Source organism: Leopardus geoffroyi, chromosome A2 (genome assembly GCF_018350155.1).
Source record: "Leopardus geoffroyi isolate Oge1 chromosome A2, O.geoffroyi_Oge1_pat1.0, whole genome shotgun sequence".
Lineage (NCBI taxonomy): Eukaryota > Metazoa > Chordata > Mammalia > Carnivora > Felidae > Leopardus > Leopardus geoffroyi.
The window spans coordinates 152,128,608-152,200,696 of NC_059331.1; positions in this window are offsets into that span (position 1 = coordinate 152,128,608).

Consider the following 72,089-nt stretch of genomic DNA (forward strand, 5'->3'; position numbering starts at 1 on the left):
TTAAAAATAAAACCACGGATCGTCTACCTGGATTAGTCTGACGCTACTGGTCATAATTAGCACATGGTTTGATATGTGCAGTTTTAGTTTAGACATTAATTATCGCTTGTGACATCTCTTGGGTGTTAGACGGTTTGATTTGTCCACTTGAAGTAGTATCTTCTGAATAGCTATCTTGTGCCCCAAATAAATCTCATTCTCTGAGCCTTTGATCTGAAAACCTTTTTTTTTTTTTTTTTAGTGTATTAGTATGGTTTTTTCTTCCTTTGCTTCTTCATTTTGCTTTCTCTTTCTTGATTCTCTTTATTTCATTTTGCTGGGGTAGTATTTTTAGGTTAAAGATGGAGGTCAACCAGATTGAACCAAAAATGAACTTAAAACGAGCTCTTTGACAGGCAAAAAAGACCATTTTTATACAGTCAGATACTTTAAGAATTTTCTGGTAGTTTCTAGAAAGAATAGAGGGAATGTAAACACCTCAGTTTTGCAGGCATCCCTTGCCTAATCATGTGCTTAGAAAGGGCGAGGTACACCCTTGGCCTTGCTCTGCACCCCTAGGGATGAATGATAGGGAGTCACCAGTAATTTGATTGACACATGAGTCTGGCTTACCCATGCTCTAAGACTGTCACTCAGCTAGTGAGAGCCCTGGCTGACCTCTCAGCAGCTACCTGTCAGGGCCACTCTCTTTTTCTCTTCTTGCCAAAACAATCAATTTCATGTAATTTTTTGAAATTATTTTATTGGATAAATTTGACATGTAACACTGTGTAAATTTAAGCTATACATGTTACTCTGAATATCTATTGTAATAATGGTTTCTGTTGTAACAATATATATCACATCGCTTACTTGTTCTGCAATATTATTGTCTATGTTCAGTTAACTGTACAATAAATATCTATGGCTATCTTAGTACTTGTTACAAGTTTACTCTTAAACACTGTCAGTCTTCCCCTCCCAGCCCCTATCCCCTGATAACCACTGTTTTACTCTGTTCTGTTTGTTCACATGCTTGGTTATTTTAGATTCCACATCTAAGTGATATCATACAGTACTTGTCTTTCTCTGGTGTTCAAGGTCCATCCGTGTTGTCGCACATGGCAGGAGATCCTCCCTTCTCGTAGCTGGATAGTATTTCATTGTGTGTACGTGCCATATCATTTTAATCCATTCATTTGTTGGCTGTTTCCATATCGTGGCTATGGTGACTAGTGCTGTGATAAACATCTGAGTTGTTTCCGTATCTTGGCTGTTGTGCATAGTGCTGTGATAAACCTGGGGGTGCGTATCTTGCAGAACTCCTGTTTTCATTTCTTTTGGGTATATTCCCAAAGTGGAGTTGCTGGATCATGCAGTAGGTCTATTTTTAATTTTTGGAGGAACCTCCATATTGTTTTCCATAGTGGTTGGACTAATTTACATTCCCACCAACCGTGTGTAAGTGTTCCCTATTCACCACATCCTTCCCAATGCCTGTTGTCTCTTTTCTCGATAATGGCCATTCTGACAAGTGTGAGGTGGTCTTTCATTGTGGTTGTGATTTACTTTTCCCTGATGATGCGTGATGTTGAACACCTTCTCCCGTGCCTGTTGGCCATCTGGATGTCCTCTTTGATAAAAGAGTTAGTTCTTCTGCCCATTTTCTAATCAGATTTTTTTTGTTATTATTTGTGTTCGTTCTTTATATATTTTTGATATTAACCCCTTATCTGACATATGGTGAGCAATAATTTTCTCGCATTTTGCAGGCTGCCATTTCATTTTGCTAATTGTTTCTTTTGCTGGGCAGAAGCTTTTGCGTTTGATGTAGTTCCATTGGTTGATTTTTGCTTTAGTTGTTTTTCAAAAGCAATCGTTTTTAGAAGTTATATAATCTTAGTTTCTTTTTGAAAAAAAAAATAGCCATTCACCGAGAGACAGTATTCTAGCAAAGGTTTAAAATAACGAATCAGGGGCGCCTGGGTGGCTCAGTTGGTTAAGCGTCCGACTTGGGCTCAGGTCATGATCTCACGGTCCGTGAGTTTGAGCCTCGTGTCGGGCTCTGTGCTGACAGCGCAGAGCCTGGAGCCTGTTTCAGATTCTGCGTCTCCCTCTCTCTCTGCCCCTCCCCTGTTCATGCTCTGTCTCTCTCTGTCTCAAAAATAAATAAATGTTAAAAAAAATTAAAAAAATAAATAAAATAACAAATTAACTTGTGGTCTGAACTTCTATGGAGGAACAGTGTGATGCTTGAAGGAGACATAATTTGTGAGGAAGTGAGATACCTGAAAAACCTAAGATAGTGTTCCCAACCTTGGGGATCAGGGGTCTCCAAACCGGGGAGATGGTGTATGTGCTTGCTCAAGGTCTATGGCACAGCATTGTGGTAGCAGCGGGCTTTCTTTGCAGTTCTCTGACCTTTCTGTGACTCTAGTAAACCGTCTCTGGCCAAGGGGATCCTGTATTTACTTACAATACAAACAGGACAGAAAACACCCTAGGATAACTCTTCTTTGGCCTTGGCTGCATTTCTGAGGCTTCCTGACCTCCAGGACTATCTCTGTCTTGCCTTTGCACCCACCCAAGCCCCATTGCTTCTCTTTGCCCCATGCTCTCTCGAAATAAGCCAGGATTTCTCTTTAAGTTTAGTACTTTTCTGTTTTTCTTTTCTTTTTTTTTTTTTAACAGTTTATTTTTGAGAGAGACAGAGTGCGAGTGGGGGAGGGGCAGAGAGCGAGAGGGTGACGCAGAATCCAAAGCAGGCTCCAGGCTCTGAGCCATCAGCACAGAGCCTGACACGGAGCTTGAACTCACAAACCATGAGATGATGACCTGAGCCGAGGTTGGACGCTCAACCCACTGAGCCACCCAGGCGCCCCTAAAGTTCAGTACTCTTCAAACCTCTCATGATCAACCGAATGCATTTTCTGAATTCTTCCTTCTCTGTCCTGTCACTTCCCAGTATGAATTTTAAAATAGGCCCTTAATGACCACTTAACCTGATTTTATTCCCCACTCAAGCTTTCTTTGTTCCAAACCTTCTGACCGTTGCTCTGTCCTGCATTCTGTCTGTGCTCTAGCCTCAAGCTTTTACCCGAGATAAACAATTCTCGTCTCCAGTTTTTCCTCCATCAATTCCCGTTCATTTGGCAGACAAGTCTTGGTCCCTTTTCCAAAAGAAGCTCTTTCTAATCTTCCAGAGTTGGTGAAACCCCTTGTCAGGCCATCTCTGCGTCTCAGTTTTACATTTATTTGATTATTGGGTTAACATCTTCCTTCTCCACTAGACTGTAAGAGGTTCAAGGGCAGGGATTATAGCTGCTTTTGCTGAGAATACTTGCTAATACCCGCCCCCACTGTGTACGTGAGTGTGTGCATAGGTGTGCGTATGGATGTGTGTACGTGTGTCTGTTTAATGAATTGCTGGACGAATGAAGGGGCAGATGGAAACTCATTACACAAATTTGCAACTGCATTGGGAAATTCTCTCTCTCTTCATATCCGACAGCAGATATGAACATTTGTAACAGAAATTATAACTTTGGAGGACAATTTCAAAACTTCTCTAAAATAGAATATCCTGAAAGCTATATGAGAATGCATTTTATTTTTTTATTTATTTATTTTTTTAATTTTTTTTTTTCAACGTTTATTTATTTTTGGGACAGAGAGAGACAGAGCATGAACGGGGGAGGGGCAGAGAGAGAGGGAGACACAGAATCGGAAACAGGCTCCAGGCTCTGAGCCATCAGCCCAGAGCCCGACGCGGGGCTCGAACCCACGGACCGCGAGATCGTGACCTGGCTGAAGTCGGACGCTTAACCGACTGCGCCACCCAGGCGCCCCGAGAATGCATTTTAAAAACAGAACACACAAAGGACTGTCCTATACGTGGTATCACTGAATCCTCAGAACAGTCCTATCCCCATTTCAAAGAAGGAACTCAAGGAAGGTGAGATCAGGTACGGTAAGGAACTTTTTCAAGGACATTTGAACCCAGAATGTCTGATTCTTAGGACAGATCTTTTTCCATAACATAAAACTGCTCTCATTCCTCCTATGAAACAATATAATATTCTCAGTTTAATGGTTGACTTGATGTTGTAAAATGGTGAATTTTTATTTCAGTGATGCTTTATAGTAGAATTTTCTTTTGTGGGAAGATATCAATAGAGGTGATAGGGAATCAGAGCAAGCCACCCCAAAATATGTATGGCATACATAATGGAGGACACTTGATGCATGAAAAGCCTTCTGACCTTCCTTTTTCTTCCAGAAAGCAGGAGATTAAATTCCCATGTGAAAGGTACCCAACCAGTAAGTACCAGAGGAAGGAAAATATTCTTATCATCAAGACAGGGAGTCAAGGCCAAGAAACCTGTAGAAACAGGCTTTGTTAAACTAACTCTTATCTTCCTAGTTACTTTCCCATAATTAACTGCCCTCCACCAAACCCCTTTGTCTTGTCACGTTTTCACAATTTACTGCTCTTGTCCAATCTCTTATGGAAGCATTTGGCCCTAACTGCTTCTTTGTGCTGTTCACTTCTCTTGTGAAGGCTCCCATGGACCTATCAGCATCACTAAATGAAATGTGTGTGCTTTTCTCCTGCTTAAGTCAGTTTAATTCTTAGGCCCAGCCAGGGACCCAAAGAGGGTAAAGGAGAAATTTCCCCTTAGAAGGTCAATCAACAGATTGGGATGTTTACCTGAAATATCGATTTAGGTAACATTTTTTCATAACACTGCTATCAACTAACATACTACAGCTCTTTGTCCGTGACATAAAGTTGAAACATTTTTGCTTTTCATCTAGAGATTTTCAAACATCCCTATGTTGAGCAGCTTAACCCTGGCAGGCATAGTCTGTTGTTCTTGAAGACAGAAAGTCTGAGAGAGAGACAGGCATTTCTAAGATGAGTGTCATCAAATAGACACAAAGCTGTGGGAAATATTTGTCTTGATTTACTCTTTGTGGTCAAAGGAAAATCACAAATCAGGAAGAACACCATGGTGGTTAATTTTTATGTGTTAACTTAACTGGGCCATGGGGGGCCCAGATAGTTGGCCACACGTTTTTCTGGGTGTGTCTTAAGGGTGTTTCTGGGTAAGGTCAACATTTGTGTTGGTAGACTGAGTAAAGCAAATTGCTCTCCTCAATGTGGGTGGTCCTCATCCAATCAATGGAATACCTGAATAGACCTAAAAGCCTGAATAACGCTGCCTGATTGTTTGATCTAGGATGTTGGTCTTTCCAGCCTTCGGGAAGGAACTGAACTGAAAAAATATTTCTGCTTGGGTCTCAAGCCTGGCAGTGTTCAGACAGGACACCATTGGTTCACCTGCTTGTAAGGTCTTTGGACTCAGACTCAGACTATAACTACACCATCAGCTCTCCTGGGTCTCCAGGTTGGTGACTATATATATCGCCATATATTTATATGTTTCTCTGGGGAATCTTGACTAACACAGATTTTGGTACAGTAAGCTATGAGGGTGATGCTGCTACCCTAGTGGGCCTGGAAGGTGGGACAGAGAGGCAAAGGGGATTATTCGCAAACCTAATCTAATAGAATTTGCCATGGCCAGGGCGGGGGGGGGGGGTGCGGGGGTGAGGGTGCAGCACCTGGATGGCTCAGTCGGTTAAGTGTCCAACTTCGGCTCAGGTCATGATCTCGTGGCTCATAGATTCGAGTCCCACATCAGGCTCTGTGCTGACAGCTCAAAGCCTAGAGCCTGTTTTAGGTTCTGTGTGTGTCTCTCTCTCCCCCTCCCCTGCTCACTCTCTCTCTCTCTCTCTCTCTCTCTCTCTCACAAAAATAAATAAAACATTAAGAAAACTAAAAAAAAAAAAAAAAAAAGGAATTTGCCTTGATAGCCTTTGAACCTGCTTGGGCCTTCTTCCTCTTTCTTCCTTCTAATTTCTCCCTTTGGGAATGGGTATGTCTATCCCATGCTTGTCTCACCACGGTATTTTGGGAGCACATAATGTGTCTGCTTTCAGGAGTTCACAGCTAGACATGAATTTTGCCTCAGGATCAATTGTACCTTTAGTCTTAACCCGCATTTGATTTAGATGATTTGGGGGGAGATTTTGGACATTAGGATTTAGAGTTGATGCTGGAACAAGTTAAGACTTTTGGGCTGTTGGGAATAAATGAATATTTTGCATGTGAGAAGGACAGGAATTTGGGGGGGCGGGATTCCAGGGCTGGGACACCTCTTTGAATTGTGCCCCCCAGCCATTTGTATGATGGTTTTTGGAGATGGTAACTTTGGGGAGATAATTGGGTTTAGATGAGATTGTGAGGTAGGATATTCATGATAGAACTACTACCTTTACAAGAAGAGACACCAAGGGTGCCTGGGTGGCTCAGTCGGTTAAGCATTCGACTTCAACTCAGGTCATGATCTCGTGGCTCATGAGTTCGAGCCCCGCATCAGGCTCTGTGCTGACAGCTGGGAGCCTGGAGTCTGCTCCCAATTCTGTCTGTCTGTCTGTCTGTCTGTCTGTCTCGAAATAAATAAATAAACATTAAAAAAAAAGAATTGTATAAGAAGAGACACCAGAGAGCTTGCTCTCTGTCTCCTCACTGTCCGGTGAGGACAGAAAGAGAAGAGGCTGTCTGCAATCCGGAAAGAGGACCCTTACAAGAAACTGATCATGCTGGCACCTTGATCTTGGACTTTGAGCTTTCAGAACTATGAGAAAATAACTTCTGTTGTTTAAGTCAAATGGTCTGTGGTATTTTATTTTGGTAGCTCCACTTAATAAACATGGAAACCAACTAGGACACCTTTTTGAAATCATCTAATTGAACTCAAACCTGCCATGTTCTTCCTTGTTCTCCCTGGAAACTGAAGTAACAAAAATGCTTCACAGGAAGGTAAGTCACTATTTTGCCATGTTTTGCTAAAGGCAGTCACCCACCCTGTTACTGCCTGCCTATCCTCTGCCCGCTGGGTGTTTGGATCCATTTGATCATAACAGTATGCTGAGGCCAGCAATAACTTTTTTTTTAATGCTTCCTTATTTACTTTCAGAGAGAGAGAGAGAGAGAGAGAGAGAGAGAGAGACAGCATGTGTGAGTGGGGGGAGGGGCAGAGAGAGGGGGGAGAAAGAATCCAAGCAGGCTCCATGCTTCCAGCCAGAGCCCAACGCCGGGCTTGATCCCATGAAACCTGAGACAATGACCTGCCCTGAAATCAAGAGTTGGATGCTTAGCCAACTGAGCCACCCAGGTGCCCCGGCAATGACTTGTGTTTTTTTTTTTCTTTGAAGTACATTTTTTTCATTTCTTTTTTTAATGAATATTATTTATTGTCAAATTGGCTTACATACAACACCCAGTGCTCATCCCAACAAGTGCCCTCCTCAACGCCCATCACCTGCTTTGCCCTTTTCCCCCACCCCCCCCCATCCATCCTTAATTTGTTCTCTGTATTTAAGAGTCTCTTGTGGTTTGCCTCCCTCCCTCTCTGTTTGTGTCTTTTTCCCCTTCCCTTCCCCCAAGTTCTTGTGTTCAGTTTCTCAAGATCCACATATGAGTGAAAACATATGATATCTGTCCTTCTCTGACTGACTTATTTCACTCAGCATAATACCTTCCAGTTCCATCCACATTGGTGCAAGTGGCCAAATTTCATTCTTATTGCCAAGTAGTATTCCATGGAATATATAAGCCACATCTTCTTTATCCATTCATTAGTTGATGGACATTTAGGCTCTTTCCATAATTTGGCTATTGTTGAAAGTGCTGCTATAAACATTGGGGTACACATGCCCCTATCCCAGCAATAACTTTTAACTTTTAAGCAAAGAGCCTTTCATTTGTTCATCATTTTTCTTACAGTGATGGAAAGCCAGGGCCAAGTTTTTTAAGGCTAAGAAAAACCGCCAGCAGATTGTATGACTTTCAAAGACTTCGTATTCATATATTCTGACTTGTTACGTACCCTCTTTTTAAAAAGAAAAAGATCAGGACAACTTGAGACGTCTTGTCTGTGGTGTGTGAAATTAATTCTTTACTTTAAAATAATTTTATTAAAACTTCTTCAAAGAGGTGATAAGATAAAAGATCAAAGTGAGTACAAAGTTAAATTGTTCAGAACCTTTTACTAAGTTTTAATATAGGGATATCACAAAGTGTTCAAGGGCTAAACAGCCCGATTGAACCAAAATCAATTTCTCAAAATAATAGTTTAGAGAAAATTTAGATTGAAAAATGACTGGGCTATAACAAACTAAAAGTATTGTCTTTTGCTAGAAGTGAGAGCATTGTGTTTTAAATACATATTAAAAAATTATATAGATACATCCTTCTTGGGGAAATGCAAATTTCTTTGGAAATGTCTCTGTTGTATAAAAATAAAACCCAATTTTACAGGATTCTATGAAAAACGTTCTCTTAAAAATCTAAACTAATAAAAAACCTGAAGAATTCTCATGAAAGTCAGGAACAAGACAATGGTATGCACTGGAACTTGTAATATTTAATATTTTTTGGAAATCCTAAAGAATTTTATTGAAATGAGAAATATAAACATTCTAATGGAACAGGCAACTCTTGCTATTGGCAGATGAGATGACAATTTATATTGAAAACTGGAGAGATTGTAATGAAAAACTACCTAAAACAACGAGAGGATTTAGTAAGGTGAATCACAAAAAAAATGAAAGATGAACACATTTTAGTATGCAAAACAGCAATTGGAAAATGTCATGAAATCAAATCTCTCGTTGACAGTAGGAAAAAATGTCAACAAAAATGTCAAGAAATTTATTGAATGTATACAAAGAAAGTTTTACTCAGGGACAAACAAGAAGATTTGAGGCAGGGGAAAGACATTTTCTCAGATTGGAAAACTCTGTAAAGAGTTCAAGTTCTCATACATTAACCTAGACCTTCAGTGTGATGATGCCGAATGTCGCAATTTGGGAAGAGGCAGTGTGGTGGGTGTTGGACGGAATTTGACAGTTTGTTTCCATGTGTACTGAAAAAATAATCCTGAGGAAATAGTCAGAAAAATTCTTCAAAAATAAGAGTAATGGGGTGATAAGAAAGTGAGAGTAATTAAATACATTTGGCCTTAGGACATGAATAGACGTATTGTATTGATTAAACTCTGGTGTCAAGCAAACTGAATTCACTCCCTGGGTTTATCACTCATAACTCTGTGACCGCAGGCAAATTATTGCTGTATTTTCCTCGCCTGTGAAATGGTATCGTATTAGATGATAAAGTAAAATGAAACTATAAAACGACTTAAAGAAGATTAAGTTAAAGAATAATATTATTATGAGGATAGCTTTCCTGAATCAATAACAGAACTCAGAAAGTGTAAATGAAATGATGGCTGAATTTTATTTAAAAATTTTTTTTTTCAACGTTTATTCATTTTTGGGACAGAGAGAGACAGAGCATGAACGGGGGAGGGGCAGAGAGAGGGGGAGACACAGAATCGGAAACAGGCTCCAGGCTCTGAGCCAATGATGGCTGAATTTTAACTAAAACTTTAAAAATGCACTCAAAAACATGTAATAAAATCAAAAGCCACACTCAAACATGTATTTAATAACAGCTAAAACCTCATTTATGTTCTTACTAATAAAAACTAGATAAGTGGGGCACCTGGGTGGCTGTCGGTTGAGTGTCCGACTTTGGCTCAGGTCATGATCTCAGGGCTCGTGAGTTCGAGCCCCGTGTCGGGCTCTGTGCTGACCTCTCAGAGTCTGGAGCCTGCTTCCGATTCTGGGTCTCCCTCTCTCTCTGCCCCTCTCCCGCTCATGTTGTCTCTCTCACTGTCTCTCAAAAAATAAATACACATTAAAAAAAATTTAAAAAAAAACTAGATAAGCTACTCAATAGAAATAATTGGCAAAACCCATGATGAAGTTTCATAAAGAAATACACGTGCCTTATAGTCTCTTGAAAAAGGCTCAAAATCACTCCGGATTAAAGAGAAGCAAATTAAAATAGTTAGGTATAAGGTTTGTAATATACCTTATTGTGGAAGATACAGCCTATCTATCCTGCATTGTTTTGTAGGGTACAAAACTGGTGTAGATTCTTCAGAGGGAGGTTGATAGAGTATTTCAAATTTTTAAAAATGTACCTATCCTTTCACCCAACAAGTCCATATTTCAGATTCATGAATTTCTCATATAGGTGCTCAAAAATGAAAAAGAAATTAATAGAAATCAGTTTAATACATTTCAAAACAATCAGCAAGGGATATTGCAAAATGAGAAAATCAAAATGACAACACTATGTGTGCAAGGCTTCCAAAATGTGTGTGTGTGTGTGTGTGTGTGTGTGTGTTTAAACATACATGCATTATGTAGAAAATTTGGGGCATGATACTTACAAATGTTTAATAGTAATCACATCTAGGGGCACCTGGGTGGCTCATTGACTTGAGTGTCCAACTTTGGTTCAGGTCATGATCTCACAGTTCATGGGTTCAAGCCCATTATTGGGTTTTGTGCTGACAGTACGGAGCTTGGAGCCTACTTTGGATTTTCTGTCTCCTTCTCTTTCTGCCTCTCCCCAGCTCATATGCTCTCTCTCCCTCAAAAATAAATAAACATTAAAAAAAATAGTAATTACATCTGTGAGGTGAGATTGAAAAAAATTTTTTGTAGTGTTTGCATTTTCCAGCTGCATCCATGTGTCACTTTCATGGTAGAAAACTATTTAAATTTAGAAATAAAATGCACTGCAGAGTCCTAGAGCAAGTGTGCCTATTTATTCCCATATTTTTAAGAAAAAAGTAATAGATATTAGCAAAATCTAATAAAGAATCCTGCAAAACGTACTGAGAAACACGAGAGGATTCTCAGAGAAAAATACATAAAATCACAAATTACTTCATATTTTTGGATTTTCTTAGAGTTTGAAAATGTAAAGGAAGGTGGAATGAACATTTTCCTGAGGTATGAATAAAATAAGAATATTTGAAAATGAAAGTACAGAACAGGGAATAGATTCTTCAGATATTAATGTCTTTATAATGCTACAATAATTTAAATTATAAAGTGGCATTAAACTAAACAAAATGACAAAATAAATGGACCAGAAAAAGACTTTTTAATAAAAAGGATGATTATATGATGATTAAACATCACAAAGCAATAAATGAGCTGTGGGTCATACAATAATACTAAGACTGTTGATTAATCAATATCAGTTGTTAAATGATTAACCAGTGCAAGTCAATATCACTAGAATATATTCATTGAAATTTTTAAAGTAGTAGGTTTAGTAAAATGTCAAACCATAAAAGACCAGAAACAAACAAATAAATATTTATCAATATCTCCATGGGCATCTTCTATTTTGGAAAGCATAGAAAGAAATTACTTTGGCAATGATAGTAGATTTCACTATAATTAAACGTGTTTTTTAAAACTGTTGCTCAAAATTAAAGACCAGTTTACTAAGCAGCCTACACATTTGGAGAATATTTACAATACATATTAAAGACAAAAGGTTAAAATGTTTAATATACAAAACTTATGCAAGACACACATGTATTAGTTGCATATTTAGATTAAGACACTAAAATTTCAAAAAACAAGTGGTCAACAAACAGTTTATAATAGTGGAAATACAAACGGCAAAGTGGCTGAAAATGGGAAAATGTTAAATCATGAATAAAGAAGGTGTCAATTAAAACACTAAAATACTGAGCTTGACTATGAACTTCTCTGAAATTGTAAAATGTAAATCACTTAATACTGGCAAGAGTATTTTCCCATATACTACTGTGGGAATGTAAATCACACAGCCTTTGGAAAGCATTCCAAAGTGTACTGAGAACCTAAAAAATATTAGTAGTCTTCCATTCACTGATAGAAATTTATCTGAGAACGTAAGGTGAAATGCCTCGTGCATAAAAATGATGCTTGAAACACACCCATGCCTGCATTTAGAAGAAGCTTGAATGATTAACAATAAAGATACGGTTAAATGACATGAGATGAACAAGTATGGATATATTTAAAACGATGTTTGTGAAGAGCACATGTCATAGTTTACATGAAAAAGAGGTAAGTGACATATCCATATAGTTTGATCTCAACGAAGCAAACACAACACACATACAAAATAGATTAGAAGAGGGAATTAAACATATTCATGGTAGACCAGTCAGTAGCCTTGATACAGTGGCAGGATAATGTTGGTGTTATTAACATGTAACAGACTTACTTTATGGGAGCAGGTGTTCCTGCCCATTGATGATGATAAGAATTTGATGGAACAATAATATCTTTTCTGTCATTCATTAACTGACTCTGGAAAGCAGCTACTCCACCTCTTTTGACCTTGGGTTCTTTTGCTGTCATGTGCTACTAGCAACAATAATACATCACTATCAGGGTCATTTGAAAGATAGAATAAGGTATGAATGAGAAAGTATGCTGTAAATGGCATGTACATGTTACATATTTTTATTAACTAGTTGATGATTATCTAGTACCCTAAAGTTCTGCCTGGGTCAATGGCTGAATTTTGCGGGCACAAACTCAATCATACTAGTAACTTCATGGCTACCGTTGAGTGATGTTTCTGTAAAGAAATACATTTCGAAATCCACCAATGGTACAGATTTGTCTGTCAACGTCAAATCAAAGTTATATTCATGTCAGCAAAGTATTATACGCAGAAAGAGCTGTGAGCTTGTTAATATAAAAAGCACGGACTAATTTATAAAAATATTCAGTTGAAAGATAGTAGAAAGACAAGCTGCCAATATTCAGAGCAATGTGAAAATGAAAACTGGAGCAGGAGACCTACAAATTTTATCGAGAAAAATCTTTGAAGATTTTGGCATAAGGAACGAGAAGGGCAGACACGAAGCTGATGCGTGACAGACAGTTGAGCAACCTATCTTGATTGAATGACTATTTTTAATCATTTTTACATGGCATGCTTTTCAGTGTTTAGGTGCAACCTGTTACAAAGGGAATAAAATCGAGAGAAAAAGAAGAAAAAGTAATGGAATCAAATGCAATGTGAGAGATGGAAATGGACAAAAACCCTGCCACTTCCAGGATTCCGTCTGGAACTCTGAAGCTAGAGCAATGGTAACCATGGATGAGGTTCAAAGCATCCTCTTTAGGTAAGTCGTGAGGCCAGTCTTTTCTGTACTTCCATTCCCCTTACCATGATAAATTGCCCCTCAAAGATAACATAGAACTAGGAAAAAAAAGGCAGAGATGTAATGCTTACATTAGATAATTATAGTGTATGGTGTGGGAGAGGAAGAAGTGGTCAAATAAATAGAAGTATGTTGATGCATTTAAGGAAGAGAGTGTAAATATATACACTTGGTTACGCTCTTCCCCCATATCACCAAATGGACACAACCAGACACTCACTGTAACTGTGGCTCTGGTTTCTGATGCAAAAGAATCCCCTCCTCTGTAGCCTTGTTCTGCAACTGAGTGTATGAAAGGCAAAAATATCTAGTTAGTACGCCTAATTATATTATAGCTCTTGCCAACTAATTTTGGAAAAAAAAAATCAGTCCAACTAATTAACTGACTGAATTGACTGACTATAGCATTTGTCAAACAGTTGGTTGCGCTTTTTTTGCTTGAATCTAAAACCGATGTGTCTTCAGAGTGTTGGGGTGGAGTCCATGCTTGGCCTCCTTGTTGATACTGGCTTCCCTTCCAGGCACTAAACTATGCTATTTTTTTTACTGTTTATTTTCTAATTCTCACTGAAGCTTCAAAGTACAGAAAAGTAGGAAAAAAGATTAAACATAGTTCTATTATTTAAAGCTACACAATTATCCATGTGTTATATTTTTTCTGTGCATATTTTTGCATATTTATGCTTAACAAGGTAATTTATATTTTTAATTGAATAATGAATATTACATATTTCTTAAATATGTCTTAATGACTGTTGTATTGCCTCTACTTGGTAGCATCATTAACCATTGGTTCATTGAGTCATACCTCTACTTTATGGCATTAGGTTGTCCTATTGCCATCTACACAGTGCTAAAAATCTTTGTATATGATTCTTTTGTACAGTTGAGATTATTTTCTGAGGGTTTCAAGAAGCAGATTATTTTCTGATGTTTTTTTCCCTAAGAGTTATTCATGAATGATTCTCAAACACATTATAGTCCTACACCTTGGGAACTATCAGATTATGAAAAGTCGTTAAAGCTTTTAAGATGATAAAATATGTCTATCTCATCTCAGAGCCAGCAAGTTCTTAATTAAGAAACAGAAAACATTTTCATTAAAGCCAACAGTAAAGCAAATACCTGCATTAGCATCATTATTATTAACAATGTTCTGGGGAATATTAGCTTACACAATTGGACGGGGGCATAAAACATTGGACTTGATATAAAAACATTAGAAGGGAGGTGTACAATTGTTATCTGACACAATAAGAGAATTTAATAGTATAGAGAGACACAAATTAATATTCAGAAATCATTGAAAAGAGAAAATTCTTAGAAATATACCTTATGGTAAAAGTGCAAAACATAAGTGAACAAGATTACAAAAACAAACCTCTAAAAACAACAAATAAACCCCAAAGGAAACAAAATACCGTCTGCGGTGAAATCACTTCTGACACATTGTTGAGGGAAACGTAAATTGTTACTTCTGTGGAAAGCAATTTGGTGAATGAGTTATGTGGTAGGTTGATGGGCCAGTGATCCTAACTGTTCCCCTCTGTCTCTATCCACATGATTTGCAATGGGACTTTGTGGTTCTCATCAGTGGATAAAGTGACTTCCACACCCCTGAATCTGGGCTTGCCTTGTGATTTTCTTGGGCCAACAGAAGGCTTTGTGATCAGTAGAAACTTCTCTTTTTTTTGCTGTCAAGTTCAGTACATTGTCATATGACAAACAGGTTTGGTCCCATTTTTGTCTTAAGTTACTCTATTTTAAAACTTGTTTCACTGTATGGCCTGTTTGTTCAGACCGTTGTGTATGGGTATTTTTGTTTTTGCTCGAGAAATTATCCTTACAACTCTATAAAAATGTTTTAATGCTTGGTTTTAGATGGTCTCCACTAATGCCTTACTGGAAACAATGACAAAATTAGGATATTTCCTCTTTTCCCTTCCTTCTTCTTTATCATCTGTACCCATCTTTTAAGTTGATTGCATCATCTTTCTTATGTTTACCTTTGTGCTGTTGAATAAAGTCTCTGCTTCTTTGACTTGGTAACGAGGAGAGTTTCATGAAGGGGCTATTTGTTCATAAAGAAGAACAGGCAGAGCTAAGAGATTCGACAAGCAATGATGGAGCATCTACGACTAACAAAAGTCAGAGGCCCCCATACCTTTCTTTGGCTTATGGCGGCAACTGGAAGGAATGGCCACCAGCACATGATGAGAGCTGAAGCCGAGTGAGAGGGGCTGCTTGTCAGGAGTTGTGGTGTAGGTCGAGGAATACAACCATAGCCAAGTCACAGCAGTCCTGTGCCTTTATCATCATCACTAAGATAGGAAAATAATAACTATCTAATAGTGCGGTTGCAATTTATACATGAACATGGGATCTATGACTATCCTAGCTTAGTAACAGTCAGATCGCAATTACCACCGGGCGATTAGCTGTGTAGACTAGGGATGAGGGGAAGTGTGCACATGTAGGTATACATAGTGAGGAAAAGCAAGAAAGAGAACAGGAGTGTCAGTGAAGGCACACTATTGGAAGATATTATTCTTTGCAATGAAGTTTGACTGGGTTCTGAGGTGAGTTCCTCACACTTTATGTTGACTTAGTCATCTGGAGTCAATATTTCCTCTCTGCAGTCATCTAAGTCCCTCTGATCCACTCCTACTACACACTTACCTCATTACAAGTCTCTGCGTGTTTCTGTGCCGGTGTGCACATCAGCAAGTACTTGTTCTAATTTGCATAGAAATACTCAAGGTACAGTTCCACTTGCGTAACCACAGGGTGATATTTCATTGCTGGGGAAAGAAAACAAAGAAATCAGTGTAGGGAATCTGATTTCATTAGAAAATATTATTGTCCATGTCACTTTTAGGTAGACATGTTTAAGTGTGATTGGGGATCCCATGGCAGTCAGGGCGCTGGAGCGTGCCATGCCGTGCCACGATGCGAAGACAGAAGAGATGGAAAATTTTTGTCAGAAAAGGGCTTTCATGTTCAGGCACTAAACGATGACAGTACAGACAGAGTGATTGTTATTCAGCAAGAGTAAGACAATAGAAAGGATTTAAATGATCTGGAAAAATTAGAATTGATTGAACGAGTACAGAATAGAGCAATTCTGGGGATGCAGGCTGTGGTGTTAAAACAAATATCAAATTTTTATGTGAGACTCATAATAGAACCCACAAATGACATGCACGTATGTGTGTGTGTGAGAGAGAGAGAGACTGGGGCGGGGTGGGGGGGAGAGAAAGAGAGATAATTCTGGGTGGAAGGACTTTGGCTTGCTCTGGAGAGCTGTATTTACAGGGAGGTTAGGGAGTGGGAACAGCACTCTTGCCTCCATGGCATGGAAGTGTGGAAGGGGTCCTGTACTATGTGGGTTTGTCAAAGGAATCAAAGTCTATATGGATCCTTGTAGTGACATCAGAATGACATTTCACTTTTGTTTACATGTTGAGATTCTTCACTTTGGGAAGGGCAACATTCCTTCCCAATATTTGGTGGATGAACTAAGACCGATGCATTCTTGAATTTGGGGACTCATTTGTCTACTGTTTGTAGGGCCTGGGAAGAACACAGCGAAATAGCTTCTTATGGTTCAGTCATTTGTTGTTTAGCCTAAGACCTGTGTGACACCAAGTGCCACATAATGTGAATTTTCCATCACTCAGAGGCCATTGTCCATTTGTTAGATATTTTTATTCCTTTGGCTTTTTCTTTCTCTCTGTTGTCTGATATTTGGCAACAGCCACGATCCCTTGAGTGAAGGCGAAATGAAAAGATAAACTTTTTCAGTCTTGCTTCTTTTTAGCAGTTCTGAGAAAATTAGAGAGAGGAGTTAGAAGCTGTTACTTAAAATGAGGTTCCTGAATCGTTTATAGTTAAAATTTTCGCAGTGATATAATGGGACCAACTAAAATCTTGTTCAATGTCCCGTTCTATGTTGGACTTGTAGCTATAAAAATCTATCTTTTTTTATGTTAAAGCTCTTTACCAGGCAAGCATGTTACATGATGAAAGGAAAAGATACAATATGCAGATTTTCAGAAGCTACTTTCCTCTCTTTAAAGAAATGAAGTTTCTTAAAAATATAGCAAAAGCAGGGGCGCCTGGGTGGCTCGGTCAGTTGAGCATTCAACTTCTGCTCAAGTCATGATCTCACGGTTCGTGAGTTCAAGCCCCACATCAGGCTTGCTGCTGTCAGTGCAGAGCCTGCTTTGGATCCTCTGTCCCCCCTCTCTCTGCCCCTCCCCTGCTTGTGCTGTCTCAGAAATAAATAAAAGTTTTTAAAAAATACAGCAAAAGCAGAACAAAACTCAAATGAGGCCTTAGGAATTGGGTAAGGGGAAATATACAAAGGCCTTAAGGTTGATTGGAAGTTTACTTTTATTTTATTTTTGCTCATAAAATATAAGCAAAGTATTAAGAATATAGATAGTAAAAGGGGTAACATAAAATTTATACATTTTCCCAACACTCAGAGGTAGACTTTAAAAAATATTTTGGTAATTCATACACACACACACACACACACACATGTATATAATAGTTATATTGTGAATATTTTAGGCATAAATTGTGACTTTTCCATATTAGATCTTGGGGAGGTTTTAGAAAAGCACATCAGGGTAGCAGGATGAGCAATGAATCTACACAATCACATGAATGACTCCTTAGCTGGTCAGAGAAAAAATCGAATGTGGAGAAAAAAATTGGTGGTCTGAAACAAAATAGTGATGGGATTTTAGGTAAATTCAGGTGAGGAATGATTGATATGATGTAGAAAGTCCTGGGTTTAGGTACAGAAAGGAAAAATGTGAGAATTGGTAGTGAATCTAAAGATTTATATCAAACATTCTTGATTGTATTAAATGTGAATTGCTATAGATTTTGTGAAAATCGCTTGTACGGGTGTATTTATTCTGTGGCATTAGTCCTGTGGCTATCACATTCAAAGCTGGGGGGCAGTTGAATATGGTGATGCTAGTTTAGGAATGGGTGCTCTGGCAGAGATGGTTAGCTATCCAACAAAAATCTGTGCTCCTACTCTAGTAGAGTAGTCCTGGAAAGGGTCCGCCCAGGCAACAGCTACACTTCCCAGCATTCCTTGCATCCAAGTGCAGCCATGTGGCTAAGTGCAAGCCAATGAAATGGGAGGGGAGGCACCATGTGCCTCCAAGTTTGTTATCTCAAATATCAAGTTGACTTTTCTCCCCACAATCTTTTATCTTCGAGATGGCTAGACTTAAAGATGCCTCAGTACAAAGTGGGAAGCCACCTACTATAAAAATACTCCCAAGAATGACCAAAACGTGACACAGACACAAAGTGAGTAAATGCTGTTGGAAAAATGGTACCGACTGACTTGTTGGATGCAGGGTTGCCGCAAACCTTCAGTTGGTGAAAATTGCAGTATCTGCAAAGCAGAATAACATGAAACACAGTAAAACAAGTTATGCTTGTAATCTAAGCAAGAGATGTTGGGGTTGGCACTAGAGGGAAAGCAGTGGAGATGACGGAAAGAGACGGACTTGGGATATAAAAATAGACAGCATTGGGTCACATTATTACTCACTGTTACCATTAGGTTACAGAAAGTCAGAATGAAGAAAACATGAAACAGATGAATATGACTTACTATCTCCATATTATCTGATTATATTAAGATTTTTATACTAATATCTGATTATACTAAGTAGATAGGACCAGCAAACTATAGCCTGTGGGCCCAATGCCTCCTGTTGCTTGTTTGGTAAATAAAGTGTCTTGGAACATAGCCTCCCCATTTATTTATGCATTCCATATGGCTGCTTTTGCATAATAACAGCAAAGTTGAGATATTCTGACAAAGACCTTATGGGCAGCAACACCTAAGATATTTTCTATCTGGCCTTTTACAGAAAAAAGTATAAAGACTCCAGCTAAAGAGAATTATTCTCTACATTTTATTATTTAGCTTTGGGGGTGCCTGGGTGGCTCAGTCAGTTAAGCATCTGACTTCAGCTCAGGTCATGATCTCACGGTTTGTGAGTTCAAGCCCCACGTCGTGCTCTGTGCTGACAACTCGGAGCCTGGGGCCTGCTTCAGATTGTGTCTCCCTCTCTCTCTGACTCTCCTCTGCTCACACTCTGTCTCTCTATCAAAAATAAAAATAAAAAATAAAAAAAATATTATTTAGTTTTGTTGTAAGAAGAATCTGGAATCATTGAAATAATGGAATCAACGTGATTTTCAGGCAGATTTTTGGATCTGTCAGGATTCTAGTTTGATTTCCTTGGATTTCACCCTTTGGTAACATATGTTTGCTCTAAGGCAGTCACTAAAATTGAAATTAATGTAAATCAACCATTGCAAAGATTGTGTCTTAGATTTGAAAGAAACCTGAGTCATCATCTGGCCTAAGTCCTTTATTATTTTAGAGGAGGAAACAGAACTCCATGGTCCTTGTGTCACTAGCTCAGGGACACAAAGTCAGTTCGAGGCAAAGAGGAACCTACTGTGCCTGCCTTTCTTGTCCCAGTCCATGCCCTGTCCACTATGCCACACTGAACTCCTTAAAAATAGATATAAGATTCTTCGAAAATCACAGATATGAATGGATGGGGATTTCCTTTAAACATCATTTTTTTTTTTTTTACATCAAATTTCAAGTGTCCAACATGCATTTCTTTTGAACTAGGTTATTTTTCATTTTATAAAATGATCCTGTTGATTCTATCTTTAGAATTTGTACTATGGAAATTTTGAAACAAGTATAAAAGCAAAGATAATGGCAAAATGAAACCCTGTGTACCTGTCACTCAGCTTCTACACTTACCCCATGGCCCATCTCATTTCATCTAGTTCCCTCACCCAGTCTCCCACCCTTAACACATACATTGTTTTGAAGCAAATCCCAGCCATTCCATAATTTAATCTATGAACATCTTAGTATTTATCTCTAAAAGATAAGAGCTTTTGAAAAGTTGTAAGCCAAAAACTAACAATAATTCTTTAACAACACCAGTGTCCAGTGTTCAGATATCCCCAATTGTCTCAGAAAATTTTCAAGTTAATATGAAGATTCCCAATTTGTTGTTAAAAACAAAAACCTGGATATTTGTCCTTGGAGTGTCCCATTTTCTGAATTTTACGGTAACATCTGTAGAGTGAGGTGGTTTAATTAAAATTGCTATCCTCTAATTAATGTAAACAATATTTGACTTTTTAAAATGTAACTTAACAGTTCTTAGAGGAACGCATTTATTGTGGAAAATGTACTCTTAGCATGCACACACAGAATCTACATACACTCTTTAATACTCATGTCACATCATGCCACTTGTCTGCTGGAAACCCTTGGGTGGTTTGCCATCTCATCCAGAGTAAGGGCTACTGCCTGCCTCTGGTCTCAAGACCCTACATGATTTACTCTTAACGTAGCTCTCTGGCCTTCTCTTATTTCTTCTTTCATACTTGGGAATCCAGCCAAGTGACTCACACCCTTAATCCTCTAAAACCCTTGTTCCTCTAAAATTTTACTTTCTCAGGAGGTTGACACCAGTTGTTCTCTTTCCCTGGAAAGTTTATCTCCCAGATGCCATGGCTCATTGCCTCTTTTCCCAGATATTTCCGTGACTCATTCCCTCATCTCTTTCCAGTCTTAGTCAAATGTCATCTTTTCAGTGAGGCCTTCCATATCCAACCTATTTTAAATAACCAACTCTGCTTAACACTCTCCATCCACTTCTCTGTATTATTTTTGTATATTTTGCCCATTTCTGTATTTTCAGTACCTAGGACAGCGCCTGGTTCATAATAGAGATTTAGTAAATATTTGCTGAAGGCATGAATGAATATCTGTAGTTATATTTGTTTTGGAGAATTTTGTCAAGGTGAACGGTATTTACTCTAGATCAGAATGCCACCCCTGAATTCTTGGCTATTTTCCCATTCAAGTTAATTAGGCAAGTTAAGCTGGAAGAAAATCTACAAGTGCCCTTAAGTTCACCCTGTGAGCCTGAGACCAAGAATAATGTAGAGTAATCCTAGTACATGGTTACTTGTTTCTTTTCCTTTTTTCTGGACTCTAATCTGGACCAATCTGTACCCTTTAGAGATACAGTTCCTTCATGAGCTAAAGGCACACTCTGAGAAAAAGAGAACGAGAAAGTGAACATTAAAGAGGAAAAGACTCCCAAGCCCCCTCTCCCGTGAATCTTCATAATCATGATCATTGTGCTTCATAGGGGTAGAGAAGGAAGAGAAAGTCCATCAACTGCTTCATTTGGGAGAATGAATCCCAGCTATTTTTTTCCTATTTATAATATATGCCTTGTTAATATCCTGATATCATCAAACGTTTCATTTGTTTTCTTTTGCCTTTACCTCCATCCCCTCTTATCCTGTGATGTCTCCAAATGTTATACTTTTCTGGGTGCCTTAAGTCTCCAGTGAGGTGGGAGTGCGTGAAGTCAACAGCAGGCTAAGGAATTATTTTTTAAATTTCTAGATGAAAAACAACTGAGGGTCATGAATTCCGGCTTTCAGAGTCCTTATTGCAATACCCTACCTTTGTTGCTCACTGTCAATCTATGCACTACTTGTTGAAATTAGACCTTCATGGATATTTTACTTGTGCTATCTTTGATTCTTTCACTGTGAATAAATTCTCTTCAAACTTGAAAGTGTGGCTGATAATCACAGAGGATATTAACCTGATTGGTAAGAACATCTTTCATTGCCTGGTTCTTCATAGTTTGGGAACCCCAAAGACCCTAATACATGTACCATGTGGCACTGGATAAATATTGATTAGATTGATGAAAAGAAATATTTCATGAACATAACATATTAAAAAAGAATGAAACCAGTCACTTCATTTCAGACAGAAAATAGGATATCCAACTTATTATTAAAGTTTAAAAGAAGGTTTAGGCACAAAAATATGAAAGGAAGGAAAAGACTCCTAAGCTGATCCTACTGAAGAGTATTGAACATTCATTAATTTGTTTACTCATTTATTTCACAAACATTTGTCAAGAGCCTACTATGTCCCAAGCAGTACTTTTTGTACTAAGTGTACAGAATGAGTTGAGCATATTCTTTGTCCTTAAAGAATGTTCCTAATAGGGGAAGCAGACAGCTATATCGGCAATTACAGTCCACTTTGGTGAATACCATACTAGAGACAACAGAATGCTATTCCAACATACGTAAGTAGTACCAGCTGCATTTAAAAGAGGGTAGTCAGGGGGGTGCCTGCATAGTTCAGTTGGTTAAGTGTCTCACTCTTGGTTTCAGCTCAGGTCATGATCTCACAGCTTGTGGGTTCGAGCCCCACATTGGACTCTGTGCTGACAGCACAGATCCTGCTTGGGATTCTCTGTCTACCTCTCTGTCTACCCCTCCCCTGCACTCTTTCTCTCTCCCTCAAATATGAATAATAATAATCAAACTTCAAAAACTAAAGAGGGTTCTCAGGGAATGATTCTTAAGCTGATACTAAAAATCGAGTAGGAATTAGATAGAATGATGGCCGGGAGCACAGAAGAAAATGGGAAATCATTCTTTAGACAATGGAGGAAGTAGGTCCAAAGCACACATGTGCCTTCTGGGAACAGCAAGTATTCTGGCTGGAGCTTAGAGTACTTACTGAGCCATGTTTTGAAATGAGCCTGGAAAAGGAGAAAATATGCCAGGGAAGGCTTTATATGTCGTTGTGAAGAGTTTGAATTTCATCATTAAGCTACGGGCCACCTTTCAGAATTTTAAAAGTGGGGGTAGGTGAAGGCAGAGAGATGACATAATTACAGATATTGGATCTTTTGAGATTAGAAGCCAAGAGCAAGTCTGAATGACAATGGAATAAACACAGAGGAAGTACACTTTTAGAAGTACACTCAACAGGACTGATGATTGATTAAAATGTAGGAGTGGGCAGGCAAGGAGAGAAGGAGAATGAGGAGATTCAAGTGATGTTTAAAGATCCAGGGAAGAATGGAAGTTAAAATGAAGGGCAGCTTTAAGAAAGAAGAGATAGTTAACTCCTTGTGACAAAATCTCAAAGAAGTCAGACAGACTAACAATGACATATGGATTTATCAATTAAGAATTAAATTGAGATGTATCACAGTAGTTCAGAGGAATGGTTACATTAGAAGTCAGTTTTCAATGCACTGAAGCATGAACAGGCCCAAATTATGGGTAGTCTTCAGCCGTACTGTTTGGGGACTCCTTTATAAGAAAAAGGATACACAATTGTGAATTCAAAACTGTATATAGAGTGTTAGAAGGGGTCCACACAATGAGGGGTCCTGACATACAGCTTCATTTGCTTTTTCACAAATTCATCTTTGGGCTGAAGAATGGGTGGGTGATGATGAAACAGCAAGCCTTCAAGAGGATTGGTTTTAAAGGGAAGAAGAAAAATTGAAAAGTTACAGTGTGTGGAAGTGGAGAACAGAGGGCAAAAGAGGAGTGTGTGTGTGTGTGTGTGTGTGTGTACTTCATAGAGCGACATGAGCATGCTGGTAATGTGACTTGAAGGGACAGAGAAGGTGTGGAAGGTAGACAGAATACCTGAGGGAATGGGAGAGGATGGAATTAAGAGGACAAAGGGAAGAACATCCAAGGAATGATCTGAATAAGAGGTTTCGAGGAAAGAAACCATTTGACATCCAGAAGGCTTTTGCTGGCTTTTATCAAGGAAGTTTTAGTGTAGTGATGAAGACAGGAACCCAATGATGTTGTGTTGAAAAGTGAAAGGGAGCTGTAGTGGTGCAGCAGTGAGTGTGGCCTCCAAATCGGACATGTTTGTGAGGAGAAGCAGGGAGACTGGGCAGAAGCCAGGGGAGCATGTAAGATCAAGCAAAGGTTTTATTATTGACTTATTCTGGGTGTGTTAGAAGATAGAGGAAGGTTATGCGTTGGGAGAATCCAATCAGAAGGGAGGGAGAGAGGGGATGAGGGAAATCTATCAAGGGAAAGAGAAGCCTTCGTTAAAAATGTTACTGCCCTACTTTGCAAAGCAATAGGTACAGATAAAGCATTCAAATAGTATAGAAATAAGGCACTATATGCAAATCTCCTATAATTACACCTTCTGAAAGCAAATACTGGTAAAAATTTTTTTTTGGTTTTTGTACTTCCAGGCATTTTTCTATTATGAATACAAATATACATGCAAACACACAGATTTACAGGTAGAAACAAACTTTTTTTCACAAGATTAATCTGCAATTGTAAGGTGATGTTCATTTAAGTTCTTAGAGCTGTGGTCCATTCTTTTTTGGTGGCAAACCATTTTTTTTTGGCAACAAATCTTTATTTTAAAAATCAATCCTCTGTTGATAGCTTTAATTGTTTTCAGTTTACCACTATTGAAAGCAAGGCTATAATCACCATCTTTGCATATTTATGTGAATATCTGTATAGAATTTATTGCTTCAAGCATACTGCTAGGTCAAAAGGTATTTAAATCTATATTGTTACCAGTTATTTCCATATTTCCCCTCCAAAGTTCATTATTCTAATTTATACACCTGCCCACAGCCCATCGAGTGCTTAGAAAATCATGTTTTGACATTAAACTTAACTCAGTGAAAAACTGGAGTGATCACACTCCAAAGTCCTCTGAATTAGCCAGAAATCCTTTGCGGAAGTGTCTCAAATATCTTATCTTCCTCTGATTAAAATTTTATTGAAGAAGCTGAATTCAACAGCGCGTAACAAACTGTTTGAATGTTGTTATCATTTGATTTACTACTAACGTGCTTGTTCTACAAATATGCAAGGATTTTGGCTGTCTTACAGGTTTAAGTATATGGATTTCTAGAACTTTAGACGCAGAAGGCATTTAAAGAACATGCAGGTCAGCCTTCTTATATAGCTGAAAAAAATTGATGGTCAGAGTAGCTGGGTTTCCCCACATACACCCAGTAATCTTCTGCACAATTGCTTCTTTCTGGTGTTGATTTTACCTGGAATGCCTTCTTACGCTGATTAGCTCAGCTCCCTTGTATAAAACTGGCATCACTACAGACTTACCTGCTCTTGACAGGGTCTGCCTGGCATTATAGCAGCCTGTTTCTTGTTTCCTACATCTTCAGCTATAAGGTTTTTCTGAGCAAGACCATGTCTTACTCATTCTTGAGTCCTTAGTTCCTAGGGTATACACATGCCTTGCCTAAATCTTTTTGATTTTCCCCCCAGTGAATGAATCTAGGCAATTATTATAATGGATTGTAAATTGTAAAACAGAGACATTCAGTCCGTATTTTGCCTTCTAATGAAGGTACACAGACCACTTCTAAGGTTTTCTTGGAAAAGAAAGAAAGAAAGAAAGAAAGAAAGAAAGAAAGAAAGACCCTGAATCTAATCTAGCCTCCAGCTAGACTATCAATATATATTGGGCAGAGGAACATACTAAAGGATCATAAGGATGCAATCAGCAAAAGCTAGACCGGTCCAAATACACAGGACAACTAGTCTCATGTCTTCAACAAACGAAGTATAATAATAATAATAATAATAATAATAATAATAATAATAAAAGATAGGAGAACTTATATATTCAAGAAGACTTAAGAGATTTATCAACCAAGTATACTACATTTTGATCCTGATTTGTATGTATGCATTGTTAAAAAAAAAAAGAGACAATTGGAGAAATTTGAAGACTAATTGGATATTTGATGATACTGAGGAATTATTGCTATCTTTTTTTGGTTAATGCCATTGTAGCTATGGTTTTCAAAGAAAAGGTCATGATGTCATGATGTTTTTAGAGGTACATACTGACGTTTTTATGGGCAAAATGACACAACAATTGGGATTTGCTTCAAAACAATTTAAGTTTGATAATTGTCGAAGTTTGGTGACGGGTATGCAGGGATTATTGTATGATTTTCTCAAGTTATTTGTATGTTAAAATTGTGATAGAAGATGTTTTGGGATGTGGATAAATGAATATTACAAATTTATTTTTTAACTTAAGCTGGAACAAATTTCCTCATTTCCACCTCTACCTTCATTCTTTTCTAGTTGCCTGGCTATAATGGAAGTGCTTTTTATTTTTTTCAATTATTTTTAAATATAATTTATTGTCAAATTGGTTTCCATATAACACCCAGTGCTCATCCCAACAAGTGCCCTCCTCCCTGCCCATCACCCACTTTCCCCTCTCCCCCACCCCCCATCTACCCTTAGTTTGTTCTCAGTCCTTAAGAGTCTCTTATGGTTTGCCTCCCTCCCTCCCTGTAACGTTTTTTTTTCTCCCTTCCCCTCCCCCATGGTCTTCTGTTAAGATAACAGAAGTGTTTTTTAAAGGAGCTTTGAGCTAGGAGGGATACAGACAATTTTAATGTAACATATAGGAGATATATCGGTAGATTTACCTGTGCAGTAACTAAATTCTTACTGGCCTTCAGATATCCAAGTTGAAGCCCAAATAACCATGAGGCTTTCTTCCATTCCCTCTCTACTCAGATTTCAGGATCTAAAATTCCCCCTTCCCCTGTACAGTGTGGAAACAAATGGAAGCATGAATGGCAGATACACCCCATTGGAGGATGCACTTCAAAGGAGTTGGGACTTTGGCATGAGAGGAAGTAGAGGAGAGTGAAAGGAAGAGGGGAGTGAAGGCCCAGAAGGGTGGAGAAGAGCACAGAGTCCGTTATTGGAGAATGACTGTTTCCCTGGCTTCATTCTTCTCAGGACGATTGAACTCTTAGGAGGCTTCTAAGACTTTCTGCATCTGAGCATTACCTACCTGATCCCTGGACACTCTCAGGCATTTCCAAACACCAGGTTACCTGCTAGGTGGGAGCGCTGTTTGTACACAATTTTCCCATGTTGTTGACATTGACATTGTACATTCCTGGACTACAAGGGCCATCTATGAATTCAGGGAACCATTGATTAGAGTTTTCTATGTTACTTAGTGTGTGTCAGTAAAAAGACCTCATTAAACACAAATGGAAGAGTAGCTCCTCAGGGAATACCTCTCAAATACCAAGTATATTTACATGGCCTGCAGTTTCCTTGGTAACTCACAGAATCGGGAGCAGGAAGGGCTTTTGAGCTTGCTCCCACGGAGATGGAACGTGGTAGTTGTGGGAGGTTATGGTTTCTTCTCCACATGGCTGAAATTCGCAGGAGAGTTGCTACCAGCCTACTTTTTTGTACTTGTGGAATACTCAGGGAATCACTTGGAGCTAAGTTTCTTCCAACCGCGCATTTCTACATTCAAACGTTTAGGAGAGTAAGTTGCGTGATTTACATTGATTTTCACTCTGAGTCAGAGGCTGGTGAGAGTCTTATTCTGAGTTCCACTAGCTTAGGTATGTGTAGACATTTGTAAGATTCTCTAAGAGCCTAACCAAGTATTTCCTTCGAAAATAATATTCTGTGTGCAAAGACTATTGCGACAGGGATGATTTAACCTACAAAAATGAATGCAGAGTTTTCCAATGCCTGAAGACAGATTTGGTTGTTTCTTATTACTTGACAGGATTGAAATATCCTGCACATTAAGATTTTAAGTTAATGTCAAATGCATACGCACTATATACTATGTCCTGTGTATGCCATACATATATACACACACCCTGAAGGATGGGAAAGTAATATTGATAATAAAGGCAAAAAAAAAAAAAAAAAAAAGCGAAAATTCTTAAAGACCCAAGTGGAAGCAGAAAACTTTTAACCTCATCCTGATGGAGTTAACACCTTAATTCCTGTTTACAATTGTCCTACAGATTTGGGGTTATGTAAGAATTCCTCAGTTAGGCCTGTTTCATGTGGGAAGAAAGATTGAGAATGAATCTTTTGTTCAGAAAATTGACTGGAACTAGCTTGGGGGCCAATTCTTGCTTGTCAATCATGTTCTTGTCTTTTCAAGATAATGCATCTATTTTTTTTTCCTTCTTAGCCCCTGGCTAATAAGTGATCCTAAAACTAAAAAAAAAAAAAAAAAAAAAAAAAAAAAAAAAAAAAAAACAAAAATTATCTGTAGCAGCAAGTTTAGTGATATTAAGCATATATTGAGCTAAAATGCTCCAACTTGCAAGGACTAGGTATTGGGTGTTTATGGGTCACCTTGAAATTATAGGTTATTGTGAAGGTTGCTATGAAAATAATGAAACGGCCAGAAAAATATTTCCCAATATTTTCTTAGTAAAAATAATATCTTTCCTTTAGAAGGAGAGGGCCAATGTTATTTTCAATAATTGGAGATCGAGAAAAGAAAGAAAACTGTGGCCTAGAGAATCTCATGAGGTGATAGATACATGAGGTCCTTCTATACCTCGTCTTACCTTAGGGACCACTCTCCATCCATATTATACCTGCCTCAACTGACTGGTATCTGCAGCCTTCTCAAAACCTAAGTGGCATTTCCTAGAAAACACCCATTTATCAAGCATCATGCTGCCTGATGCTTGCAGGTTGTACAGCACCTGAGAATGAAGTCTATGGCCTTCTGATCTGTTGTCCTCCCTCTCTCCTGGCTGCCTGCCTTCCCCCTCCCTCTGAATTAAATTACTTCTTTGGCCAGCCGAATGGTTTTTTGAAAAGGCAGAGAGAAGGAATAGGAACCACAGAGAAAAACTATCTCATGAGGACAGTGTCTGTTTTAAGACACCTATTATTAGAAATTAGTTTCACAACTGAGGTCATAATCAAACGATGTCATGGATCTAAAGAGTCCTGAAGTAATCTATTGGGGAGTACTAAAGCAGGAACACTTGTAAGAGCTATACAGATGTGTCTTCACCTACCAAGAGATACAACTGAGCCCACCATTCTCCCGGTGATGTTAAATTCCCTTGTTGCAACATGGTTTGGTGTATGGGTTGAATGGAGACTTCCATCAGAGGCAGAAAAGCAGAGGGAGTGAGGTTGGCCTCAGATATCATAGGAAGAATGAAGAATAGCTATTTCTTTTTAACAATAGGATCTGAAAGGGTAATGAAATCTGTTTTCTTGATTTGGGGGGAGAGAGTATACAATCATTACAAAGACATGGACATTTTAAAGGAAAGTTCTCTATTCTCATTATTTGGCATGTTTTCTGTGAAAAAACTTTCACTCGGAGTGTTTTCAATGTACGAGTTTTAAATTACTGCCAGAATGTACTACAGGAAGCAAATGAATGGGAGACCACCATGTTCACTCCAAGGTTCTGGAACAGAATAGTGGTAGATATTTAGGTACTTGGGTTGAAAATTGCAAACAATGAATAAAGAAAGGGAAGAATATGTTGAGGATTATTAATTATTCGTTTATATAGGAGCACTAGGCAAGGGATGACAGCCATTTGGAGCCAGATGGGAATTGGCAAAAAGAGTCTCTTCAGTGCAGAGGAAGGCTGAGAAAAACTTTGCCTAAGAACAAGATGAGAATTGGGTAGAACTAGCAAAAGTATGTTCACTTTCATGGAGAGAGAAGTAGTTGATCGGAAATGGGATAAATTTAGGCAAGTAGAAAAAGATAAGCAGAGTTTAAAGATTGTTAAGGGCTATGGCTTAGAGATTGTTCAGAGATTAGAGACTGTTGAGAACTATGGTAGACTCCACATCTCCATTGAACCCTCGTAGTTGACTCTTTGCTTATTGTATAATATGGTCAAAAGATATTATTGCCTAAACAGCTGGCATTAGAGTTGCTCTTATAGAGGGAACTGTCTTTGACTGGGATTTTATTTAAGTGTTTACAGAAGGCATGCTGGTTCCAAGGCATCAGAGAGAAGGAAAAGATTTTCTGCCCTTCACACAATGAGAAGAGAGCTGAAGGGACAGAGAGGAGAGAAAGACAGGATGAGAAATCAGGCATAACGTGATATGTGCTGGATGCCGTGTCAGGAAAGGTCCAGTTGGCACATTTCCTAGCCCGCTGACCAACAAGCTCTTTTGGGTAAAGAAATTTCTTAGATTCAGACATCTCCCTGGTCCTGCAAAAAACAAAAACAAATACACAGCAGCAACAGCAAAACTACACAATCGAACCCCCAATGGTAAGCTTGTACACAAAAACCTCTTCAAAACATGTCCCCTACCCACCTCTTCTTCCAACTTGATTGCTGTTCATAATCTCCTTCGATGTAGAAATTTGTAGCTGCAACAGACTCCAGTTTGTGTGTGTGTGTGTGTGTGTGTGTGTGTGTGTGTGTGTGTTTAAATCTACTATACTCCCAAATTCTCTGTGTGGGTTGAGTCTGGGGGCAAGTGGTACAGGAGCTAAATTCCATGTTCAGTGTGATGCTATGCAGAAAAAAGTCACTCATTAAGTCACTAACTCCAGTCGAGCTATTTTTTTCTTCAACTGGCACTGAAATGTCTTTATTTTAAAAAGATACTAGAAACATCACTGTATCAGGCCCTGTCTCTAGCTGCCTCTCTGACACACTTCCTAAACTGGTTCTAGCCTACTTATTTTTTTGTTTTAAGAATTTGAAACTACTAAGCAAAAACCAAGTTGAATATGGATTAAATCAAGTCCTGCCACCAGAAAGGTTGATATCCTTTCCTGGAGTCTACATATCAAGTCTGTCTGAATATACGAAATGTACTATTTGTCATAGTTTCTTTTTCCAATTTGGAAAATTTGTATGGTGGCAAAAGGTTTATAAATAAGTACAAAAAGAGCCAGGACATCGGGGTTGTAATCCGAAATTTTCCAGTAACTTCCTCTGTAATATTGGTAAATCAGCCGACATTTCTGGATATGAGTTGCTGGATTTACAAAATAACAAGACTGGATCTGACTCTCCTCAAGGACCTTCCTCCTTCAAATATCTATAAATGTTTGAAGCTCCGGCCAAATCAAATGACTGTTTTGAAGTCTTATAAAAATATCCTAAGGCTGCAGTCAACCCCATAAAGAGCTGATGCTATTATTTAGGTACTTCCAGTCACTCAATTTATTTAGTTTAATCCTTAGATAATTAAAATAAGTGAGTTAGAAACAATAAAAGAATTTGAGCAGTAAAGCAATAGAAATCGGCTCTAATCACCTTTGGAAATAATCACTTCCTAGAGTTCCTCCAAAAAGATTATGTGAAAACAAGTAGTTAATTATTATAGTAGCCACCATCTGGCCTAGATTTGAAAAACAACATACATTTTGAGAGGAGAGTGAGTTCATGTTAGAATAACTTAGTCACGAGCAAGATGAAATTCTCAACATCACCGGTCATAGAAATGTAAGTTAAAACAAGAAAATGTTTTGCCTATGGGATTTGAAAAAGCCTAGATAGAACATAATAACTAAGGCTGATAAATGTAGAGTGGGTGGGGAAGTACTAGTGAAAGCAACCAGATGCAGAATTACTGGGAAGCAAAGAAAAATAAATTGTGGCTCATTAGCCTCAATAGTATTCAGAGAACAGCCTTGATATAAGTCAACGAAAGAGGTGGTGCCCTTCACATATATGTGTACAATTCATTGTGGTGTGTGTGTGTGTGTGTGTGAGAGAGAGAGAGAGAGAGAGAGAGAGAGAGAGGAGATTCTATAGGTCAAGAGACTTATTCCTCTACTGGTAGGAATCTTAAAAGATAAGGAAGAATAATTAATTGGTATGAATACTATAGAATATAAGAAAAAAGAGAGAATTCCAATTCCTGGTCCATTGGATGAATTCTAAGGGAAAATTGGGATTGGGAAATTCACTGAGAGATGGCAGTATCAGGCTAGGAGCACTCTGAAGCATTGTGTGAGGACTGAGGGCACAGAGGATAGTGGCCACTGAGCCCTGATGGAGGGTGGAGCCCTCAAGAATTGTCAGTGGTGTTCATATGCCCTCCATCTCACCAGAGAGAAGAGTGTATGTCCCCATCAAAATGGATGGGAGCAGTGGATGTTGAAACCTGAGGACTAGTTTTCCATATAACAAATGTTGAATTTTGCAGTGAGAGAAGAATGCTTCAGGGCTCTATGAGTAAGAGGTACAAGTTCTCACTGGGGAAAATTGTTCTTTGAGGGATACAGTCCTTCTCGAACATAAACATGAAGCCAGAATTTTTAATAAATTACGGTAAATCTTTCTCCCAACTTAGCTTAATAAGAGCTGGGAAATCTTGAACAAGACTTCAAATTCAATAGGATACTGGGCTACATAGTCTGAGGGATCCTTTTTCTAGAATATAGTGAGATCTTTAGTAAATTGCCCCGAATATAATATTTAATTCATTATTAGATCTGCTACAAAGTAAGAAAAATACCTAAGGGCAACAGTGAACTAAAAAAATAAAATCCAGGGAAGTAAAGTCATAGAAAAGAAAGCAAACAAGGAATGGTAAAGTGTGGTTACATGAAAGAAAATACCTATAAAAGCACTGATATATAGAAGTCAGCCCCTGGCAAGGTGAGAAAGCTAAACCCGAGAATCCTGCATTAAGTTGTACCAAAGAGAGTTTAAACTTTTTTTTCCTTTATGGAAATCTGGTGAAGCCCATGGTTTCCTTCACATAACAGTGATCCCTAATGCGTACAATAAAACACATGAAAGTATAAAGAAAACAAATTACCTAAAAGTAGAATTATCAAAGTAGTTTTTTAAATTTGTGATTTAGTAATATATGTGCTTCTTTGTTATTTTATTAAACAATAATTTCTAGTGGTGGCTCTAATAACTATAATTTTAAAGTAGTTATAAATGGACACGATATTTTGAGATTCTGCAACTATAGAAATACAATGCAAAAATATCTGTAATTGTTACTAGTCGTAAATACTTGTTTAGCTTTTTTTGCTACTGTGAAAAGTTAAATTATGAGCTAATTATTCATCCTAAGAAGAGAGTAAGAAAGTAGCACAGTATCCTCAAGAGAATGTACAAAAAAGACTATAATTACATTAGAAACAAATTAATAAAAAAAAAAAGAAATCGAAGATAAAGAAGAATGACAAAACCAAATGTTCTTTTTTGAAAAGATTGCTAGAATAGATATCTGATGAGATTAATTGAAGTTAAAGAAGACAAAACTGTCTAACATTAAATATAGAAAAGGGTTATAGTTACAGATACAGAAAAGATCCAAAAAGTAATAAGAAAATACCAAGTATATAGGCTTATGTCAGTAGATTCAAAAAGTTAAATGAAATATACAAATTCCTGGAAACATATATTTTACCTAAACTGACTTTAGAAGAAATAGAAAGCATGAAAATTTCTGTAACCATTAAATTCATCTCAATTTTCTCACAAAGAAAATACTAGTTGCAGAATTCTGCCAAAGTTTCAAGGGATAGTTCTAATATTATACACCTGCCAAATAATAGAAAAAAATAAAAGGATATTCTCTAAACACATTTTAGGAAGCGAATAGAATCTTGTTTCTAAAACCACATAAGAACACCATGAGAAAAGAAAATAATAGGCTGATCATCTTACTTAGGTATATGGAGGTATGCAAATCCTGAGCAAAATATTGGCACATGAAATCTAATTATTATGCATAGTAAGATCATATATCCTTAATACATAGTTTATTCCCCCCCAAATTCAAGAATATTTTATTTTTTAAATGCATTATATAAATTAAATTCACAACACCAACAGATCAAAACAAATATAGATTTTCTCAAAAGTTGGAAAAAACTGATAAAATTCAATACCCATTTATTACAAACATTTTTCAAACTAGGAATAGAAGAAACTCTCTTAACCTAAAAAAGCTACATATTAAAATGTTTTTAAAACATTATTAGTGGTAAAAAAAAAAGAGAAGCATTGTAAAATTAGGAAGAAGACAAGAATGACCAACAAAACTCCCTCTGTTCAATATTATTTTCTATGTTTCAGTGTATTAAGTATAGTCAAGATACTACAAAAGAAATATAATAAAAGATATAAAGAAGGAACAAAAAATTGCCATTATTTGCAGAAAATAGTTACCCAGACAGAAACATCCAGAATTTCTTCAGATTTACTAGAATTAATAAGAGATTTTAACAACGTGTCCAGCTATAGGACATACAAAAGTTAACTGAATTTTTATACACCATCTAAAACAAAAATGTAATTCAAAAATGGCCATCTTTACGATAGCACAAAAGTATAAAGCCGCATAGGAATAAATCTAACAAGTACTGCGTAAGACTTTTATAGAGAAAATTTTAAAACTTTTTGAAAGACATTAAGGAAGAATTAAATAAATGAATAAATAAATGAATCCAATTAGTGACTCAGAACATTTAATAGCGTGAGATGCCTGTTCTCTACAAGTTAAGGTAGAGATTCAATGCAATATCAGTAAAAACACCAATAGAAATTTTTGAGAAACTTGACATGCAGCTTCTAAAAGTTTAAGGGAAAGCTAAATGGGCAAAACTCTCCTAAGAAGAATCTGGTGTGGAGATTTGCTCCACAGAGTGTCAGCTTACTCTGTATTTGCAGTATTTATTTCAGTGGTGTTTATACGTGGTAGACAAACTGACTCGTGAATAAAGTTCAAAATTCTAGAACCTACATTTGTGACATTTTGATTTGCAATAGAGGTAGCATTCTAGGTCAGCGGAAGATAAATGCTCACAGTTTATCATGTTGGGGAACAATGAAATTCGATTCTTACCTCACACCATACACATAAAACAGTGTTGGTTTATTTTTCCAAGGAAAAAACGGTAACCCTTTTAGGAGAAAAGATAGCTGATGCTTTTTCACTTTATGATGGGTAATATTTCGTAAATAAAACCCGTAAGAAACAAAATGTACAAGAAAAGATGAATAAAACTGATTGCAACAAATTAAGTACTTCTTTTTGATGTAAATTTACCAGGAAAGAAAATGAAAAGACAAGACATTAAATTGGAAGGTATTTTAATGATATATAACTGACCAAGGATGAAGAGCCGTGTTATGAACACATACAGGGAAAATGAGGACAGCTACCTTCCAGAACATTACTGTAAGAGCTCTAGAAGCCATGGGCAGGCTTACCATTTGAGATGCTACACCACATTTAATGAAATGTTTTAAAATGCACCTAATTTCCATAGCCAATCTATTTTTCTATAAAAATGGAAATAATTTATTATTTTGAAATTACTTGTCCATAATGAATTCATCTGATTTATGATGAAACTGTTATCTTTGTCACCGATTCAAGCAATTCTGACCAATTCTATCAAGCCAGTGATTTGTTCTCCCTTTGGAGGACAGAAAGGCCAGCAAACTGGGAAGGTTATTTGCCTGACTTTCCTCCAGGTTTCCACTGCCTACCATGGCCAAGTTAGCCCCACAAATTCTGAGATTTCAGCTACACCGTGCGGTTTTGAGGGTTGACGTGGGCACTATTTTTGACTTGCCCTGTCAGTGGGCAGGACCCACCAACTGCTCACACGCCAGCTAAACGCAGCAGCTGCCTCTCAGAAGAGGTGCCAAATGTGATATTTCACTGCTTTAAATAATCAGATACTTGTGAGTCACGAACGGTGCTTGGGACGCCAGCCTGTTGGGTGTTTGTTGGTGCTGAGGATTACTAAGGAGAGAGCAGAGCACGATAAGTGAGATTTTACAGCAAGGATCTTTCCTCGTATTATGTGCAAGGGGGAGAAGTTGGGGGAAGGATGAGGGAAGGATGCCAAGTCACACGTTTCCCATTCTCCATCCCAGAGTCACAACTCTTAGAGGCTTGGTTAGAACTCAGCAGTTATTTCACCAACTGCTCATTTGTTGGGGGTTCTCTAGCCTGAATTTCTCCCACTGAGCGAGAGATTTGACCAGAATGACTTCCAGTGTGTTTTCCAGCTAGAAATTCCCTCACTGTAAAAATAAATGAATTTTGAAAAAATCGCATTTGTGGAAACAGGGTGGGAAGAGGCAGAGTGATTTTTCATATAGAGGAAAAGTTTCTCTCAGATTAAAAGCAGCTCTTGCCTCTGCAAAGGGATAGAAATGCATTGAATACTATCCCGGGAGCTATAAAACATCAACTCCAATCTGTGCTCTCTAAACTCACTGGACTGACCTTGCTAGGGGTGTCTTGTGTCTATCCACGCAGCACCAAAATATCTGGTCATCTCAGTGGGAAGATTAATCAACTGATTATCGGGGGCGGGGTGGGTCTTTCCTTTTCATTTATTTTTAGAGGGCCGCATCAGCATCTTTGAATGCGTGAAATGCCCAGTCAGTATGCCATTTTCATTAGCACGATGCAAAAAGCCTGAATTGCACCATTATGAACCGGTTTGAAATTTGGCAAATTAGAGTCCTATTTTAGCCTTACACTTTTTAAAAAGTAAAGGAAACTTGAAGTGTATTTTGAGCTAACGTTGTTAACTTAGCTCTGAATGGCAGAGCTTGTGCAATTCAAGGTAAATGAGAACTATGTCTTACCCTTAAAAAATAGATTGCTTTTTCTTGTGATGGCCATTGTTCCCAGCATTTCTCGTTCCTCTTGGGAGAAGGTGATGCTAAGGCCCAGTAGGAGTAAACAGCCTCCTCAGTCAGGCCCAGGAGCCTGAAGACAGATTGTAGAGATAACAAACTGGGGGCCTGTGGACATGTTTTGATTGGCCTATATAGAATTTTTTTAATTAAAAAAAATTGTTTCTCACAGAACAGTCTGATTTTGTCACACAACAATTTTCTAACCCTTCTTGAAAAATCAGACAATGTGGCAATGTCGGGCCCAAATTCCTTAGTGGCAACCGTTAACCGAGGCAGAGTAGCCACAGCTATCTTTAGGTGGGAGAACACTCTTCCATGCCTCGACTTACCCATTACCCCCTATCCTGTGGTTAGCCTCAGTCATTGAGATTATGCATCCGGTCCTGTAAGATAATGGAATGTGCTGATTATGGCATAGAACCTTTATCTCCAGAGTCTCCACCTACAAGAATCATTCTCTCCATTTAATGGATCTCTACCACAGCCCTTTTTCTCATGGTGTCTGTCTTCTGGCCCCTCCCATCTCTTACCTTTAAAATTTTCTGGGTCCTAAAGCTCAGATGGGATCTATGATGCCATTGCTACCTTATCTTAATATTCTGTATGATGTCTCCTTATGTAGTTTTTGGGGATCCTGAGTATCGATAGTTTCTGTTGGCCAGGAATCTCTGTTCTGTTGAATCTGTCTTTGAGATATATTAGCCCTTTTATCTTTATGCCAGCTGTCTTCACTGGCACTGGTTAATATGTTCATAATCTGTCACTGGATAGGTAGCTCCCTAGGTACATACTAGGTTCATTATTTGCTTCCCTGGACAGGATCAAAGAATTGACTAGTCATTTCTGTTTTCTCCAGGGCTTCCTGTACAAATGGCCTTCTGTGGAATCCTCCAGAGTGAATTCCTCTATACTATATGGTTTTGGGGATACATCTTTAGGGGAAGTCATTCAAGACTTTATGATTGTCTAGAGGAAGGAAGACAATCCCAGCTCTCTTATCTTCTTAAATTTATTCTTGACTCAGAGTCAGCTAGCTTTACCCCTATTGGTGGCTTCTTAATGAGAACAGTGTAAGACACATTTCTTTTTTCAGCAATGTCAAACTTCAGGTTTCTAAGGAACTTAGCAATAGTTTCAAGGTTTTCTGCCTTTGTACCCTGTGCAATAGGGCATATATAAAATAGAAAAGGACTTATCCTTAAAACCCAAAGTAAATATTCAAATTACACTCCAGTAACTAAAATAGAGGCGATCTATGTGGATAAAATTCATTTGTATGATACCTTCAATCAGAGCTTTTATTTATTCAGTCTCATTGACAGACCAAATGGATCTCCACGTTACAGGTATAGAACCCAATGCTGTTTTCCCATAGTGGCAACTATATTCACATGTTAGAATAGTTTTTTATTTCTATTTTTAACTCAGCTTTTTGATGTCTACAAATATTAGATTTGAAAAAAAAACCCATATTTAGCATGACAGAATGATGTTGCTGAATAGTAAAATTGGGAATTGTTATCCAGATTATTGTAAGATGTGATAGACTGTCAAATAGACCCAAATTGATGAAGATATTACATATGTGCAAAGATTCTAACCCAGAAACTCCATTTCTAGAAGTTCATTCGAAGAAAATAATTAAGGACTTATTTATAGATTGTGCCAACAGATTATTGCCAGAGTTTTTTTTTTTTTTTGTAATTGGAAATATATTACAGAACATTGGAAATAAATGTTTGAAAATACAGTATTAGCTAAATTATGTATGTTACATCCATATAATTTACCCACTAAAAATGACAATTTAACCAAAAAGCTTAGAAACATTTTAGACGTTGATTAATAGGGTTCTGACTGAATATAAAACAGTCAGTCACACAATGGAATATTATGCAGCTATAAAAAAGGAACAATACCCTCTCTATCAGTTGATAGGGAGTGATCTCCAGTGTGTGTTCTTAAGTGAAAAAAACGAGGTTCAAAAGAGTATATTAAGTACAAAACCATTTGTGCATGCATATGTGTATGTATATAATAAAATATTATACTCAAAAACAGGAACAGATATAAAAGCAAAATTTTTCTGAAAATACCTGGTGAAATAATGTTGACTTTTGAAACTTATAATTTACATTTTCAAAATTAAATTGAATTGAAAGCATACAATAGGTAACCCCTACAAATTAAAAGAGTGAAATGAATGAACTTAACTATGTACCAGGATGGTGGTACCCACAGAGAGAATGAATTATTTCATGTGGCTTTAGAAACAACCTCTTGAGCACATATATTTAGTGTAATATATTCTAAGGACAAATAGAGTGGCAAACACATTTTCAGGTTTATTCAGTCCTCTGGTCGTTAGTAATAAAATTGGAATTGTTATTTTAAGACTTTTTCATCTACTAGAGGATAATGTATGTGTGCAGTAATTTTAATATCAGCAACCATAATTTTTGATGTCGTGCAAATGAGATACACGTTCTCTAAGGCAGACGAAATAACTTCCAAACAGCCTTATATCTTCGTAACATCTGAATCTCAAACAGCTCGCCTCTCTCCTAGGCACACTAGGTTGCCCTTGGTTCCCAGATGGCCGCCTCTGGGTTTTCTCCCTCTTTGTTTTTGTGCACAAGCTTTACCTTTCCATGCTTTGGAAGCGTGACTGCTTCCTGCCCAGCCCTACCCTTCGTGCACTTCTCCAAGCTCTGGCCCTCCCTTCTCCCGTGGTCTTTCTTAAAGAGAGCACTCTTTCCATGACCGTGGCTCTCTGGGTCTGGAGCGTATTCTGCAGCTATTTTCAAATAAATGAATCAAGGAACATAGGAGGTGCACATGGGATTTTAGAAATATTCCAACATTTCTGATCCAATGTTAAAATCATCGGTTAGGCCTGTTCTGGTTCCATCAATTGCCTTTTCTTTAAACAAACTCAGTAAAACACGGAAGTATGAAACAGACAAATTACAGAAGGATCCTTTTCACGAGGGACCTAATGTTTCAGAAATAAGTTGATTCAGTATGTTTTTATTGGAACTCGACCAAATGCCGTGCGATGTGGTAGGCATTGAGGGGAAGGGTCATACACAGCGTTACCTTTCCAAGCTAGAATGGATTAATACGAATAGAATGTCAAAGCCTGGCAAGTTACCAAGTATATTACTAGGCACTTATTACACTCAAGAATCAATGTGATATGCTATTTTGAGGATAACACCAAGAGAGGAGAAGTTATGTTTCTCATTTTGGAAGGATTAAATTTACTCGGGAAATATAGAAAGCTGTGTATATAGCTTAAGTGTGTCGTACATATGCTCTCACATAAAACATATACTTTCTGGGAGAAAACAGAAGAAATAATTAGAAGTGGTTAAAGCAGGGGCGCCTGGGTGGCTCAGTTGGTTAAGCGTCCGACTACAGTCTAGGTCATGATCTCGTCGTTCCGGAGTCGGAGCCCCACGTCAGGCTCTGTGCTGGCAGCTCAGAGCCTGGAGCCCATTTCAGATTCTGTGTCTCCCTATCTCTCTCTGCCCCTCCTTGCTCATGCTGTCTCTGTCTCTCTCTTTCTCTGTCTCAAAAATAAATAAACATTTAAAAAATTTTCTTAAGTGGCGTATGCAGAAGAGATACTGAAAATGGGGTGAACTGAGTCAACTTAATATGCTTCCATATGATTTGAAATTTTAATACGTGCGTTTTTATTCTTGTAATAATAAAGCAAACTGTTGAAACTTTTATCTGTATCTATCCAGTGCCTGACATAGAGCTAAGTGGATAAGAGGTGCTTAATGAATATTTGATATCTTGCTATGCATGTGAAATAACTTTTAAAATGTTAACTAGGATAATGATACAGTTTAAATTAAAACTGTACCAAATAGAGTAGAGGAGAAAATGAGTGGGAAGAGGCAGATTAAATGGAGAGTTGCTTCAGTGGCATGGTCGTGGTGACTTCTACTGTTTGGGTGAGGAGGGTTCCACGCAGAAACAAATTTGTAAACCCATTGTGTAAATGCTGCCCCAGGGGCTCAGGCGTGTTGGTCAGGGAGAGGGGTGGCTCCTGCAGGGAACCCCTGGAAAGAAAGCTAAACAGCAATTCACTTTAATCCTGTGCTTTGCATTCAAATGAATATGCAAATGGACTCAGCAAAGCGAACCTGCTTACAGTATCACTTGGAAACCCACGTGAAATTATTTTAAGTGGGCAGAATACAGACCAGCTCACGAGTTTATCTCTTTTTTGAATTGTGTGATTTTTCTTATCATTTTGAAGTGCTCCTGACTAGTGTATTCTAAGGACAGGCGTGAGGGAGAGAATGCGTCTTTGTGCTTATTTTCTATGATATACACATATCTCTTCTTTTAATGTTTACTTATTTTGAGAGGGAGTGAGAGCAGGGGAGGAACAGGGAGAGAGGGGGAGAGAGAGAGGATCTCAGCAGGCTCTGCATTGACAGGGGCTTTGCCAGGGGGCCTGATCTTACCGAGGGTGAGATCACAGTTGATCTGAAATCAAGAGTTGGATGTTCAACATACTGAGTCACCCTGGTGCACCTACACATATCTATTTTCACGTACCTTTTATGTTGATTGAAATTTAAATATATAAATGATACTGAAAAGTAAAAACCATACTTGCATGGGTTTTATATATAGATGTACATACATGTATCTATATATGTTTGTACTATCTATCTGTTTATCTGTCTACCTACCTACCTATCTATGTGCTTGCCTACCTACCTGTCTATCCGATCCATCCAGCCCCTGGTCTTCTTCGAGGAAAATAACATTATTCAACCTTTAGATCTAACATGGAAATCTCATTTACTTGTCTGCACATTTATTAATTTCTTTCTATCCATTCTTTCATTCACTGGGCGGCAAAGGGCTTGTGAAACTAAGAAGAAAAGTTACAACACTTCCAGGCTGGTGGCCTCCTAGCTGCTTCTGAAGTCGGTCCTGATTGCCACCCCCTAAGTTATAGCTCCTTGGGTCTAGGAAAGACAGGAAGTTGACTGATGAGTTGTGATTCATGTCAAAATCCTGGATCCTTCTTCACGTTTTCTTAGAGTTTGCTTGATCACACAGGGTTGTAATCCTTCAGAATAAAAACGAATTTGTAAAGAGAGAGAAGAGAGACATTGTTGCTTTTCAAAAAGAAAAAAAAAATCTACCCGAAAATGAACTGAACCCTCAGTATCTTTCTCTATGATTCCATGGCCTCCGTGAGCTGTAATTTTCTAATACACAAAATGATGAATGGTTACGATTATACACAGGAATACGTCAGGAGGGAGAGTGTGGTGAGATCACTGGACTGAGGGGAGGTGGGAGATGGCAGGTACCAACACATCACAATGTAAATTGCTCCGAACATACTTGTCGCTCAAAATGTGGTTCCTGTTTCAGCAGCATGGGTATCGCGTGAAGCTGGATAGAAATGCAGAAACTCAAGTCCCCCTGCCCCCAAAGCCCCAGACTCAGAATCTGCATTTTAACAAAATCCTCCAGGTGTTTTGTATGCTTACACAAATCTGAGAAGCCTTGGAAAAGAAACCGGCTTTCTGTGGGAAAGGTTGTTTTTGAGATGCTGACCAGCCAGAGTTCAGCAGGAGGAGGCATACTGGCCCAGATCATAGAGATGCCTACGGGCAGCTGGGAGGAGGTGCAGGACATAGATGGGCTTGTGTTTCCAGGCGAGGCATCCTGCCTCCTCAGCCAGCTTCTTGACAGTGCAAATGTGAGCTTCGGTTTGGAATACACTGTGAGTCTAACACCAGCTGCCGGGAGGTGTCGGAGATCCAGCCGCAGGTACCTGGTCACTTTCCGAGAAACTGAGTTCAGGATGTGGGGGATGTGGGACGCTGGTATGGTGGTAAGTTGATTTCGACACAATCGGCTCTTCCCGGGAATGGGAGACCCCCCTCGTGGCCATCATGAACTTCTATGGCTTGTTCTGTGTACAAGCCTGTTTGTCTCCATCCATTCACTTCATGGTCAATATACATTAAAGGCCCTGTGTCAAATGTGCTGTCCTGTATGCTGCAGCTGCCCCCTGGTATACCCGGATAAGTAATCACGATTCTTTTTATGTACCTTGAGATAGTCAAATTTCAGAATTCATCATTGACTTACAGTTTGTGTAGACTCAACCAAAGCCACCTTGTTATGGACTAGATTTTGTCCTCCCTCCCCCCGTCCCCATTCGTATGTTGTAGACAGGGCCTGTGAGGAGTTGGTGAACATTAAGTGAGGTTGTAAGGGTGGCGCCCCAATCCCATAGGGCCGGTGGCTTCCTGATAAGAAGAGGAAGAGACACCAGAGCTCTCGCTGTCTCTCTCTCTGAGCACACACCGAGGCAAGGCCATCGGAGCACATGTCAAGAGCTTTTACCAGAAACTGACCACGTTGGAATCCCAATCTTGGACTTCCAGTCAGTAGAACCATAAGAAAATAAATTTCTGTTGTTCGAGCTGCTTAATCTATGGTATTGTACCACAGCCCGAGCACACTAACATACACCTAAATTTTCTCAACTTTAATTATTCACGATTAGTCAACTCTCCCTGGGCCTCTATGTGGAAGTTAGCTTTTTAACCTAAATCAGAACTTCACCTTTTTTCCCTCTAAGTTTTGTCTTGAAAGATGAAGGCGATTCCAATCAAAGCTGTCTGTTCTTCTCTTTTATAATAAATTGTCTTGGACAAGACTTTTGCTCATACTGCTGCCATTGTGTTTGCTTCCTACCACCCCAACGTTTTCCCCTCCATTCCCTTGCCCTTCCTTGCTCCCATTGGGCTCTGTGCCATTAGTTGATTAAGAGATCCCTGTTGTCAACAAGAAGAAAAGGAAAGGTGTAAGAGTCATTGGTAGAGTAGGGGACAGCAACTGTTCTCAGCCTGCTCTGCACGTTCACCGCTATCTGGTTCATATATCAAAAAAATTCTGATTTAATTTGACATACGTACTTTCTGAACACTGGGACTTTTAAAGGCTTCTCAGGAGGAGCTAATAAGTAGCCCAAATTGAAAACCTGCATAGAGCACACGAAGAATGAATTATGCCCCAAAGGAATTTAAGGTGAGGTTTAGTGCCTAAATTCTACTCCTTACCACAATTTCTATCTAGTTTGGAATTAAGAAGTTCTGGCATAGGGGCGCCTGGATGGCTCAGTCGGTTAAGCATCCGACTTTGGCTGAGGTCATAATCTCACAGTTCCTGGGTCCGAGCCCCGCGTTGGGCTCTGTGCCGACAGCTCAGAGCCTCGAGCCTGCTTTGAATTCTGTATCTCCCTCTTTCTCTGCCCCTCCCCTGCTCACACTCTGCCTCTCTCTCTCTCAAAAATAAATAAAGATTAGAAAAAAGAAGAAGTTCTGACATAGGTACAAAAAGGGTGGAAAGTACCACTTTTTTTTTTTTTTACCAAATGCCCAATATCCCAATTCAATGCATCAGTTCTCTGTTAGAAGATGCTGGAACATGACCATTCTTTAGGTGGGTTAGGTATGGAAACCAAGTGGGGGCTCCTCTTAGTAGTGGTCATAGCACCTACGTATCTAAAAATAGCTGAGCTGAATAGTGGAATGTCAAGCCACATACCCAGTTGCCTTACCACTGTTATGGTCACGATCTGTACTGTTTGCCTTCCAATCTAAACAAGAACAGAAATGCAGGATCAGAGAAGAGACCATGTCTGGGCCTGGCCAAGGCAAGCATGGGGACAGACCAAGAGAGGCCACAAGAGACCCAAGGTTAACGGGCCTAGGAAGAGAGAGAACATACAGGCCTCCCTGTCTTTTACCGCGTAGCACTCCAGTGCTCTATTTATTTAAAAGAAAAGAAAAGAAAAAGACTCCATTATGGTCTCAGATTCTACCCATCAGATGAGGAACCCTTTTTATCTTGGGGAAAAGCTGAACGAGACTGGACAGAGGGCCGGCAGTGACCTTTACAGTGAAGTGTGGGAAGGGCTGAACATCCCTACCCTCGTCAACAACACCCAAAACGGTGGTTAGTAGTGTCAGAAAGACAACTGGGTAATTTCTTCACCTTGTGCCACACTGACAAGAATAAATGATTCTCATTCATTCCAGGAATGAAGTGAGGTAGGCTGTAGAAAAATGAGAATTTGCGGTGTCTCACGGATTCCTGGAAGAGGTGAAGAGCTGTGCCTCAGGATAGGTGGGGACAAGGGGCGTGCCATGGGCCTCCACACAAGTTTGGGCTCCTCTCCCCTGCAGCGCTACCGTAGGGGAGCCTGAGTGGCTCCGTAGGTTGAGTGTCAGACTCTTGATTTCAGCTCAGGTCGTGATCCCAGGGCTGTGGGACTGACCCTGCCTCACATGGGGTTCCATGCTCAGCATGGAGCCTGCTTAAGATTCTCTTTCTCTCTTCCTCTACTCCTCTCCCCCATTCACACACACTCTCTCTCTCTCTCTCTCTCTCTCTCTCTCTCAAAATAAATAAATAAATAGGAAATATTTTTAAAATAAATAATGTATTACCAGGAAAATAATTCCACCCTCACCATTATCCATCACAACCCAGAGCCTGACCGGATGTCTCTCATTACCCAATCCAAAGTTCTGAAGATGAACACTTAATTGGTCCAGCTTGGTTCCGATATCTGCTGACCACTGTCCGTTCTCAACACATCACAGCACTCTGATGCTGAGTGGACAGATGCCTAAAGTGTAGACAGTACACCCACCCTTCAGTCTCGGTTTTCCTTGTCACTAATAAGCAAGGGTCATTTTCCCCCAAAGATGTAAAGAGTTTAGTGAGAAGGGGTTTCTCCTCGTGAAGAAACGTTTCATTGTAGGATTTCAACCTCATGAGCTACTTAATGGTGTTGACCAACTTAGTGCTCAGCCGTGGGTATAAGGATGGGAAGTGGGAGGGGAAATAAAATGTCTGTGGGGAGACTCTTTCAAAGAAACAGGGGTGACAGCGCTTCCTTAGGAAGTGGGCAGAGTCAACAAGAAGCTCTGGACAAAGCACCCCTCGGTCCCTACAGAAGAGACCCCAAAGCTCACTTTCCCTGCTGCAGATTGCTCCGTGGATGATGACATTGGGAAAAATACAACAATGCCCCATGATAGGCATTCTGGGTAAGGAAACTACTTCAGGGAAAACCTTTTCTTTTTTAAATTAACACTAGAAGATTTTCCTTTTTTTAAAGAGCATTTTTAGGTGTATAGCAAAATTAAGAGGAAGGTAAAAAGATTTTTCCATATCCTCTCTGTCCCTTCCCATGCATAGCCTCCCTCATTAACCACATTCTCCCACCAAAGTGATACCTCTGATGAACCTGCCTTGACACATATAATCACCCAAGGTCCATAGTTTATGTTACAGTTAACTCTTGGTGTTGTACCTTCTATGGGTTTGGACAAGTGTATAAATAAGGACATGTATCCATCATGATACTATCATACAGAGTAGTTTCACTGCTCTAAAAATTCTCTGTGTTTGCACCTACTCATCCCTCTTCTATGCATTCCCAGTCTCATCAACCACTGATTTTTCTTCCCATCTCCATAGTTTTGCCATTTCTAGAATGTCATATAGTTAGAATCACAATGCATGCAGCCTTTTCATAATGGTTTCTTTCACTTAGTAACACGCATTTAAAGTTCCTGCATGTTTTCTCATGGTTGGTAGCTCGTTTCTTTTTGGTGCTGAAGAATATTCCATTGTGTGGACGTACCCCCATGTATTTATCCATTCGCTAACTGAAGGACATCTTCGTTGCTTCCAAGTTTTGGCAATGATGAGTAAAGCTGATATAAATATCTATGCACAGGCTTTTGTGTGGACCGAAGTTGTCAACTTCTTGGGGTAAATGCTCAGCAGGATTGCTGGATCATATGGTAAAAATAGGCTTAGTTTTGTAAGAAACCACCAAACTGTCTTCCAAAGTGGAACTCTCTTCCTTGGGTTGTTTAAAAGGTACATTCATGACTTAAATTTTCTTCTAAAAGAAGAAGAAGACCAAAAACACTTGATGAGGAAAAACGTTCTCGAATAACAGAAGAGGGCTATGAAAGCAAACTCCACCAGAGGCGCGATGGCTCGTGGCCGCGGTTCTTTGATAGGAACCCCATCAAAGTTCACTCTTCGCGATGAACTAGCAAAATCCAAAGATTCGTTTTAATTGTCTTTAGAGAGAAATCACATTTTCTAGGCTTTGATGAGGTTAAATGAATCTTTTCTAACCATCTCTCTCTTCTGTATCTTTTCCTCATATAGATATTTCCTCATAAAGATATTCTTTATCTTTTTCTCATAAGTACATCGGTTGGGAGACTTCTGTCCCCAGGCTTGCTACTGTTTTGACTGCCGAAGCTGCATTCAGATGGACCATCTAGATAGAAGCTTAGATGTTTGTGGTGGGGCGGGGTGGGGGGGGGCGACAAATTAAGAAGGAGCACCCAGTTTTTTGGGCCGTGTTGCTTTATGGTTTTCAATGTGAGTCACATTGTGTGTGCCGAGCAGATTAGTTGGTTAGTGCTGTGAAGAATAAAGGTTAAAGACCCCTCTGTAGTTGCATAATTAGCATTCTATTGTGCTTTTAAGGGAGCCAACAAACCCATGGAAAAAGCAGTGCAAATTCACTCCTACAAGTAATTTCGTCTCTCTGTTTATGGAGCTGCCTTAGATCCACAATCAAAAGTATCCAACAACGAGAAATAGAAATGCTTTCTCTCTTCTTCTCTATTTTGTCTCTTGTGGTTCACAAAATTCAGGACACTGATTATAGAATCTATTGTAAAAAGTTAAGCAGTCAAATGAGACAATTGACGATAATTCTGAACCTGATGTTTATAACTCAGACTTGTGAGGTTTTGTGCGTGCTTGCCTGGTCTGGGATGGCTTTTATGGAAAAGTTTGGAAATGCTAACCAGGCTAGCAGTTTTGGGGGTGTGCGCACAGAGTGCTTCTGAATTTTGTGTGATTATGTACAAATTCGGTACAGTAAGCCCTTGATTATTACTCAGTTCCCTACTCACATAAGAAGCCAGAAGCACAGGAGAGTAATAGCAAAGCTATCAAAAAGGGTTCCCCTGGAGAAGTACAAGGATGGCCTTATCATCTGGATGATTCATTTATTCATTCAACAAATACCAACGGAGCATTTACTTAGTACTTAGCACAGTTATATAGTTGCAAACACACAAAAAGAACTTGCCCCGAGAGGGTTTATTGTCTCATAGAGAATACACATATTAAATAACGAAATAAATTTATACTTAAATTGTAATAAGTCTGGTGAGGGAAAGTTCCAGGATGCTATGGAAGAGTTGAGGAAGGGGCCTTGATTTGGCAGGTTGGCGTTTTTAGAAGATAGCCCAGTATCTCTGAGAAGCTAGAACTTTCCTGTGGCCCAGAGTAAAACCATTCCATGGCCTCTCAGATTTCCTGAGGGTTAAGTTGGCATCGGAACCTGAAAGTGGGAAGGCGGGCTCTTGGAGAGACTGGGCTGACCACAGTTTCCGCTGGCTCCCACCCAAATGCATTTCTCTTGTTTCAGACTCTGGAAACCCGCCAGGTATGGAGCCCCACCTCCCATCCTTAATGTCACTGCCCTAAGACTGGCACTCCCTCCTCACCCTTTTTCCCTTGCTAATCTAGCAAGGTGGCTTTTCTCTCCGACTCTGTATTCTTTCCATAGAGGCAGACCCGGAGGGATCGATTCCCGTGTTTGGTTACAGTGGAATGTTAATTGATGAGTTTCAGACAGAAAAATATCCAATTAGGCAATCACCGTCTCTACTTTTCATTTCAAAAGTTCTTAATCTCAAACCCAGGTGAGGGGGAGAGAGAGGTGGGTGTGGTGTGTAGACAGAGGTGATGTATAAGTGCATCTGGCGACACAGAGGAATGCTTTGCAGACAGTCGGCTGCTGTGTGCCTGTGGCAGGGTACTCGTGTGCCCTGCTGCTCGGCGTAGGTATTGGGAGAGCGGAGGGCAAGGTTTTACCTTAAGTGAGGCTATTAAAATGACAAACATCGCTGTCAATTTCCACCACTTCCTCACGTCTCACAGAATTACCCATCACTTTTTAATTGGTTTGAGATAATGCTTTTATCTTAACAAGGATCAGTTTGCGATGTATTGTTAATACAGAATAATAAAAAGACAAAAAGAAAAGGATACCTAATCCAATCATCCATAAATAGCCACTAATCCATTAGGGGGTTTTACCAAAGAGGCACTGATGTTAAAATGGCATATTTTTCCATGCTTTTAATTTCCTTTATTTTTATACATTTACTATAGATTTCAAGTGGGTTTCTTAGAGGTGATTTTTTTTTTTTTTAGGTTATTTCATGTTGTTAACTATTGTAATTTGTATTTTTACTGAAGTCCAGGAACTTGGCAGATTTCTTACGAACTCTTCAGTTGATTTGAGGTGGCTTCAGTCAACTATTAACGCTTCATCTAAGATTTTTTTTTTATCAACAAGTTATTTTTAATTTTTTGACTTAAAATAGTGTTCGCTATTATCGTCAATTCTATATCTCATTTTCAGTTATTAACTTGCTTCTTTTTTTTTCTTTCTTTTTTTCAATATATGAAGTTTATTGTCAAATTGGTTTCCATACAACACCCAGTGCTCATCCCAAAAGGTGCCCTCCTCAATACCCATCACCCACCCCCCCCCCACCCCCCATCAACCCTCAGTTTGTCCTCAGTTTTTAAGAGTCTCTTATGCTTTGGCTCTCTTCCACTCTGACCTCTTTTTTTTTTTCCTTCCCCTCCCTCATCTAAGATTTTTTACCTGATAGTGCAGTGGTGAATTCAGTGAAGATGCCAGATAAGCGTGAGACTTGGTTGATGAGGTAGAGAAATGTGGAAGCAGCTTTTTAAACTTCAAATATACACAAACTTACCTATTATTCAGAGGCGTATTTTTGTTTTAATATTGACATAGGCATTCAAGAGACTAAATATATTTTTGTAAAATTTTACTAATAATAGAAATTGATACTTGACATTTTACAAAGTACAGGTGGATGTACGACTTCATTCCCTTAATTAACATCACAACCTGGCGTGGAAGGTGACCCCCACGTAATTGATGGAAATACTGGGACTCTGAGAGTTCAATTCCTAAATTCACAGAACTATGTGATGGGCTGGAACTCAGCTATGAGGCTGTTCAAGGCGTGTGCTCTTCATGCATTATCGCGGATAAGAAATCACAAAGCCATCATCCGGGATGAGACTATCCCTCATTTTATTTTTCTCTCTTTATTGTGCGGTATGAAAGACGCAAATCATTTGAAAGAGTATACCTCTCTCACACACAGAAATGGTACCAAATGCTGTTAGATCCGGCTTTCCTTCCTGGTGATAGAAACCTGCAATCAGGGCGTTTCTCCACTAGAGGGCACAACTCTGAGATCACCGTTCTGCGGTAGTACCCAGGGAGATGATAAAGAGTCATCAAATACTCTGTGCTCGTTTTCATCAGCTTTATAACACCTGGTTGAAAGTCTAAAGCCGAGGACATAGAATGCAATGAAAAACACTTAATTCTAAGTGGAAAAAAATTAATAAACGTTTTTACTTTTCCCCGCTTGGCAATGCTTTCCCTATCATGTATGTGGTAAATCATGGCATCTGTTAGAACATGCTGTTTCACTATTAAGCAAAGCTTTTCCTTGTTTCTGGTGTGAGATTGACAGGAAGAAGGGAAAATGTAAGTTCCATATTTTTAATCACATTGTTTCTGTCGACCTAACAAATTTTAGGTAAATTATTATATCTCGAATGAGTACAATGGCTCACATTTGCCAGAGTTGATGAAAATTAAAGCCATAGAAATTCCCTGAGGCACAGAGTATCCAGCCCGGAAACACTTTAGAGTCCAAATGGCTTATTTTGTAAATAAGAAAACTAAGTCTCAGCATGGGAAATGACTTGCCTTTGATTACCGGGCCAGCCTGAACCGGAAGCGAACCCAGAGCCCAGGTCGAGGTCCACACGGTCTCATCCTATCCACAAACCCGTGCACAAGTGTCTGAGTGACCCTGATCACCAAATTCTTTGTGGTCTGATTCCGTGATGTTAATAAAGCCTGAGGAGAGAGTCTTGATAACGTAGGTTGTATGCATCCGTTTCAATTTCCACCAGGAAATTGTGCCAAAGCGGTTGATCCCCAGCTGGATACACCTAGAGGGACCCTTGCATCCCTAGGCCCATTATCTCGTGGCTGCGTCTCATCTCATGCCTACACTCCTAAGACCATCCCAAAGATGCATCCTTCCTCGTTCTCATCTTCAGAGGTGGAGAGCTCACAGTTATGAGATTATCTAATCCTTCTGGTTAGCGAAGGAATCCCACCTCGCTTTAGTTGGGCGAGAGAGCATGGCTTGGGAAGTGGGGTCAGGGATCAGGGGAACAATTTAAGATTGCTGCCCTTTTTCATCTGACGATCAAGGAGGACAGAAGGGCCATGTGACTCATCCAAGGCCTTGAAATTAGATGTCAGAACAGGCATTATATACGGCAATCGACACCTCATTAGACTTGCAGTCAAGTATTATAAGTAACGACTTATATATACAGTATATAAGAGGTTTCTGAAGGCTGAGAGTCACCGGGACGCTTTTTTCTTGCAGCCTTTCTCTAATTTCTCTCTAAGTACTGTCTCAACACCTCCCCAAAGTATTCCCCTTGGACTCTTCCTTCTCTGTCTCTGTCCTGTGCCTTTTTCACCCGTGTGCTTTTAGCACCTTCCAGTTCACCCCCCCGCCCCCCCCAGACCGGGGCAGTTCGCTGAGCCCTCCACCAAAGCAAATACGGTCATTCCCTCCCCTGATTAAAATTCTTTATTAGCTCCCCACTGTCTGTACTGACAGCTGTTTAGCTGCAATTCAGAGAAGAACAATTCGATCTGTGGAGCCAGAATATGTGCTTTCCCTCTTCCCCTCATTGGCTTTCCCACCTGGGAAGCTCCCCCTCCGGTCTGTCCTCCTTACCTTGCGGAAGAGACTGGAAGCGGAGGAAGGTTTCCCAGGAATGAACTCAGCCTTCGCTTCACGCAGCAAAAAGAGGTACAGGATTTTAAGTTATGAGCGCAGCGGCCTGTAACGCCTAGTGAGTCAAAAAGATTCTAGAAGACTACAAGAAAAAATTAGATACATACATAGATACATAGATACATAGATTCCTGTGCTGAACAGTCATCAGGCTCCTGGTGTGATCTGCCCTACATTCCTTGTCCCCTGGGGAACCACCTAAGCGTTGGGTATCACCTTTCTTTCCTCTGCTTGCCCTGCTGTGTCGCCTCTGGCCATTTATACTCCGCCTCTGTCTTTTATTTGTGGTAATTTTATATGTGACAGGTGCTAACAGACTAAGGGGAAATGATGGAAGGTCCTATTGAAATGACAAATGCAAGCAGTTAATACAAGCAAGCTCCCTGAAAGTAGTATCGCATTCTCAGCTAAACATTTGAAATAGGAGACAGTCGATAACAGGGGTTTTGAAGGCTTCCTTTCATCCCAGATTCCTCATGAATCCACCCTGGAGATTCATTCAGTTATATTTTTGAGCCTGTCACCGGACACACCCCTTCCTCACCTCCCACCGTGTATAAAAGATGAGGGGATTTTTCTGATTTTCCCATCGGGCCAGAAGCCAAAACAAATTAGGGGGGTCATCCGGTGACGCGTTCATTCCGCACGTATTTATTCCACAGCTCCTGGAAGCCAGTATCTTGCCAGGATTGGAGGCTGGAGATGGGCAGATGGTTGAGAGTATCGTCTTGTCCTCTGTCACTTCCCACCGAAGGGAGGGGGTTCTTCAGGGAAACTGACATGTAATCAAATAGGCGCATCGTGTGTTATATGCTGTAATTTAGAAACACATGTAAAGGACTAGGGACTAGAGTGAAGAGAAAGCCTAGAGCTTCAGAAGGTAGGGGAGGCAGGCTTCTTGGAGAAGATGATGCTAACACGGGAGGAGGCCCCGGTGTGAAGGAAGCTGGAGACGTCACCCAGGAAGAGGGGCAGCACGGGTGGGACTGTTGGGTTGCTTTCCATCAGGCGTGTGCAACAGCACAACGGACTCACTGAGGTCCAGGGGGCCGGTGGGCCAGGAACCGCTGATGTGTTTCAGGAAGGTGACCGGGCAGGTATACAAAATTCACCTTTGTCATTTGCCCTTTGAAAAACATTTATTAGCCCCCATTAGTTGGTTACTGGACTACTCTTATATTTCATTTTAGTTATAAATTATAAGTCTAAAGTACAGGGGATACCATTCTCTCTGGTCAGGTAATATATCATTCACATCCATAGTATGACAGATCAATTTCCAGTTGACAGAAACGAGAGGAAACCTACCTTAACGGTATGCTGGATGTCTGCCTTGTGTGACTCCAGGCCTGGCTGAAGGTAGAAGTCTGAAAGAAAAGAAAGCCTCATGGACCGTGAATGTCCCCTGAATTTACCTTCCCCATCAGCGGTGATGGTGCACCAAAAGTAAGGTGTTTCTAGTGTGATAAGGAACCTGGCCACAGAAGTACGAGGTCCTGAAAGTGAAGAACATTCCTCACATCAGGCGATTCCAAAAGCGTGTCAGCGTGGAAGCACCTTAGAGGTGGTTTATTTTATGTCCAAGAGACACACATTTGTGAACCCTTGAGAGATACCAAGACCTCCGTCAACCTCAGTTTGTGGCTTGTAACCCAGGAAGAGGTAGAAGTGTTTCCAGGGGCGCCTGGGTGGCTCAGTCGGTTAAGCAGCCGACTCTTGATTTCAGCTCAGGTCATGATCTCGGTTTCGTGAGTTCGAGCCCCGCGTCAGGCTCTACACTGACAGTGCGGAGCCTGCTTGGGATTCTCTCTCTCCTTCTCTCTCTGCCTCTCTCTCTCTCTTTCTCTTTCTCAAAAGTAAATAAATAAACATTAAAAAAATAATAATTAAAGGGAGGTGCCTGGGTGGCTCAATCTGTTAAACATCAGACTTTGGCTCAGGTCATGATCTCGCAGTTCCTGAGTTTGAGCCCTGCGTTTGGCTGTCTGCTGCCAGATCCTTGGTCCCCCTCTCTCTTTGTCCCTCCCCCCTCTCTTTCTTTCTCTCTCTCTCTCTCAAAAATAAATAAACATTTAAAAACATGGCTTAAAAAAAAAGAAGTGTGTCCGGATGTGCGTTAAACACAAGTCTCCATATAGTCTCCATATATTTCTGCTGTTGTGTTTTGCTTTTTGTTTGTTTACTAAACTTTGTGCTATGAGTTTTGGATGACACGACAGCACTAGAATGAGATTTTCCTCCCTTGACTTAATCATACTGATCAGAGAGGAACTAACTTTGGAGGTGTGGGGTGATGTTATTTAACATCTGCATGCTACGTAAGTCATTTGGGGATCCTCCAAGAGCACGCGCTGTACTTTTTGGGAAATACTGGCCCTATTTACGTGTTTGTGCTTTATATCATTTCGGTCTTAAAATCGTACAGATTCCAAGTACCTATGCTGGATCCTTGTCTTAGAGCTGCCCAAAAATGCGTGCCATAGGACAATTTTATAATGATGGCACCCAGTATCAGATTAATCTTGAATGCGTTATGAAATGCCTTATGTTGATTCTCGCTGAGGTCTATCAATCAACCGATACATTGATCTATCAATCTATTGATCTATTATATATCAGTAAATCATGCATTTCGTTATTTGGTGTATGAACGGGCTGGCAAGATTTCCATTGCCTTTCTAGATGTTGGGAACCACTTACCCTTTCTTCCACCTCCTTGACCACTGACGCTTAAGGCTAGATCTGTGTGAGCTATAAAACTTTCTAGCTGTTTTGTTTTATTTCTTTGCTTAAGACACGACATTGTATAGATGTCGGCTTCTAGGCAGAAAATATTAGCAGTGTCATGTGCTTAAAGCGCTTCAAAGCTATAGTCTTATACAAATGCAATTGGTTTTACTAATACTTTTTCAGCAAAAAAGAAGGAAGAAAAGGGTATAAATATGACTGTCTAACTGAATCCTTAAATGCCTCTCAGTGACTTCCTTTTGTTTCACTATTTGTACTTTCCTGTTCTTTTATACTACGGATAATTTTTACAATAAAATTGTGAAATTTAAGTGCTTGACATTTGAAGGATTAACACTTAAATAATTAAAATCGTATCATCCATAAAATAGATTTCATACGGGTTTTATACCATTATATATGTTTACAGGAGACAGCACATCCTGATTTGGTCCCTCATTGGGGGCTAACAATTGGTTCTTCCCATAAGTGACCCTCACCACACTTGTTTTCCAGGAGGGAAGCAGGAAAAGAATGACTGCAGGTTACCATTGCCAGTTGGTTCATTTGTTGGGGGGACATCGTGTTGTATTTTGACTGTTGCTGTTCTAAGTTATGTATACAGCCCAGAATGTTAGCTAGATGTAAAATGCCCTGAAAAGCAAGTGGGGGAAAACAACTTCAGTGGCTGGACATTTGCCACCTCTTTCTATCATAAAAGCATAGTTCACCCTTTATATTTTTCAGTGGGGCCTTGCAAAGTGAAAACATACATTTATTTAGTTATTTGTTGATTTATTTACATATATGCATGTCAACAGTGCTTGGGAGAAAACTCTCTCTTTCTCTCTTTCTCTCCCAGAGTGGAATGGTTTGTAAGCTGGTGACGTGGTCGGCCTATAGAGACTTTTGCCAGCAAATTGATCCACTATTTATAAAAGTTGGAAAGATACCACATCTCCATGGCAGATACGTCAAGCCTTTGTTTATACAGCACATCTAAAGCACCTGTTCTGTCATTAATTTTTATTTCAGCTATCATGATAAACACTGGCCCCATAATGAAGCAGGTCACTGCCCAGTTTATCTATTTTTATGGTGACAGGAATAATTCTCTCAGATCTGTCATGGTTTAGCTATTTTGGAAACCTCCAGGAACAAATCGAATCTTCCGTATTTCAATCCAATTGATGTTGCAAGGATTAGTGATTATTTCAGTTGAGAAAATGAATAGACTCCGACTCAGGGCTGGCTGTCACTCTGTACCTTTCATTCTGGCATAATTTAGTGGTCCTTCCATGGGTTGTCATGAAATCAAAGAAAAGACGAGAATAATTAAGATTTAGAGTGTAGAAGATTTAGGAAAAGATCCCGTGCAGGTTCAATTTCTTTGTATCATTCCAATGCCACTTGGCCCCCCGTTTGACATGTGACACACAGGGTAGTGATTTTTACGTTGCTCTTCCAAGGATTCTGGGAATTTTAGACAATGTTAAGATGTCTTTTTTGAAGGATGAAATCCAAGTGAGTGCCGAGGAAGTGTAATAGAGTGAAAAGGTCTCTGCACGGCTGTCTCTTTCATGTCTCCAACTCACGGCTTTGGGCCCTCAGAGCTCGCCTGTAAACTTGCCCCTGTGGAGCCCTTTTGGTTGCTGCACAAGGACAGTTTTTTCCCAAATGGGTTGCCAACTGATACAGAAGAGTCAAATTACCATTCCCCCTTTAAAAAAAATTTTTTTTAAACATTTATTTATTATTAAGAGACAGAGAGAGACAGACGGTGAACAGGGGAGGCACAGAGAGAGAGGGAGACACAGAATTTGAAGCAGGCTCCAGGCTCTGATCTGTCAGCACAGAGCCCAACGTGGGGCTCGAACTCACGAACTGCGAGATCATGACCTGAGCCGAAGTCGGATGCTTAACCTCCTGAGCCATCCAGGCGCCCCTCCCCTTTTGAATATATAATGAGACCCCGATAATCTAAGGATATTTTTCCTTTCTACTCTTTTAATTTCAAATTGTACTTTCTTGTAAAATAAATATTGACTTGAGAAACACGAAGTCATCTCAAGTGAGGTTGTCCAGCAGTATGTTCAATAAATCAATTTAAAGTAATACAGCCACACACATATAGACCCGTCTCTTGGAGGGGAGGAGCCCAAAAAGAGATAAATGGTACAGTGAAAAATAATAACTTTACCCGTCCCACGGAGCCTCCCACTGGAGGCTATGAGGCTCTCAGCTCAGAATGCTCACTGTCCCAAAAGGTAGATCCCCCCAAACATTTATCTGAGAAGGGCATGCCTTAGTAGATGGTACAAAGAAGGGGAGCTTGCTTTTGAATGGTTGGAGCCCTGCTTCTCTCTTGCAGCTGTGGGACTATCAACGACTAAACATGACAGGGGAGGTTTCTCAGCTCCCTGCTGCCTGCCCTGAGCTCAGGGTAGCTTCCTGTGGACTGCGTTGAGCCTTTGACAAACTCTTGTGGACGTCTTGGAAACTGAGGTGAGTTTGAGTAGCCCCCTGCCCTTTTCCCACTGTCCACCCATCTCGTTGCCCAGGCTCATAATGTACTTAGTAAGTAACACAGTTATAAATTGTGTCTTGGCCTGAGTCCTAATGGGTGGACTTTTACTGCCAGAGTCCTAATGTCCACCGGAGGGCAGTTCAACATTCCTCCCTTCCCAGTCCTCTCCTAATCCCTGGTTAGAAACATTCACTCATCCTATGGCTCTAGACCTGCTGGTCCCTAAAGGTTCTGGCTGCAGCAGAGACCAGCCTGCCCAATTAAACTCGTGCATATGGTCAAAGTACACATTACTGATTCTCTATAAAACAGAATTCCCTCTTAAATAGGACATAAGTCCGCATGGCTCTCTCAACAACCTTTCAGCACTCAGGCACAAATGTGCCCTGGAGTGTCCAGCCACAGCCTTGCAGTTATACTGTTCTGGAGTCCTCTTTTACGGCCACCCCCCTGTTTTTCTGAAGAGATACAGAGGAAATGAGTTTATCTAGCCCTATAGACTCCCAGTAATAAGTAGCTCAGCAGACTGCTGCATAGACACAACAGGACACAGGCTTATGTGTGAATCCTGGTTGTAACTCCAAATCTAATTCCACCTGTTGTGTTCGAGTAGTTGGGAATCTATGTTTTAGAGCAACAGTTCTCAAACTTTAACATGGTTATGAGTCACCTAGGGAACTTGTTAAAATGCACATTCTAATTCAGGAAATTAGGAATGAGGTTGAAGATTGCGCATTTCTAGAAAGTTCCCAGGGGGTGCCAGTGCTGATGGCCCATGGACCACACTTGGGAGTAGCAAGACTCTGGAGAATGATAAAGCCAGATACATAATATGGCCTTCTAGCTTTTAGGATATATTTATGTCTTGACATTTCCATCTGTATATATTCAGCGCTTTGGCATTTTCAAACCTGTTATTCATTATTGAGCTTGTCCCTGTGTCCTTTATGATAGGACCCTTATGATCATCGCCATCTTTTGTCACCACCCAGAAAAAAAGATCCAGACAAGACATCTTAATCATGAACCTTTATCCTCATTATACTATCTGCTGCTTCTCCCCTTCTTTCTTCACCTCCTCCAGACCTTTTCCCTAGCGCTTTCTGTGAGCATTAAATTATTATTCAGAAACTGGCACAGTAACCAGTATGTGGTAAAGGCTCCATAAATATTGATTTGAATCGAAACGTCCCTACCGGGCCCTTCTGACTCATGCTCCCCAGAGAGCAGGGCCTCCCCAGTCGCCCTGTCTTTAGAGACCACCAGACCAGTAAGCAGCAGGACTTAGGGGCGTGGGTTTTCTCCCAGCTCCCTATTGTGTCTTCCTGACCGTCACTTTTCCCACCTCATGCCAGAAGCCTCAGTCATTTGAGATTCATGCCACCTCAATTCTGCCCTATGACCTTTCTTACCATTCATCGCTTCCTGGGTTGTTTGTTAAAGTCATAATATAATTCACTCTGTTTCTTCCGCTTGGGCTTTTGCGATTATCACGCGTGTGATTATCCACTTATGTCTCACCTCCAACACCCTTCACCTCCATGCTGCTTCAGGCACCTGCTTGCCTGGCTTCAACTGCACTTAGAATACTGGAGTCTACCGCATTGAATCATTTAATTGATTTTGCTGATTACAAAATAATGCAAGCTCCTAATTCATTAAGGAAAGCCTGTATTTATAGACTAGAAAGTGAAAAGTATGTAATTCTAGCCAGATGTAACTAACAGTTAAAAACATAATTTGGCACAGATTATTTACCCAAATTGAAAGATATGAAATGAACAACATAGCATCTTGAAAATATATTTATAACTAATTTTCATTTAATAATATAAAATGGCAAATTAATGCCTATTAATACATAATGATAAATTCACCCTTTTAAACAGATTTCTAGTATTTCACTTTATAAATAAACTATAGTTGGGGCACCTGGGTGGCTCAGTCGGTTGAGCATCCGACTTCGGCTCAGGTCATGATCTCATGGTTCGTGAGTTTGAGCCCTGCATCAGGCTCTGTGCTGACAGTTCGGAGCCTGGAGTCTGCTTCGGATTCTGTGTCCACCCTCCCCCCCCACTCTCCGCCCCACCCCTGCTTGTGCTCTGTCTCTGTCTTTCAAAAATGAATAAACATAAAAAATATTTATAAATAAACTATAGTTAATTTAAACCAATTCCCTCATAGTAGGCATCGAAATTGTCTGCACTATTATAGCTTTCTATGCTTACTCAGACAGTTTTGTATTGGCTTTTCTGTACTCTTTCCCAATTTCCTTACCACATTATTCTAGAAGTGAAATGATTGGATCGAAACATATGTACAATATATTAGGTTGTACTTAGGAAAGTTGCAAACTTTATTCTACGATGTGCCCATGTCAGCATTCCCCAATACCAATGAATATTATTCGTCTTCTTCATTTTTACCAACCCATGAGATAGGTAACATCTCATATATTTAATGTGCATTTATTTGACTACTGCTGAAGTTTTACATATTTTTACACATTGATTAGCCACTTGAACATATAGCTGCGTGACTACAACCTCCACAGTTTCCTCTGTATAAAAGACAACATGGAGCGCCTGGATGGCTCAGTCGGTTGAGCGTCTGACTTCAGCTCAGGTCATGGTCTCGCGGTTTGTGAGTTCGAGCCCCGCGTGGGGCTCTGTGCTGACAACTCAGAGCGTGGAGCCTGCTTCAGATTCTGTGTCTTCCTCTCTCTCTGCCCCTCCCCCACTTGTGCTCTGTCTCTCTCTGTCTATCAAAAATAAATAAAATACTTTTTAAAAAGACAACAGGAGGAGCTTGGACTTTTTGGCCTTTTGCTTTAGGCTCTAAGGGTTTAATTTCTTTTGGCTTTAGTATGTAAATTCAGCTTTCCGGAATTCTATGACTTATTTATTTACTATGAGAGAGATAGAGAGAGAGAGAGAATCTTTAAAAAATTTTTTTTCAACGTTTATTCATTTTTGAGAGACAGAGAGAGACAGAGCATGAGTGGGGAAGGGGCAGAGAGAGAGGGAGACACAGAATCCGAAGCAGGCTCCACGCTCTGAGCTGTCAGCACAGAGCCCCACGCAGAGCTCGAACTCACAAACTGCGAGATCATGACCTGAGCTGAAGTCGGACGTTCAACTGACTGAGCCACCCAGGCGCCCCAAGAGAGGGAGAGAATCTTAAGCAAGCTCCACACTCAGCACAGAGTTTGACCTGGGGCTTGACCCATGACCCTGGGATCTTGACTTGAGCTAAAATCAAAAGTCAGACGCTCAACCAACTGAGCTACCCAGGCACCCTGAGGCTCCTGGAATTATAAATGCTTAGGGTACGACTTGCAGTTAAAGTAAAACTGTCATGCCAACGATTTTATGACTTTCAACCCATTATAAGGATAGTTAGGAGCCAAATCTCTGTATGTAAAGTGTTTAGTGAATCTCTCTTCTCACTCTGATTCTCTCTCTCAGGGCTCCATTCAGATTTATGTTTTAATCAGACCGAATCAACATCTAATTTTCACTTACTTTAACTATTGTACTCAGTGAAGCAGAGAATGGGTCCATCTTAACAAACACAGAGAAACACAAACACAAACACAAATACAACGACGGAAGGGGCCTCTCTCTGACAGCATCAGTTGGGAGCTTGGCACGTGCCTGGGCGCTCTTCATGGCGTCAGTTCAAAAGATCAGCCCTTCCTTAGAAGGTCGTTTCTTTTTCTCTTACAGTTGTTGCTATGATGGTTAATGCTATTCTATTTTGCCACAACTTCTTTATTAACCCGCCAGTTACCTCCTCTCAATTTTCCCTTACACACACAAATTAGAGCAGGGCATTAAATGTATCCAACTCGTTAGGATTTGGGTTTGACAATAAATCTGCTTGATCTTTATAGTCTTGCTACCCCCCTCGACACCCTCCTCACTTTTACTTCTTTTGTTCTTCACAGAGCTGTTTTCCCTCTTAACCACGTGGGCAAATCCTGTGGCTGTCTTTCCTTAATTTACCTCCCTTTATTAATGGTGGGAGCAAGGAACCGAGACATTTGACTCTAAAATGTATTTGAAAGCAGCATCTTCCAGCTCTTGGCTCAGTCTAGTCCAGAAGTATTAAACTACCCATCCTAGTATTAAAGCTTTCTTACTCACCTGAACCAGTGTGGGGCCTAGTCCTTGACTAGAACACTGCCTTTTAGGCCGGTTGGTGAATTATGGTATGCTGCATATATATGACTCTTTTTCTTTAAACTTTCACGTGACTACATCATTACATATGCTGTCTGTCCCCCTTCAAGTTTCCCTCACATCCCCCTGCCCTGTTTCTTTGCCTCTCCAGATTTTCCACCCGCAAGGCTGGGTTGATTTCCACTTCTCCATTTCCTAACCAGTGACATCATTCCCACGTCTCCCCAGAGGTGGGATTCCTGTTGTGATATCTCTATAATTTGGTCACACATGCTTTGCACAATTACTTGCAATGACAGGTTACATGGTACATCAACAGATAGTCCTTACTTTTCCTTTTCCTTCCTTTCCCTCCCCTCCCATCCCCCTTCCCTCCCTTCCCTTCCTTCCCCTCCCCTCCCCTTCCTTCCCTTCCCTCCCTTCCCTTCCCTTCCGTCCCCTATCCCCTCCCCTCCCTTCCTTTCCCTTCCCTTCCCTTCCCTCCCCTCCTCTCCCCTCCCCTCCCTTCCCTTCCAGTATAGTTCACATACTGAGTCATATTAGTTTCAGGTGTACAATATGGTGATTCAGCACTTCCATAAAACATCTAGTGCTCGTCACAACAAGTGCTCTCCTTCATCCACATCACCTATGTTGACCCCCCCCCCCAACCATCGCCCTTCTGGTAACCATCAGTTTGTTCTCTATAGTTAAGAGTCTGTTCCATGGTGTCTCTCTCTCTCTCTCTCTCTCTCTCCCTTTGCTCCTTTGTTTTGTTTCTTAAATTCCAAATATGAATGAAATCATATGGTATTTGTCTTTCTCTGACTGATTTATTTTGCTTAGCATTATACTCTTTAGTTCCATCCATGTCATTGCAAATGGCAAGATTTCATTCTTTTTTATGGCTGAGTACTATTCCGTGTGTGTGCGTGTGTGTGTGTGTGTGTGTGTGTGTGTATGTGTGTGTGTGTAGCACATTTTTTTTTATCCATTCATCAGTCAGTGGACACTTGGGATGCTTCCATAATTTGGCTATTGCAAATAATGCTGATATAAACATACGGGTGCGTGTATCTCTTTGAATTAGTGTCTTTGTATTTTTTGGGTAAATGCCCAGGAGTGTGATTACTGGATTGTAGGTAGTTAAAAAAAGATAGAGAGTTCAGGCCATCATGAACTAGCTGTTGTATCCAACTCCTTTCTTATTTTTAAGGTATTCTTATCTCTGTGTAACTTATATAGATCCTAAGTTTTAAAACAGCATGCTTTCTGTTTCTCTTTCTCTTGCATGTTATAATGCTTTAAATATTTAGAAACTGCTATGAATCTCTTCACTTTAGTCTTCTAATCCATGACATGTTTTGTAGAATCTCTCACCAGATTTGTCTCTTTTTCATAGGTAGCCTCCTTATAACCTTCCATTCATAACCAAGCATGATATTTTCTTTTTTTTTTCTTTAATTTTTTTTTCAACGTTTTTTTTATTTATTTTTGGGACAGAGAGAGACAGAGCATGAACAGGGGAGGGGCAGAGAGAGAGGGAGACACAGAATCGGAAACAGGCTCCAGGCCCTGAGCCATCAACCCAGAGCCCGACGCGGGGCTCGAACTCACGGACCGCGAGATCGTGACCTGGCTGAAGTCGGATGCTTAACCGACTGCGCCACCCAGGCGCCCCAAGCATGATATTTTCAATGTGGTCTGACTTGTATAGAACTCAATGAAGCTATGATTTGCAAAGTTATGGATGTTGACTTTTCTTCATGTAGTCTAACCTGGCATGGAGGTTTTAGTAATTATTTCACAATCTGACTTGCTCACTTAGCAATAAATTACATATATATACTTATTCACTACCCCCAAAATTCCCTGATGCTCATTTTCAGTCAGTGTAGTCTCTCCACCTCTGACCCAGGGCAACCTCCAATCTGCTTTATGCTACTATAGGTTAGTTTGCGTTTGCTAGGATTTTATATAAGTGAAATCATATACCCTTATATAATCTATCACAAAGGATTTTTCTCCTTTGGCAAATACATACTTGTTTTTTCTTAAAAGAAGCCAAATTATTTCAAAACTATGTTTGCAAAATTACATTTTTAAGCCTAACTTCAAGAGGTTTGTCCTTTCCAATTTCATCTTGTTGGTTTTAGCCCAGAGTTCCTGTACATCAAAATGATTTTGAATTCTGCATCTATCATCTGAAGTATTAGCTGGCTATCCTTTCTGGCTGTAAACTTTTTGCAGTTGTGTTAAATAAATTTCAATACATTAATGCAGAACACAGAATCATAAAATATTAGAGTGTAAAGAACCTAAGTCATGGATAAAATAGTTGATCAGAACAACCAAGGATAAAACCCTATGTCTGTCCATTTGACTCGGAGCCAAAGAGCTGGCTCCTCCCCCTCCTTTTCTTCCTACCTCACCTAAAACTCTATAGCAATTAGTGCGTCTATAGAAGTTTTCAAACACAACACTTTTTGTAATTCCCACACAGTGTTCTTTGTCCTTCCCTTTCTCTGTGTGTATGTGTTTAAACTTTTTTTTCTTATTTTTTTGAGGGATAATTCACATTCAACACAATTCACCCATTTTAAATATAAACTTTGATGAGTATTGACAAATATAAACATTTACATAGCCATTACCCCAATCATGGTGCAGAATATTTTCATTACTGCAAAAGTTTCCTAATGCTCTTTTGCACTTCCTATCCCTCTACCTGTGCCGCCAGGCAACCACTGGTCTCCTTTATGCTTCTATAGGTTCATTTGCATTTTCTATAGTTTTTTTTTTAAATTTTTTTTTCAACGTTTATTTATTTTTGGGACAGAGAGAGACAGAGCATGAACGGGGGAGGGGCAGAGAGAGAGGGAGACACAGAATCGGAAACAGACTCCAGGCTCCGAGCCATCAGCCCAGAGCCCGACGCGGGGCTCGAACTCACGGACCGCGAGATCGTGACCTGGCTGAAGTCGGATGCTTAACCGACTGCGCCACCCAGGCGCCCCATCTATAGTTTTTTTAGGGATGGAATCATGCAGTATGCACTCGTTTGTATCTGGCTGCCAGAATGTGTTTGAGATATTTCCGTGATGTTGCCTGTACCAGCAATTCCTTTGTTTGTTTGTTTGTTTGTTTGTTTTGTTTTTAATGAGCAGCATTCCATTGAATGAACTTGTCTATTCATTCACCTGCTCCTGGCCATTTGAGTTGTGCCCACTTCTAAGCTATTATGAATAAAGTTGCTATAAACATTGTTGTACAAGTCTTTCTGTGGACGTATGCTTTCATTTCTCCTGGGTACAGACCTGAGAGTGGAATTCATAAGTCATGTGTTTAATTTCATAAGAAACTGCCAAAATATCTTTCCAAGTGACTGTACCATTTTACATTCTTATCAGCAGCATATGAGAGATCTAGTCACTCCACATCCGCACCTACATTTGATCTCCTTTCAGCCATTCTACGGAGGCATAGTAGTAACTCCTTGTGGTGGTTTTTATTAGCATTCCCCCGATGACTAAGGTTGGTGGACATCTCCTGATGTATCTTTGTTTTGTTTTGTTTTGTTTTTGCCGTCCATATGTCTTTTGTGAAGTGTTCTCCCTTTCCTTTTTCTCTTGTTCACCAAGTAGCTATTCCCTATTTCTTTCAATCCCTATCTTTGGCTTAGAATGGCATATATCTGCTTTTTCTGAGCATGAAAATCTTCCCAGTTTTCTCCCTGACAGTAAGCCCAAGGCAGGGGTTCTACTGGGTGAATATGTTTACTGTAAGGAGGGAGGAAATGCTCCACGGAAATGTGTGCAAAATGCTTATTCACTGCACTATTTTCATGGTCTAATCTTTCAAACAAAACAAAATAAACTAGTTTTTAAGAAGCCATGGGAAATTTCTGCCACATAAATATTAGTGTTTTGAATCCAAAGAAGTCAATAAAGCTGAATTAAGAAAAAAAATCTCTCCTGTGGTTTCTTGGGCTGATTTCATTGAACTCGTTAATAAAATGCAATGTTCGGTACAGAAGATTTTTAGCATCTCTTCATGACTTCTTCTTTTAGTGACTGAAAGCTATAACTCATCTTGACAGTAAGCCATATTCAACATTTTCTGTGATCAGATTAGAAAGTTTCACCTTCTTAGAGATCTGCTTTGCCAGCTAGCTCATCTATGGGGAACAACTTGAAAATTATTTTTCTAGAGATTTGAAATATGAAAACATAGAAGACAGACAGGGAGGCTGAATAATGAGAAAATGGTTAACCGGTTAAGAGTTATAGCTCTGGGATGCCTGCATGGTTCAGTCAGTTAAGTGTCTGACTTCTACTCAGGTCATGATCTCATGGTTCATGAGTTAAAGCCCTCCATTGGGCTCTACACTGACAGTGTGGAGCCTGCTTAGGATTCTCTCTCTCTCCCTCTCTCTCAGCCCCTCCCCTTTTCACACACTCTTTCTTTCTCTCAAAAATAAATAAAACTTGAAAAAGATGTTCATTCTACATCTATAAGCTTGTCAGACCATAGGACAGGAACCTGTGCACTCTGTAACATGGTACCATGACTTATGCCTTCCAGAGGCTGCAGAAAGTGTGTACTTACCATGCTCCCTTCAGGGGCTTTCCTCCCCCAACCTGGAGCCCTACGGCTCTCCTGATGACCCTTTTTCGTCATGATTTCCCCTGTGTACCTCATGTTCCCGCAATAATGTGATTCCCACCCAGGGTTCACCTTTCCGTGGTACTTGTCTGAATTACCACATTTCCAGATTGAGGGGTAAGGAGACAAATACTCGTCCCTCTTTCACTAGGCTTCAAACTCATTAAAATATGTAAGCTCAGCTTTTGTCAATTTGTTTTTGTCTCTTATTTTAAATATCAGCAAATTATACTTTTTCATTACCTTCGTGGTGTTCCACGTATGCAACACTAAACTCTCTGAGTGTGTTAGTTTGATTTGGCAGTTTGTATCTTTGTATTTTTGTTTATTTTTTCAATTAAAAAATAAATTTTAATCCCTGTCTTAATTTTGGGGGGGGGGAGTTTAATCCCTGTCTTAATCTGTTTGGGCTGCTATAACGGGCTGGGTGGCTAATAAACAGCAGAAATTCATTTCTCACAGTTCAGGAGGTTCAATGTCCAAGATCAAGGCACCTGCATGGTAGCCTTCTGATGAAAGCCTTCTTCCTGGTGCACAACTGGTACCTTCTTACTATGTCCTCATATCACGGGAGGAAGGAAGATCTCTCTACAGCCACTTTTATAAAGGCACTAATCCCATTCATGAGAGTTTCACCCTCATGACCCAATCACATCTCAAAGGTCTCCCTTACTAATACTATCCACTTTGGTAGTTACTATTTGTACATATGAATTTTGGGGAGGGAGGGACACAAACATTTAGATTTTAACAATCCCTTTACCTTCCACTGTATTTGGAGTTTATTCTGTTATTTTAACTTTTCAGATTGGATGCATAGCTCAGTATGTTTCAGGTTTTTAACATTTTCAAATATAATATTAAAGATCAAATTTTTCCTTTGAGAATAACTTTAACTACGTTAATGCATTTTTAATATGCAGAACTGTTATTGTTATTCACTTGTAAGTATTTTCTAATTTCCATTATGATTTTTTCCTTGAATTTTTTTTTAAGTTTAAGCGATCTGAGGGTTTTTCTTTTGGTTATATTTAAAATTAATTGCATTGTACTTAGAAAACATGGTCTGTGTTTTTTCTAACTCGTGTGTGTGTGTGTGTGCGTGTGTGTGTATGTTTGATTTGTTTCATGGCTTAATATATAGGTAATTTCCATAAATATCTTTTTATGCTGAAGAATCCAGCCTGCAGTGTTGAATATGTAGTTCTATACAAATCCATTGATCAAGCTTGTTAATTGCGTGGTTCAAATGTTCTCTATCTTAAATGATCTCATTTTTATTTGATTGATCTACTAATAACTGAGATTCAGCCACCATGGTGGTGGATTTATCAAGTTCCTCCTATACTTCATTCAACTTGTACTTTATTGTTTTTGAGGCTGTATTATTTGGTGCCTTCAGATTTCAAATTGACATATCTTTCTGGTGAATGAGATTCTTCACTTTATTAAAGACTTTTGCCTTAGGTTTTATTTATCTGAAAGCAATAGTGGTTTCATTTTGGTGAGTGTTTGCCTGTTATATAATTTCTCATTCTTTCCATTTTTATGATGTATGTGTATCTTGTAAGCAATATAGGTCAGAAATCAAAATTTTTTTGAAAATGTTTTTTTTAATAAATAAACTCAATCCATTCAAATTATTTGGATTATTAATTTTATGTTATCCATATATTCTTACTTGTGTGCTCCTTGTGCAGTACATCTTTTTTCATATTTTCTCTTTCGCATTTATTTTGATATTAAATAATTGTGTTTTTCATTTTTCTTTTCTTAATTGGACGTTATATACTGTCTTTTTAGCTTATTAATAATTACTCTTATTAGTAACTTAATTACTAATAGTTACTCTTGAATTAATAGTAACTAATAGTTAACTCTTGAGTTACACTTAATTTTTAAAATAAACAATATCTTTACCCTTCTTTCTATCAAAACAAGTACCCTAGAAGGCTGTCACTCAAATAACCCATTTCTCAGATATCATTATATTATCTACTGTTTTAATATGATTTTAATGGTAATAATCTTTCAAATTATACATTATTATTACTTTTATACATATCTATGTTGACACACTTATCTACGTGTTTACAATTATTTTTGCTTGTCATTGTCCCTTTTATAGTAGACCTTTTTTTTTTTCTGGGATCATTTTCTTTCTTCCCAAAGTACACCTTTTAGGCTTTCCTTTGACGAGGGTCTGTTGGTGGTAAAATTCCTCAGGATCATTTATTTTTAAAGCCCAAAATATTTTTATTTCGCCTTCATTTTGGAAAAACTGCTTTTTCTGTGTATCCAATTTTAGGTTGGCAGTTCCTTTCTGTCAACTCTCTGAATATATGTTATTACACTTTGTTTCTAGTTTCATTTGTTACTAGTGCAAGACCAGCTCTCAGGATAAACGTAGCTCTTTTGTTGGTCTTTATTTTTTTTTCTTCCAGTCTCCTTTTAGTCTGCCTTTGGTGTCTGCAATTTTACTACTGTGTATCTAGCAAGGACTACTTTTAATTAAACTGTGGCGGGGTGCCTGGGTGGCTCAGTGGATTAATCATCTGACCTCAGCTCAGGTCGTGATCTTGTGGCTCTGGGGTTTGATGCCCACATCGGGCTCTGTGCTGACAGCTCAGAGCCTGGAGCCTGTTTCTGATTCTGTGTCTCCCTCTCTCTCTCTGCCTCTCCCCGCTTATCCTGTCTTTCAAAAATGAATAAACGTTAAAAAAAAAACTATACTGACTCTGATGATTCATGTCTTCCATGTGTTTTGAATATTCTTGGCCATGAACTCTTCAGGTATTACTTTTCAGCAGCCTCTTACTGTCGTCTCCTTCTGTAAATGTCATCACAATTAACTTTCCCATCTATTCTGTATGGTTTTTGTCCTTTTATGTTGCTGCGAAGTGGTATTCAGAGACTAGAAAATTTTTTTTTATATTTATTTAGAGACAGAGAGAGAGAGATTGAGAGAGAGAGAGAGAGAGAGAGAGAGAGTACACTGGGCAGAGGCAGAGAGAGAGGGAGAGAGAATACCAAGGAGGTTCCATGCCGTCCGCACAGAGCCAGACATGAGGCTGGAACTCATGAACAGTGAGCTCATGACCTGAGCCAACACCAAGAGTTGCACGCTTAACTGGCCGAGCCACCCAGGTGCCCCTAGCAGCAACAACAAAAATTCAAACTATAATGGAGTTATGTGAGTATAGTATATTAAAGATTATATATTGTTTCATTAAAAACCCCGCAAGACTGAGTGTCTTAAAACAATAATTATCATTTTCTTATGTTCCTGTGGGTTGGCTGGATATTTCTTCCATCTTTTTGCTTGGAAGGAGTGATTATGTCAATGGACAACTGTCAGCATGGCTACACTCACATGTATGAGCCTTATTTAGCCTTTTTATGGCTAAAAGCAAGAAAGCTTTGCTTTAAGAAGTAAAAACAAACAAAAACAGTGAAAAGCCATTTTTTTTTCTTTTCTTTTACTGAAAAGCAGAGAAGATTTAAAAGATTATTTGGGCATGTCAAAAAGACTCAGTAGTCAATATGAAAAAGCTGCCAAAGCAGGCCAGTTTGATAACCCTTAAGAAAAAATACACAATATGTTTATAAGTTAATAATATTAATTTACAAAATAATGATGTTGAGCCCTTGTGTGGCTCAGTAGGTTAAGCGTCCAACTTTGAGCTCGAGTCATGATCTCACGGATAGTGAGTTCGAGCCCCATGTCAGGCTCTGTGCTGACAGCCCAGAGCCTGGAGCCTGCTTCAGATTCTGTGTCTCCTCTCAGTCCCTCTCTCGCAAAAATAAATAAACATTAGAAAACAATTTTAAACAGTGTTATTTGGACATTTGGAAAAGGCTGTGGATCAAATGCATTGTTTTGAAAATTGGTAAAAGAATAGCATGAAGCTTGGACACCTGGGTGGCTCAGTCGGTTAAGTGTCCCACTGTTGGTTTTGGCTCAGGTCATGATCTCATGGTTCTGTGAGTTCAAGTCCCACATCGGGCTCTGCACTGATGGTGTGGAGCCTGCTTGGGATTCTCTCTGACCCTTTCTCTCTGTCTCCCTCTCTCAAAATAAAAAAGTAAACTTAAAAAAAAAAAAAGAATAGCATCAAGCTTTTATCCTGTCTTTCCTTTTTGTATTAGGCTTCAAGGTAATCAAATGTTGATAAGAGAAAGTTCTCTTTGTAGATGCATTTGAACCAATGGTTGAAGAAAGAATGACGGAATTGAATATTGCCATTTTTGCAACCCAGACTGAAATAATGGATCTCGGCAGTAATTATTAATTGTTAACATCAAAAAGGAGAGACAAATAGACACTACGTGTCTCTTGATAGAAGTATGCGATGCTACCATAAAAAAACCATGCGAAAAAAACAAAGCCAAAACAAAAAAACTTGAATCAGAGCTTTAGATCTAAGTACCATTGTACAGCATATAAGAAATAGAGGAACATGTTAAATGACACCACAGAGAGGCAATCAAAAAAATTCAGTTTGTAATAAACTAGAGAAGATAAATGTCTAGCTGTTTCAACAAATAGATTTGAGGAAAAGGAGAAAAAAAGATGGTGGAATGAACTGTTGATTAAAACAAACTTAAGGGACATAAAAACAATCACAGTGTATAGCTCTCATTTGAATCCTGATGAAAACAAATCGTAAAATACAACATTATGAGATAAGTGAGGAAAACAGGAGTCTTTTTTTAAGGGTGATAAGGGTATTGTGCCTGTATATTTTTAAAGATTATCTTTTAGAGATAAATACAGAAATGTTTATGGGTTAAATAAAATGATGTCTGGAATTTACTTCAAAATTCAGTAGGGAAAGTAGGGGGCATGTTATCAAACAAAGTTTCTATGAGTAGACCACTGCTGCACATTATTGATGGGTAATGGAGATTTGTTATATTATTTGTTATACTATTCTCTCTACTTTTGTATATGTTTGAAGATTTGGATTTAAAAAAAAATGGTGCTAAAAGGAGAAACTAGTTTTCCGTGGTGAGGTTAGGATTTGAACAGAGGTAGGAATAAAACCACTGTAGACTAGAAAATAAACTGGAAAATTTTTATGGTTTGTTACCAGCTCATATTTTTGATTGCCTGTTTCATTTCTTTAAACACATTAAATCTATGTTTTAAAAAAAGTTGTATCCCATTAAAAATTTTTTTTAATGTTTTTAATTTATTCTTGAGAGACAGAGACAGAGCGTGAGTGGGGGAGGGGCAGAGAGAGAGAGGGAGACACAGAATCCAAAGCAGGTTCCAGGCTCTGAGCTGTCAGCACAGAACCCGATGCGGAGCTCGAATTCACAAATGGTGAGATCATGACCTGAACCGAAGCTGGACCCTTAACCGACTAAGCTCCCCAGGCTCCCCGGTTGTATTCCATTTTTGATCATTGTAACAAGTTTGGTGTTTTGAGGTCCAGTTCTACTCTGTTGTTGTGTAACTCAGCCTCTTCTGGCGTTTACTCGTTAGGTTCTCAAAAACTTACTTAAATTAGGAAAGAAATCAAAATAACATCACTTCACAGCAAAATATTGAAAGCAAGTAAGAGCTTTCAAGTCGGAAAAAAAAATGAAGCCACAAATTCACCACTTACCATCTGAACTTGGACAGATTACTTACTATTATTTTTTACATCCAAGCTTACTCATCCTCAAAATCTAGACGGTAATAGATATTTCAGAGAATTCCTGTGAGAATTAATGAATAATTCATGGAAAATAGCACAAAGCTGATATGCTTAAGTACTCTAAAAATGGTAGCTTTATATAGCTATATCTATATAGATATAGATATATGTATAAATATATCTTTATATATATGTGTGTGCGTGTGTATATATATATATATATATATACCTCACTAGCTATGATTCCTGAATTGGGGAGTAATGTAGATAAATCTCACATTTGCATGTAAAACCACCAAAGGATTTTTCCTTCATGTCCATCGACCTGACATCTAATCTTTAGACTAGGAAATCAGATATGTAAATAATGCTACATTTAAAACTGGGCTTGGATTGTGTAACTGACAACACTCTTAGAAACCACATCTAACATTTTCGGGGTGCCTGGGTGGCACAGTTGGTTAAGCGTCTGACTTGGGCTCAGGTCATGATCTCTTGGTTTGAGGGTTTGAGACCTATATGTCGGTCTCTGTGCTGACAGCTCAGAGCCTGGAGCCTGCTTCAGAGTCTGTGTCTCCCTCTCTGTCTCTCTGCCCCTCCCCTGCTCATGCTCTGTCTGTCTCTCTCAAAAATAAATAAACGTTAAAAAAAAAAAAAAAAGAAACCACATCTAACATTTTGGACCAATCACATTGAGTAACAGAAATGAAATACACTTGGTTATTCCATTACCTTTTTTTTTGTTTAAAGTAAATGATGTACCTTCTTTAAAAGAAGT